This window comes from Oncorhynchus clarkii, chromosome 5 (assembly GCF_045791955.1).
Source record: "Oncorhynchus clarkii lewisi isolate Uvic-CL-2024 chromosome 5, UVic_Ocla_1.0, whole genome shotgun sequence".
Taxonomy (NCBI): domain Eukaryota; kingdom Metazoa; phylum Chordata; class Actinopteri; order Salmoniformes; family Salmonidae; genus Oncorhynchus; species Oncorhynchus clarkii.
The window spans coordinates 1,890,278-1,962,366 of NC_092151.1; the positions used below are offsets into that span (position 1 = coordinate 1,890,278).

Genomic DNA, 72,089 nt, shown 5'->3' on the forward strand with positions numbered 1-72,089 from the left:
CAATCAGACCCAGAGCCCCGTACCTAGACAATCAGACCCAGAGCCCTGTACCTAGACAATCAGACCCATATCCCTTTACCTAGACAATCAGACCCAGAGCTCTGTACCTAGACAATCAGACCCAGAGCCCTGTACCTAGACAATCAGACCCAGAGGCCTGTACCTAAGACAATCAGACCCAGAGCTCTGTACCAGAGGATCATGGTGTGTCCTGATCACTGGAACCGTCTGCTCTCCATCTCCAACCAACCTCCAAGCTCTCTCTGACCGGAGATAACCAGAGGACACTGTCTCTACCCAAAGCCTTGCTCCCGGTCCTACGGTGGATTGTTTCAATAGATCTTCTAGTGGTCCCTTTTCTTTACTCTCTGAACATCATATCTCACATCTTATTTGATAAAGAATGTCTCCCTTCTCAGGCCGGTGTTTCCTGGTCCCCTGGCTAAAGCTGTCCCCTCGTGGGGGGGGGGGGGGGGATTCTGTCACGTCTACTCCCACTCTCCTTCTTCGGCGCTCGACGTTGCCGATTTACAAATCACTGCCTCTGACAACCATCATTACGTACACCATCGTTACCCGCACTAGCACCTCATTATGAGACTCACCTGGACTCCATCCCTTCCCTGATTGTCGCTCCCTTTGGTTCATTCCCCAGGCAGTATTGGTTATGTGTTTATGTCCAGACGCTACTCTTGTTTTGTATCGTTCCATGTTCATCGTGTTATTAAACTCACCACCTGCACCTGCTTCTCGACTCCCAGCGTCTGCGTTAGTCTTGTCCAGAGTAAAGCTGTTCTCTTCCTTGGGGGCTGTCAGGATATATTAGGAGTTATTTTCATGGGTTTGAATTTGTTATTATTTATTAACAAAGATAATCAAGTTTCATCTCATGTGTGTGTGTGTGTGGCTAATCTCCTTACAATGACATATTACTGACAAACACATCTAGTTGATTTTGTTGTGATTATAATTACATAGTCACCAAAACACAAAAAATGGAGCGCTGATTATTTCTACCAAGGGAGGACCTTATCTACCACAGGGCACCCTATTCCCTTTATACACTACTTTTGACCAGGGCCCATTGGGACTATAAGGAATAGGGTGTCATTTGGGACACGTGCAGGAGATGACTGGAATGACCATTAAGATCCAGTCTAGGAGCCACTGAACAAGATGAGTTACAAATGAACATGATTCATAACTAAACATTACTAAACACTTGTGAAAGACTACTCAGTCAGATTATATTGTCACTTGCAGAATAATCTTTGGGAATGCAGTCAATTTAATTAAATGATGACTGCTAAATTTATGCTAAATACTAACATTAAGTGTTAATGCCTTCGAAGCTGGTGTTTGGAGGATATATTGGTGTTTGGAGGATATATTGGTGTTTGGAGGATATATTGGTGTTTGGAGGATATATTGGCACAGGTGTTTGTTAGGCCCGACACGAAGTTGAACACCGGCTTTTAGGCCATTAACACTTTTATACAAACGGGTTTCCAAAATAATGATTCATATAATATACAAATAATAAAATGATTGACATATTTTCATTAAAAACATTTTCATACATTTATTTATACCATTTCATCCTTTTCACAACATCCCGACACCAATCTATGGTTTGCTACCCAAGCCGGCTAGTTGTTCAAATCAAATCAAACTTTGTCACATGAACCGAATACAACAGGTTACCGTGAAATGCTTACAAGCCCTTAACCAACAGTGCAGTTCAAGAAAGAGTTAAGAAAATATTTACCAAATAAACTAAAGTAAACAATTATAAAAAGTAACAATAAAATAAGAATAACGAGGCTATTTCGTATGCGGTACCGGTACCGAGTCAATGTGCGGGGGTACAAGTTGAGGTAAGTCAATGTAAATAGTCCAGGTGGCCATTTGATAATTGTTCTTATGGCTTGAGGGTAGAAGCTGTTAAGGAGCATTTTGGACCTAGACTTGGCGCTCTGGTACCGCTTGTCGTGCGGTAGCAGAGAGAACAGTATATGACTGGGGTGACTGACACATTTTTGGGCCTTGGATGACAGGAAGCTTGCCCCCAGTGATGTACTGGGCCGTACGCACTACCCTTCGTATCGCCTTAGAGTAAGATGATGAGCAGTTGCCGTACCAGGTTGTAATGCAACTAGTCAGGATGCTCTCGATGGTGCAGCTGTATAACTTTTTGAGGATCTGGGGACCCATGCCAAAGGAAAAGGCATTGTTGTGCCCTCTTCACAACTGTCTTGGTGTGTTTGGACCATGATTGTTTGTTGGTGATGTGGACACCAAGGAACTTGAAACTCTCGACCCGCTCCACTACAGCCCTGTTGATGTTAATGGAGGCCTGTTCGGCCTGCCTGTTCCTGTAGTCCACAATCAGCTCATTTATATTGCTCACGTTGAGGGAGACGTTGTTGTCCTGGCACCAAACTGCCAGGTCTCTGACCTCCTCCCTAAAGGCTGTCTCATTGTTGTTGGTGATCAGGCCTATCACCGTTGTGTCGTCAGCAAACTTAATGATGGTGTTGGAGTCGTGTTTGGCCATGCAGTCGTGGGTGAACAGGGAGTACAGGAGGGGACTGAGCACGCACCCCTGAGGGGCCCCTGTGTTGAGGATCAGCGTGGCAGACGTGTTGTTGCCTACCCTCACCACCTGGGGGGAAGCCCGTCAGGAAGTCCAGGATCCAGTTGCAGAAGGTGTTTAGTCACAGGGTCCTTAGCTTAGTGATCAGCTTTGAGGACACTATGGTGTTGAACGCTAAGCTGTAGTCAATGAATAGCATTCTCACATAGGTGTTCCTTTTGTCCAGGTGGGAAAGGACAGTGTGGAGTGCAATAGAGATTGCATCATATGTGGATCTGTTTTGGGCGGTATGCAAATTGGAGTGGGTCTAGGATTTCTGGGATAATGGTGTTGATGTGAGCCATTACCAGCCTTTCAAACCAATTCATGGCTACGGACATGAGTGCCATGGGTCTGTAGTCATTTTGGCAGGTTGCCTTTGTGTTCTTGGGCACAGGGACAATTGTAGTCTGCTTGAAGCACGTTGGTATTACAGACTCAATCAGGAACATGTTGAAAATGTCAGTGAAGACACCTGCCAGTTGGTTAGCACATGCCCCGGAGCACACGTCCTGGTAATCCATCTGGCCCCGCAGCCTTGTGAATGTTGACCTGTTTAAAGGTCTTACTCACGTCGGCTACGGAGACAGTGATCAAACAGTCGTCCGGAAAGGCTGATGCTCTCATGCATGCCTCAGTGTTGCTTACCTCGAAGCGAGCATAGAAGTGATTTAGCTCGTCTGGTAGGCTCGTGTCACTGGGCAGCTCACGGCTGTGCTTCCCTTTGTAGTCGGTAATAGTTTGCAAGCCCTGCCACATCCGACGAGCGTCGGAGCCGGTGTAGTATGATTCAATCTTAGCCATGTATTGACGCTTTGCCTGTTTGATGGTTCGTTGCAGGGCATAGCGGGATTTTTTGTAAGTATCCGGGTTAGAGTCCCGCAGCTCTACCCTTTAGCTCAGTGCGAATGTTACCTGTAATCCATGGCTTCTGGTTGGGGTATGTACGGGACAACGTCCTCACTGCACTTATTGATAAAGCCAGTGACTGATGTGGTGTACTCCTCAATGCCATCGGAAGAATCCCAGAACATGTTCCAGTCTGTGATAGCAAAATAGTCCTGTAGTTTAGCATCTGCTTCATCTGACCATTTTTTTATAGACCGAGTCACTGGTGCTTCCTGCTTTAATTTTTGCTTGTAAGCAGGAATCAGGAGGATAGAGTTGTGGTCGGATTTACCAAATGGAGGGCGAGGGAGAGCTTTGTACGCGTCTCTATGTGTGGAGTACAGCTGATCTAGAATGTTTTATTCCCATTGATTGCACATTTAACGTGTTGATGGAAATTTGGTAGAACTGATTTAAGTTTCCCTGCATTAAAGTCTCCGGCCACTAGGAGCGCCCCCTTTGGGGAGTGATTTCCTGTTTCCTTATTTCCTTGTACAGCTGGCTGATTGCGGTCTTAGTGCCGGCATCTGTGGTAAATAAACAGCCACGAAAAGTATATCTGAGAACTCTCTAGGCAAGTAGTGTGGCTTGCAATTTATCATAATATACTCTACCTCAGGCGAGCAAAATCTAGAGACTTCCTGTTTATAAATTTGCACAGACTGTAATTTAAAATAATTTACAAATAACGCGAAAAAAATAGCACAATTGGCTAGGTGGTGGCCATCTCCTTCCTTTTGTCCAGGTGTGAAAGGGCAGTGTGGAGTGCTATTGAGTTTGAGTCATCTGTGGATCTGTTGGGGCAGTATGCGAATTGGAGTGGGTCTAGGGTATCCTGGAGGATGCTGTTGATGTGTGTCCTGACCAGCCTTTCAAAGCACTTCATGGCTACCGACATGAGTGCTACGAGGCGGTAATCATTTAGACAGGTCACCTTCACTTTCTTGGGCACAGGGACTATGGTGGTCTGTTTGAAACATGTAGGCATTACATACTCGGTCAGGGAGAGGTTGAAAATATCAGTGAATACACTTGCCAGTTGGTCCGCGCATGCTTTGAGTACACGTCCTGGTAATGTCTGGCCCCGCGGCTTTGTGAATGTAGACCTGTTTAAAGGTCTTGCGCACATCGGCTACCAACAGCGTTATCACAGTCATCCAGAACAGCTGGTGCTCTCATGCATGCTTCAGTGTTGCTTGCCTCAAAGCAACCATAAAAGGCATTTAGCTTGTCTGGTAGGCTCGTGTCACTGGGCAGCTCGTGTCTGGGTTTCACTTTGTAGTCTGGAATAGTTGAAGCCCTGCCACAACGAGCATCAAATCCGGTGTAGTTTGTTCTATCGGTTCGGTCGCTCGACGCAACTCAGTCGTTCAGTCTTGTTCTGTATTTATGGAAGGGACCCAGTCATTTATTCTAAATGTTCCATTGCCATACTGACTGGCAATGTTCTTATCCCTTGCTTTCTAGCTAGCCGACTATGGTGCAGCCAGAATAACAGCAAAGTAGCTGCATTTGCATTAGATGTTTAATAGTGACATATATTTGGAAACATCTATAACAATGAGCTAATGAGGCGCGATTTTGCCTGGCATAAAACATTTGCTCACTTCTCAGGACCCTATTGTTCAGGAGGTAGCCAACAACACGATCACTTGAAGCTGGAAAGGCTGCATTCATTTTGTTTGACATTTTTGTATATATCCATAAAAATCATGCCAGCTGATTCATGATTTCAACTGGTTGAGAAACGTTGCCTGTCTGTCAGGATTTGACACGTTCATTACTATGGGACCACTGGAATTTGAATCTTGAAACAATGTTGTAAATGTCAGAGACAGACAGCAAGGTTTATACCAATCTCCTCTGTTTAACTAAATGTTAGTCTAAAAGAAATGAGATAATGTCTATGCGCTTTTTATAGTGGAGATCAAGTTTATAAATTGCCTGGCTGGGCTGATGAGACAGTGGATTGCGCAGTCAGATGGAACAGAGTAAATAGGCATTTTAACGTCATAGATTTAGCCGGTGGTAATTTGTGGATTAGACACCAGCTGGAATGAGCTTTTAACCAAATCAGCATTCAGGAAGACCCACCCATTGTAGAAAGGCCAACAAAGACTGTTGAGGTTTGGAATAAAATGCCCACACAATTGATACTCTGCTATGGATTATTTATTTTGTTCACAAATCAAGAAAAATATATGCAGCATTTCTAAATAAATATGTATTTTTCAAAGAAATACACTATACAAATATCTATTCAAACAGTTCAACTGTTTAGTTCCATGCTGAGAGAATGGCAGCTTCTGTATTCTGCCATGAAGGAAAACAATACCACACCAAGTCACAAGTCAATGAGATGTTTTTTTTTTCCTACAACAAACATTATGAATACCAAAAACATTCCTGAAAAACGGCAGCCAGAAAAAAAACAAAAAAAAAGTGACAAAATATTTTACAGCGATTTAAAAAAAAAAAAAAAAACTTTAGTCAAACAGAATAGATAGAAGTATTTGTACAAATCCCACAGAATGACATCAATATTTCCATTAAATACTGCATATTAGATTTACTTTGTGATGTAAAACATGAGAGAGAATGGCTATGTAAGTCAGTCTTGACAGACAGTTCAGTTCGGACCAAAGTTCCCAGGTTTCCCAGAAATCCCAGGAGGATTCACAGATTTCCTGCTTATTATTTTACAACCCTAGGTCAGACCTACAGTAATAACATCTTCAGGATTAGGTAGGCTACAGCACATACTCCCTTATACAAAAATGTACAAAACATCAGCCTCTAACTAGTTACACCAGAATACTGTCCTTTTTTTACAGTAGTATGACAGTACAAAACATTGTGCCTAGAAGATGTGTTGAGGAGACGCAAAGGTGACCCGGTGCTGACCCCCCTCGGTCCCCGCTAGTCATGTGACCTCAGTCATCGATGCCGAATGGTTCTGAAAGACAGAAGGGGGAATGTTGGTTTATACTGTGGTTGATGTCCAGCAAACATAAAGCAAGCGAGTGAGGTACGCATATCCCAAACTTGACAAGACCAGCAAAACTAAGATTCTGGAAGACAGAGGGATTTTTGTTAAGAATTTTATAAGCAACTAAGAAAACTAAATTGAGGCAAAATGTTTTGGCATATACTGAAAATAAACAAAAAATTGAGGCATATACCGAAGCATAGGTAACTGCCAACATAAAGTGTCTTAATAGGGCGTTGGACCTCCACCAGCCAGAACAGCTTCAATGCACCTTGGCATAGATTCTACAAGTGTCTGGAAGGGATGAGACATCCATTCTTCCATGAAATATTCAATATTTTGGTGTTTTACTGATGGTGGCGTGAAACGCCGTCTCAGGCACCACTTCAGAAACTCCCATAAGTGTCCAATTGGGTTGAGATCTGGTCACTGACGACCATGGCATATGTTTTACATTGTTTTCATGTTCATCAACGCATTCAGTGACGACTCGTACCTGTGGACGGGGACATCCTATGGGGGCATAGCCATGGTAGCCAAAATAATGGCCCATCATTTTTATACATGACCCTAAGCATGATGGGATTGTATTTGCTTAATTAACTCCACACCTGTGTGAAAGCACCTGCTTTCAATATACTTTCTAGCCCTCATTTACTCAAGTGTTTCCATTATTTTAGGCAGTTAGATGTACAGGGTAAAGTAGATGGATGTGTATTCATGTACACCCTAAACCTGAGAAAATATATCCTGACAAAGAAATGAAAGACCCACACATTAAAAAGTACAGCAGCTGAATAGCAAAGCAGGTGATGGCCCCGGTACAGTATCCGATGGCCTCGGTACAGTATCTGAATAGCAAAGCAGGCGATGGCCCCGGTACAGTATCCGATGGCCCCGGTACAGTATCCGATGGCCCCGGTACAGTATCCGATGGCCCCGGTACAGTATCTGAATAGCAAAGCAGGCGATGGCCCCGGTACAGTATCCGATGGCCCCGGTACAGTATCCGATGGCCCCGGTACAGTATCCGATGGCCCCGGTACAGTATCCGATGGCCCCGGTACAGTATCCGATGGCCCCGGTACAGTATCCGATGGCCCCGGTACAGTATCCGATGGCCCCGGTACAGTATCTGAATAGCAAAGCAGGCGATGGCTGGCCTCGGTACAGTATCCGATGGCCTCGGTACAGTATCCGATGGCCTCGGTACAGTATCCGATGGCCTCGGTACAGTATCCGATGGCCTCGGTACAGTATCTGAATAGCAAAGCAGGCGATGGCCCCGGTACAGTATCCGATGGCCCCGGTACAGTATCCGATGGCCCCGGTACAGTATCCGATGGCCCCGGTACAGTATCCGATGGCCCCGGTACAGTATCCGATGGCCCCGGTACAGTATCTGAATAGCAAAGCAGGCGATGGCCTCGGTACAGTATCTGAATAGCAAAGCAGGCGATGGCCTCGGTACAGTATCCGATGGCCTCGGTACAGTATCTGAATAGCAAAGTATCCGATGGCCTCGGTACAGTATCCGATGGCCTCGGTACAGTATCCGATGGCCTCGGTACAGTATCCGATGGCCTCGGTACAGTATCTGAATAGCAAAGCAGGCGATGGCCTCGGTACAGTATCCGATGGCCTCGGTACAGTATCTGAATAGCAAAGCAGATGGCCTCGGTACAGTATCTGAATAGTAAAGCAGATGGCCTCGGTACAGTATCTGAATAGTAAAGCAGATGGCCTCGGTACAGTATCCGATGGCCTCGGTACAGTATCCGATGGCCTCGGTACAGTATCTGAATAGTAAAGCAGATGGCCTCGGTACAGTATCTGATGGCCTCGGTACAGTATCTGAATAGTAAAGCAGATGGCCTCGGTACAGTATCTGATGGCCTCGGTACAGTATCTGAATAGTAAAGCAGATGGCCTCGGTACAGTATCTGATGGCCTCGGTACAGTATCTGAATAGTAAAGCAGATGGCCTCGGTACAGTATCTGAATAGTAAAGCAGATGGCCTCGGTACAGTGTCTGGTGGCCTCGGTACAGTGTCTGGTGGCCTCGGTACAGTGTCTGGTGGCCTCGGTACAGTGTCTGGTGGCCTCGGTACAGTGTCTGGTGGCCTCGGTACAGTGTCTGGTGGCCTCGGTACAGTGTCTGGTGGCCTCGGTACAGTGTCTGGTGGCCTCGGTACAGTGTCTGGTGGCCTCGGTACAGTGTCTGAATAGTAAAGCAGGTGATGGCCTCGGTAGTAATATTGAACAGTGGTGTTAAGTGGTTACCTGTGCAGTAGTATTGAACAGTAGTGTTAAGTGGTTACCTGTGCACTAGTATTGAACAGTGGTGTTAAGTGGTTACCTGTGCAGTAGTATTGAACAGTGGTGTTAAGTGGTTACCTGTGCAGTAGTATTGAACAGTGGTGTTAAGTGGTTACCTGTGCAGTAGTATTGAACAGCAGTGTTAAGTGGTTACCTGTGCAGTAGTATTGAACAGTAGTGTTAAGTTACCTGTGCGTTGAGTGTCTGCAGGGGGCTCTGGATGCGGGGGAAGGTCATTAGAGGGAGACCACGGTAATCTTCACTCTTCTGTTTGGCAGGAGGGGAGTGGGTTCCTTTAAAGTTGTTCACCACACAGATACCCTGAAGGAGACACGTCACTGAAACATTCCCTGACATGAAAACGTCACAGAGCAAAAGGCTGAACAGTATTAGGGTTCCCAGGGTTACAGGATCCCATCTCCATGACTACAGCAAGGAAGAATATCCACGAGAAGAGCCACTGGCCAATCAATACATTTGATCCATTTAGAAAATTCACCCATGTCAATGTGTCAACTCAAATATTTTGGCACTGAGCAAATTTCTGGTCTGCTGAGCGCACACTTCAACAATGTGAAAATTTTGTGTAACTTCCAGTGTGCTTTTACAGTTTACCTTGAGGTTGAACCAGCTTTAAGTTACAGTTTTAACAGTGTCCAAGTAGGCTACTGTGGCTATTTGATCATAATGTAGATCTACCAGAGAGGCCTACCATCAAAAACAATGGAGAAAATGCATCCCGTAACATTTTACCATGGAAATATCTGTTCTATCATTCAGCCTACAGTAGCAGCCAATGTGTGGTGTTCAATGTAGGTCTACATTCCATGAGATTTAAAACAAAAAACATGCAGGGCTTCACATTAACAAGTTTATCCACTTGTCCTTCAGACAAGGAGGTGACTGAACATGTTGTGTTGTTAAATGAAAATGCATTATTATTCCCATTCCATTATTGCAGAGAATCAGACAAATTATGCTACCCTCTGCCTATTGGCTACTTAGCTTATTCAAGACTGTCTCAAATACAACACTGCCCCTTTAAGAGAAAAAAACAAGCTATTTACCTGACTGGCTTTTCAAAGATGTCTAGAAATGTACACATTTTGTGCTCTTGGAGGAAGTAATCACTCCCTTAACGTTGACAAGAAATGATCTATAACTGGACTAATAACTCACTAACTAGCAAATAATATGAACAAAATGTGCCCACGTGGCAACATGCAGCTCTCACTTCGATCTCAAAACAAGTGCATCTACTCACGACTGCTCATGCTGTAAACACAGTCCAGTTCAAAGTGAATGGAACAGATCCATATATGGCAATGGTCTGTTTGCATATAGGCTTCCTGCAGCTCTGATTGGTTAAGGTGCACCAGTCTGAGTAGAGTGAGTCCTGCATGTCAATGCAGAAAAAATAATCTCTTGCAGTTAGTTTTGCATACTAAATCTGGCATATTTCATTTTGGTATGTTACATTGAAAGTGGCTACTATTGCTTTGATCACAATTCCCACAGTAAAGGGAAACACTGATAATGTTAATTAACTAAGGGGGAAAACTGTAGAAAGTTAAGTTCAATCTCTGTTTCTCTATATCTATCTCTATTTCTTCTGCGTGGCACGCAGCTTAGAGGGAATATTGCCAGTGAGAACCATTTAGATGCCGAGGAAGATTTTGACCAATAGGAATACAAGACATCCTCATCAGGAAGATCAGCTCCCATTATGTGCTAAAAGAGATCAACACAAGCAGATAAAACGACCGTTAGTCCTCACCAGGAAGAGAGCGATACAGCTACCAAGGATGAACCCAGCGATGACATCAGAACAGTGGTTCCGGTACTCCGAGACCCGGTTGAGCCCGGCGAGGAAGGCTGTACAGAGGGTGCCCAGGCACAGCACCGGTTTGGCCAGGCGACTACTCTTAGTCTTTATGGTGCTAGTGATGTACATCTGGAACAGGGACAGACAGGGAGAGGCAGGGAGAGACATGATGAGAAGTAGTAACTGTCTCTATGGTGTCTGCCCAAGCTAAAAATGTCTCCATCATCATAATAAAGTTGGGCCAGTTCCAGCAGTACTCACAGTGACGCAGACAGCAGAGTAACAATGACTACATGCAATACTACTATGCTGCCGACTGTAATACTCATTCTGATTATCATAACCCTCACAGTGACGCAGACAGCCGAGTAACAATGACTACATTCTACTGTAATACTCATTCTGATTATCATAACCCTCACAGTGACGCAGACAGCCGAGTAACAATGACTACATTCTACTGTAATACTCATTCTGATTATCATAACCCTCACAGTGACGCAGACAGCAGAGTAACAATGACTACATTCTACTGTAATACTCATTCTGATTATCATAACCCTCACAGTGACGCAGACAGCAGAGTAACAATGACTACATTCTACTGTAATACTCATTCTGATTATCATAACCCTCACAGTGACGCAGACAGCAGAGTAACAATGACTACATGCAATACTACTATGCTGCCGACTGTAATACTCATTCTGATTATCATAACCCTCACAGTGACGCAGACAGCCGAGTAACAATGACTACATTCTACTGTAATACTCATTCTGATTATCATAACCCTCACAGTGACGTAGACAGCCGAGTAACAATGACTACATTCTACTGTAATACTCATTCTGATTATCATAACCCTCACAGTGACGTAGACAGCCGAGTAACAATGACTACATTCTACTGTAATACTCATTCTGATTATCATAACCCTCACAGTGACGTAGACAGCCGAGTAACAATGACTACATTCTACTGTAATACTCATTCTGATTATCATAACCCTCACAGTGACGTAGACAGCAGAGTAGACGCTGAGCGACGCGTCTTTGGAAGGGAAGGAGCGTCGAGCCTTCTCCACGACGACCGGGCTGCCGGTACAGATGTTACCGTTGGAGATGAACTGGTGGTTGAAGCGACACTCGGTGCCGGTGTAGTTGGGCTTACACACAGACAGGAAGTACGGCGCCAGGTTGCCCGTCACCACCTGCCCCGCATTTACAAAGATGTCTGTCGCAAACAGACCAAACGCAAACACACCTGGAGAGAGAGAGAGAGACGAACAGAGAGAGAAAAGATAGAGACACATGAAACTAAATGCTTCATTTCCAATGTTCATGAAATATGACTTATTATCTGCTCTTTATATTGTGATACTCTGAGCATGGTGGTGCCCCTCTGTCTGGGGGGGTCCTGTGTTCTGGAGGGAGAGACGGAGAACAATGGGCTGGGCTGTGTCCCAAATGGAACCATATTCCCTACACAGTGCACTACTTTTGACCAGGGCCCTGTGTGTGCTGGTCAAAGTAGTGAACTATGTAAGGAATACAGTGCCATTTTGGGATGCATTTTAACACAGACGTAATGTAACTTGGTGTCATTCAGCACTGTAACAGACGTAGTGTAACACGGTGTCATTGAGCACTAACAGGTGTAGTGTACATTAGTGTGACACTACAGGTGTCATTGAGCACCCTGACACGGTGTCCTTGAGCACCCTGACACGGTGTCATTGAGCACCCTGACACGGTGTCATTGAGCACCCTGACACGGTGTCATTGAGCACCCTGACACGGTGTCATTGAGCACCCTAATAGACGTTCTACTAGAGAGAAGGGTCGTCAGTAGAAACCGTGAAGACATCTTGGACAGTTCCAAACTGCTCTCATAACTACAGCTTCAATCACACTAACTGAACGGGCCCCATGTTAATCTGCAGCAGATGTTTGTATGAAAGCCTAATGGTTAAGAGAAGGTGGGCCAGTAACAAAGGTTGCTGGTTCAAATCCCTGAGCTGACTAGGTGAAAAATCTATCAATGTGCACTTAAACCTAATTGCGGCAGTAAGTCGCTATGAAAAAGAATATCAGCTAAATGACATTTGTTTTATAAAAATAAAAAAAATACTATAAAATAGTTTGCTAAGAGTTGGCTGCTCAACATGTAACTACGTTCAACATCTAATATACAAGTAACACCACTGACATGACCAGTAGGTCACCAATAACTAACCAATAAACCTGATGACTCTCCTGGTAAGGGCGTTCAGGTAGCAGCACTTCCCCGTCACCATGGTCTTCTCCTGGGTTAGTAGCACCGCCCGTGTGGACTTCATGATGTACATGGATACCTCCCCGATGAAGATCTGATGACAGACAGATGCATGGTAATGTTAAACACATTGAGCCTAACCTCCACCCTGATGGACTTCATGATGTACAGTGGTTCTTCCTTTAAAAGTTTGGAGCTTATGCCGCGACGGTTTGTGGTAGATGGTGGCAGATTGTGGTAAATTGCGGCATTCTGGCAACAATGGCTGCCACTTAAATAAAGTGCCATAGAATTCTGCAGCACCCCGCACCCCGCATCGAAAAGGTTTCCAAGTTGCAGTACGCAGCAACTTTTAAAAAAGGAAGAACCACTGTACTTGGAAACCTTTCCGATGAAGATCTGAAGACAGACAGAGTGTACAAAATATTAAGAACACCTGCTCCATGGCATAGACAGATCAGGTGAAAACTATGATCCCTTATTGATGTCACTTGTTAAAGCCACTTCAAATCGATGTGTAGATGAAGGAGAGGAGGTTAAAGGAGCCTTGATCTAACAGAGAGGGTGAACAAAGACAAAATAGTGTGCCTTTGAACGGGGTTTGGTAGTAGGTGCCAGGAGCAACAGTTTGTGTCAAGGCTGCAATGCTGCTGGGGTTTTTCATGCTCAATAAAGTTTCCTGTGTGTATCAAGAATGGTCCACCAACCAAAGGACATCCAGCCAACTTGACAACTATGGGAAGCATCAGAGTCAACATGGGCCAGCATCCCTGTGGAACGCTTGCAACACCTTGTAGAGTCCATGTCCCGACAAATTAGCATTAACACCCAGCCCTAACCCTTGTGTCACCTAAAACCCTCAAACTTTTACAGATGCACAATCGAGAACATCCTGTCGTGCTGTATCACCACCTGGTACGGCAACTGCACTGCCCTCAACCACAGGGCTCTCCAGAGGGTATTGAGGTCTGCCCAACGCATCACCAGGGCAAAACAAGATGCCCTCCAGGACACCAACAGCACCTGATGTTACAAGAAGGCCAAAAATATCATCAAGGACAACAACCACCCGAGTCACTGCCTGTTTACCCCGCTATCATCCAGAAGGCGCGGTCAGTACAGGTGCATGAAAGCTGGGACCGAGAGACTGAAAAACAGCTTCCATCAAGGCCATCAGACCGTTAAACAGCCATCGCTATCGGAGAGGCTGCTGCCAACACACAGATTGAAATCACTGGCCACTTTTTAAAAAATTACTTAAAAGGTATCACTACTCACTTTAAATATCTTTAAATAACGCCACTAAGTCACTCTGGATAGGCGCGTCTGATAAATGACTAAAATGTACCACTACTCTGGAGGTGTTAGTTGGTCTTGTGTGGTTCAGTTGGTAGACCATCAGGATATGTTTGATTCCCACGGAGGTCACCCACATGAACATGACTTTTATTTATTTATTTATTTATTTCACCTTTAAATAACCAGGTAGGCTAGTTGAGAACAAGTTCTCATTTACAATGACGGCCTACCAGGGAACAGTGGGTTAACTACCTTGTTCAGGGGCAGAACAACAGATTCTTACCTTGTCAGCTCGGGGATTCGATCCAGCAACCTTTCAGTTAACTGCTAGGCTACCTGCTGCCCAAGATAGCCTTACCATTACACCCACACTCAATAAATAATAATATATACTATTTAGCATACACTTTTATCCTAAGCGACTTAGTAATTCCAGTGTTTTACTTGCTATATTGTATTTACTTCGCCACGATGGCCTTTGTTTTGCCTTTACCTCCCTCATCTCACCTCATATTGTATATAGACATATTTTCCTACTGTATTATTGACTGTACGTTTGTTTTACTCCATGTGTAACTCTGTGTTGTTGTATGTGTCGAACTGCTTTGCTTTATCTTGGCTAGGTCGCAGTTGTAAATGAGAACTTGTTCTCAACTTGCCTACCTGGTTAAATAAAGGTGCAGTCTGTGTTGGCACCAGAGACGGGCATGTAGAGCTGCTATGGCTGCTGCCGAACTGTAGGCAGTAGATCTACAGTGTAGCAACAGTGCCATCTAGTGTTCATTCTCTGAACTAATGAAACAGTGTCAGTGCCTCAGTGTCTTCAAGAACCATCTGTTTTTTCCTCCAGTGAATCTAGCAGTCATAATTAAACCTAGAAATCAATATTTCAGTAGAAATAAGGCTAATGGGAGCATTTGATCTGTAAATAATACAGATGCAGGATCTAAATTCGAGCCAGTTTGCTGCAGGAGGAATAATCCTTATTACATTTTTCAGGAGGGGAAATTAAGTCTGAAATAAAAAAAAAAGTGGAAATTATAAACTTCAGAAGCCTTCTTAAAACTCTAGTACAAGAAAATTCTCAACCACAAAAGAGTGATTAAATTAAGAGCCTACATCAGTAGGATATATATCTTCATTAAATATATAATACAAAGATAATGGAGGATAATGTGAGATGATTTACTGAGAAAGCAAGATAGCGAGAGCGAAAAGACAGAAAAACAGTTACTGTACTCAAAATGGCGATGGGAGCCAAGCCGCATATTGTGACAGAGAGAGAGAAAGAGGAGCGAGGGGGCAGAGAGACAGAAGAGAGAGAGAGACAGAGGGCAGAGACAGCAAGACAGAGTCAGTCAGTAACCTAGTACTCACGATGGTGGTGGGAACAGCGGCGACCACGCAGTAGAGGATGAGGGGAGGGATGAAGCTGCTCTCGTCCACCCCGGGGTACGGCTTCATCAGGTCAGCATCGTTGCAGAAGAACCCCTGGACGTGGATGCCGAACGTGTCGGTCAGCTCAAAGTAGTAGGCCAGCAGGACGGTCCCTGCCATTATCACCAGCTGGGGAGACAACATCAGGGAGATATCAGGCTGGAACCCTAATCTAACCTAAATACAACCTGACCTAACTCAAAGTAGTAGGCCAGCAAGACGGTCCCTGCCATTATCACCAGCTAGAGAGACCAGCTCAGGGAGAACCCAAATGTAAAGTAGCAGGCTGTGTGTCTAACCACAACCAAAAGCAAACGTAAAGTAGCAGGCTGTGTGTCTAACCACAACCAAAGGTAAAGTAGCAGGCTGTGTGTCTAACCAAACCCAAACGTAAAGTAGCAGGCTGTGTGTCTAACCAAACCCAAACGTAAAGTAGCAGGCTGTGTGTCTAACCAAACCCAAAGTAGCAGGCTGTGTGTCTAACCACAACCAAACCCAAAGTAGCAGGCTGTGTGTCTAACCACAACCAAAGGTAAAGTAGCAGGCTGTGTGTCTAACCACAACCAAAGGTAAAGTAGCAGGCTGTGTGTCTAACCACAACCAAAGGTAAAGTAGCAGGCTGTGTGTCTAACCACAACCAAAGGTAAAGTAGCAGGCTGTGTGTCTAACCAAACCCAAACGTAAAGTAGCAGGCTGTGTGTCTAACCAAACCCAAACGTAAAGTAGCAGGCTGTGTGTCTAACCAAACGTAAAGTAGCAGGCTGTGTGTCTAACCAAACCCAAAGTAGCAGGCTGTGTGTCTAACCAAACCCAAAGTAGCAGGCTGTGTGTCTAACCACAACCAAACCCAAAGTAGCAGGCTGTGTGTCTAACCACAACCAAACGTAAAGTAGCAGGCTGTGTGTCTAACCACAACCAAACGTAAAGTAGCAGGCTGTGTGTCTAACCACAACCAAAGGTAAAGTAGCAGGCTGTGTGTCTAACCACAACCAAAGGTAAAGTAGCAGGCTGTGTGTCTAACCACAACAAAACGTAAAGTAGCAGGCTGTGTGTCTAACCACAACAAAACGTAAAGTAGCAGGCTGTGTGTCTAACCAAACCCAAATGTAAAGTAGCAGGCTGTGTGTCTAACCACAACCAAAGGTAAAGTAGCAGGCTGTGTGTCTAACCACAACAAAACGTAAAGTAGCAGGCTGTGTGTCTAACCAAACCCAAATGTAAAGTAGAAGGCTGTGTGTCTCACCACAACAAAAGGTAAAGTAGCAGGCTGTGTGTCTAACCACAACTAAACCTAAACGTAAAGTAGCAGGCTGTGTGTCTAACCACAACAAAACGTAAAGTAGCAGGCTGTGTGTCTAACCACAACCAAACCCAAACATAAAGTAGCAGGCTGTGTGTCTAACCACAACCAAAGGTAAAGTAGCAGGCTGTGTGTCTAACCAAACCCAAACGTAAAGTAGCAGGCTGTGTGTCTAACCAAACCCAAACGTAAAGTAGCAGGCTGTGTGTCTAACCAAACCCAAAGGTAAAGTAGCAGGCTGTGTGTCTAACCACAACCAAAAGCAAACGTAAAGTAGCAGGCTGTGTGTCTAACCACAACCAAACGTAAAGTAGCAGGCTGTGTGTCTAACCACAACCAAAGGTAAAGTAGCAGGCTGTGTGTCTAACCAAACCCAAAAGTAAAGTAGCAGGCTGTGTGTCTAACCAAACCCAAACGTAAAGTAGCAGGCTGTGTGTCTAACCAAACCCAAAGTAGCAGGCTGTGTGTCTAACCACAACCAAACCCAGAGTAGCAGGCTGTGTGTCTAACCACAACCAAATGTAAAGTAGCAGGCTGTGTGTCTAACCACAACCAAAGGTAAAGTAGCAGGCTGTGTGTCTAACCACAACCAAAGGTAAAGTAGCAGGCTGTGTGTCTAACCACAACCAAAGGTAAAGTAGCAGGCTGTGTGTCTAACCAAACCCAAACGTAAAGTAGCAGGCTGTGTGTCTAACCAAACCCAAACGTAAAGTAGCAGGCTGTGTGTCTAACCAAACCCAAAGTAGCAGGCTGTGTGTCTAACCACAACCAAACCCAAAGTAGCAGGCTGTGTGTCTAACCACAACCAAACGTAAAGTAGCAGGCTGTGTGTCTAACCACAACCAAAGGTAAAGTAGCAGGCTGTGTGTCTAACCACAACCAAAGGTAAAGTAGCAGGCTGTGTGTCTAACCACAACAAAACGTAAAGTAGCAGGCTGTGTGTCTAACCACAACAAAACGTAAAGTAGCAGGCTGTGTGTCTAACCAAACCCAAATGTAAAGTAGCAGGCTGTGTGTCTAACCACAACCAAAGGTAAAGTAGCAGGCTGTGTGTCTAACCACAACAAAACGTAAAGTAGCAGGCTGTGTGTCTAACCACAACAAAACCCAAAGTAGCAGGCTGTGTGTCTAACCACAACCAAACCCAAAGTAGCAGGCTGTGTGTCTAACCACAACAAAAGGTAAAGTAGCAGAATGTGTGTCTAACCACAACTAAACCTAAACGTAAAGTAGCAGGCTGTGTGTCTAACCACAACAAAACGTAAAGTAGCAGGCTGTGTGTCTAACCACAACCAAACCCAAACATAAAGTAGCAGGCTGTGTGTCTAACCACAACCAAACGTAAAGCAGCAGGCTGTGTGTCTAACCACAACCAAACCCAAACGTAAAGTAGCAGGCTGTGTGTCTAACCACAACCAAACCCAAACGTAAAGTAGAAGGCTGTGTGTCTAACCACAACAAAAGGTAAAGTAGCAGGCTGTGTGTCTAACCACAACCAAACCCAAACATAAAGTAGCAGGCTGTGTGTCTAACCACAACCAAAGGTAAAGTAGCAGGCTGTGTGTCTAATCATTTTCATTGCAACTTAAGGCGTACTGTTCGCTAGCTAACGTTACGTGTATGATCTGTGTAGTAATATTATTAGAATCAGAAATCTATTTGCCTTGCTCGTTATAGCCTAACGTTAGCTAGCTAACATTGAACCTAGTTGGTTACCGTTAGCTACCTACAGATTCATACTACAGATATGACAATATTTGTAGTACGAGTTTGGATAATGCCAGGTCATTGTTTAGCTAGCTAGCTACATGTCTAAACAAAAGACTCCACTTCGCCAGATGGTTACATCACCCATCAAGTTGGCCAGGTGTGTCTGAAGGTGATTACAGACATTTATTCTATTTCATGGACATGAAACACATGTTCACCTGGGTGAAAATGGCATTCAAACATCGGAAAGATTATTGGTGAACTAAATTGATGTGAGGGCAATATTAGCATTACACCGAAGTCTGTTTTTAACAAACTCCTCTTTGGTCTCTATGAGAGTTCCACATGGCAGACAGTCTTACCTCTAGGATCACTGTACTACCTGTTATTAGGTAACACCAGAGAGACAGACAGTCTTACCTCTATGACCTGTTATTAGGTAACACCAGAGACAGACAGTCTTACCTCTATGATCTGTTATTAGGTAACACCAGAGACAGACAGTCTTACCTCTATGACCTGTTATTAGGTAACACCAGAGACAGACAGACACTTACCTCTATGACCTGTTATTAGGTAACACCAGAGACAGACAGACAGTCTTACCTCTATGACCTGTTATTAGGTAACACCAGAGACAGACAGACACTTACCTCTATGACCTGTTATTAGGTAACACCAGAGACAGACAGTCTTACCTCTATGACCTGTTATTAGGTAACACCAGAGACAGACAGTCTTACCTCTATGACCTGTTATTAGGTAACACCAGAGACAGACAGTCTTACCTCTATGACCTGTTATTAGGTAACACCAGAGACAGACAGTCTTACCTCTACGAAGATGAAACATGGGATGATGGAGTAACTGCGCTGTGTGTTGTCAGAAGCCATGTTGTCTCAGCAAGGAATGGATCAGTCTGGATCTCAATCTACAGGAGATGAAGGACTGTTAATATCATGAAATATTGGGAGTCCATTGTGATTCCATTCCTAAATTCCTGGAGATGGGAATTGACTCCAAGAGGAGTCCATTTCAAACCATGAACTGATTCCAGAAAAATACAGAACAATGTCAGGACAGAGGGTGACTGGACAACATACAGTGAAACTACAATACAGGGTTGAACATTCAAAAAACACTGCATAAAGTACATGTGTTATATACAAACAGGGTTGGCAAATAGACTAGTCTTTGAGCACTGACAAGAGATTGGGTAAAGAGCAGTAGGGGGGGGGAAGAGGAGAGCGTGGGTAAAGAGAAGGGGAGGGGGGAAGAGTGGGTAAAGAGAAGGGGAGGGGGGAAGAGTGGGTAAAGAGAAGGGGAGGGGGGAAGAGTGGGTAAAGAGAAGGGGAAGGGGGAAGAGTGGGTAAAGAGAAGGGGAGGGGGGAAGAGTGGGTAAAGAGAAGGGGAAGGGGGAAGAGTGGGTAAAGAGAAGGGGAGGGGGGAAGAGTGGGTAAAGAGAAGGGGAAGGGGGAAGAGTGGGTAAAGAGAAGGGGAAGGGGGAAGAGTGGGTAAAGAGAAGGGGAGGGGGGAAGAGTGGGTAAAGAGAAGGGGGGAAGAGTGGGTAAAAAGAAGGGGAGAAGAGTGGGTAAAGAGAAGGGGAGAAGAGTGGGTAAAGAGAAGGGGAGAAGAGTGGGTAAAGAGAAGGGGAGGGGGGAAGAGTGGGTAAAGAGAAGGGGAGGGGGGAAGAGTGGGTAAAGAGAAAGGGAGGGGGGAAGAGTGGGTAAAGAGAAGGGGAGGGGGGAAGAGTGGGTAAAGAGAAGGGGAGGGGGGAAGAGTGGGTAAAGAGAAGGGGAGGGGGGAAGAGTGGGTAAAGAGAAGGGGAGGGGGGAAGAGTGGGTAAAGAGAAGGGGAGGGGGGAAGAGTGGGTAAAGAGAAGGGGAGGGGGGAAGAGTGGGTAAAGAGAAGGGGAGGGGGGAAGAGTGGGTGAAAGGGAGGGGGGGAAGAGTGGGTGAAGGGGAGGGGGGGAAGAGTGGGTGAAGGGGAGGGGGGGAAGAGTGGGTGAAGGGGAGGGGAGGGGGGAAGAGTGGGTAAAGAGAAGGGGAGGGGGGCAAAGTGGGAAAAGAGAAGGGGAGAGGGAGAGTGGGTAAAGAGAAGGGGAGGGGGGCAGAGTGGGTAAAGAGCAGGGGAGGGGGGAAGATTGGGTAAAGAGTGGGTAAAGAGCGGGTAAGGAGCAGGAGGGGAGAGAGTGGGTAAAGAGCAGTGGGGGGAAAGAGTGGGTAAAGAACAGGGGGAAGAGTGGGTAAAGAGAAGGGGAGGGGGGAAGAGTGGGTAAAGAGAAGGGGAGGGGGGAAGAGTGGGTAAAGAGCAGTGGGGGGAAGAGTGGGTAAAGAGCAGTGGGGGGGAAGAGTGGGTAAGGAGCAGTGGGGGGAAGAGTGGGTAAAGAGCAGGGGGGGTAAAGAGTGGGTAAAGAGCAGGGGGGAAGAGTGGGTAAAGAGCAGGGGGGAAGAGTGGGTAAAGAGCAGGGGGGGAAGAGTGGGTAAAGAGCAGGGGGGGAAGAGTGGGTAAAGAGCAGGAGGGAAGAGTGGGTAAAGAGCAGGGGGGAAGAGTGGGTAAAGAGCAGGGGGGAAGAGGAGAGAGTGGGCAAAGAGCAGGGGGGAGAGTGGGCAAAGAGCAGGGGGGAGAGTGGGCAAAGAGCAGGGGGGAGAGTGGGCAAAGAGCAGGGGGGAGAGTGGGCAAAGAGCAGGGGGGAGAGTGGGCAAAGAGCAGGGGGGAGAGTGGGCAAAGAGCAGGGGGGAGAGTGGGCAAAGAGCAGGGGGGAGAGTGGGCAAAGAGCAGGGGGGAGAGTGGGCAAAGAGCAGGGGGGAGAGTGGGCAAAGAGCAGGGGGGAGAGTGGGCAAAGAGCAGGGGGGAGAGTGGGCAAAGAGCAGGGGGGAGAGTGGGCAAAGAGCAGGGGGGAGAGTGGGCAAAGAGCAGGGGGGAGAGTGGGCAAAGAGCAGGGGGGAGAGTGGGCAAAGAGCAGGGGGGAGAGTGGGCAAAGAGCAGGGGGGAGAGTGGGCAAAGAGCAGGGGGGAGAGTGGGCAAAGAGCAGGGGGGAGAGTGGGCAAAGAGCAGGGGGGAGAGTGGGCAAAGAGCAGGGGGGAGAGTGGGCAAAGAGCAGGGGGGAGAGTGGGCAAAGAGCAGGGGGGAGAGTGGGCAAAGAGCAGGGGGGGAGAGTGGGCAAAGAGCAGGGGGGGAGAGTGGGCAAAGAGCAGGGGGGGAGAGTGGGCAAAGAGCAGGGGGGGAAGAGTGGGCAAAGAGCAGGGGGGAAGAGTGGGCAAAGAGCAGTGGGAAGAGTGGGCAAAGAGCAGGGGGGAAGAGTGGGCAAAGAGCAGGGGGGAAGAGTGGGCAAAGAGCAGGGGGGGAAGAGTGGGCAAAGAGCAGGGGGGGAAGAGTGGGTAAAGAGAAGGGGAGGGGGGAAGAGTGGGTAAAGAGCAGAGGTGGAAAGAGTGGGTAAAGAGCAGTGGGGGAAGGGAAAGAGTGGGTAAAGAGCAGTGGGGGAAGGGAAAGAGTGGGTAAAGAGCAGTGGGGGAAGGGAAAGAGTGGGTAAAGAGCAGTGGGGGAAGGGAAAGAGTGGGGGAAGAGTGGGTAAAGAGAAGGGGAGGGGGGAAGAGTGGGTAAAGAGAAGGGGAGGGGGGAAGAGTGGGTAAAGAGCAGTGGGGGGAAGAGTGGGTAAAGAGCAGTGGGGGGAAGAGTGGGTAAAGAGCAGTGGGGGGAAGAGTGGGTAAAGAGCAGTGGGGGGAAGAGTGGGTAAAGAGCAGTGGGGGGAAGAGTGGGTAAAGAACAGGGGGAAAGAGTGGGTAAAGAGAAGGGGAGGGGGGAAGAGTGGGTAAAGAGAAGGGGAGGGGGGAAGAGTGGGTAAAGAGCAGTGGGGGGAAGAGTGGGTAAAGAGCAGTGGGGGGAAGAGTGGGTAAAGAGCAGTGGGGGGGAAGAGTGGGTAAGGAGCAGTGGGGGGGAAGAGTGGGTAAAGAGCAGGGGGAAGAGTGGGTAAAGAGCAGGAGGGAAGAGTGGGTAAAGAGCAGGGAGGAAGAGTGGGTAAAGAGCAGGGGGGAAGAGGAGAGAGTGGGCAAAGAGCAGGGGGGAGAGTGGGCAAAGAGCAGGGGGGAGAGTGGGCAAAGAGCAGGGGGGAGAGTGGGCAAAGAGCAGGGGGGAGAGTGGGCAAAGAGCAGGGGGGAGAGTGGGCAAAGAGCAGGGGGGAGAGTGGGCAAAGAGCAGGGGGGAGAGTGGGCAAAGAGCAGGGGGGAGAGTGGGCAAAGAGCAGGGGGGAGAGTGGGCAAAGAGCAGGGGGGAGAGTGGGCAAAGAGCAGGGGGGAGAGTGGGCAAAGAGCAGGGGGGGAGAGTGGGCAAAGAGCAGGGGGGGAAGAGTGGGCAAAGAGCAGGGGGGGAAGAGTGGGCAAAGAGCAGGGGGGGAAGAGTGGGTAAAGAGAAGGGGAGGGGGGAAGAGTGGGTAAAGAGCAGAGGTGGAAAGAGTGGGTAAAGAGCAGTGGGGGAAGGGAAAGAGTGGGTAAAGAGCAGTGGGGGAAGGGAAAGAGTGGGTAAAGAGCAGTGGGGGAAGGGAAAGAGTGGGTAAAGAGCAGTGGGGGAAGGGAAAGAGTGGGTAAAGAGCAGTGGGGGAAGGGAAAGAGTGGGTAAAGAGCAGGGGGGGGAGAGTGGGCAAAGAGGAGGGGGGGGAGTGGGCAAAGAGCAGGGGGGGCGAGTGGGCAAAGAGCAGGGGGGAGAGTGGGCAAAGAGCAGGGGGGGAGAGTGGGCAAAGAGCAGGGGGGGAGAGTGGGCAAAGAGCAGGGGGGAGAGTGGGCAAAGAGCAGGGGGGAGAGTGGGCAAAGAGCAGGGGGGGAGAGTGGGCAAAGAGCAGGGGGGGAGAGTGGGCAAAGAGCAGGGGGGAGAGTGGGCAAAGAGCAGGGGGGAGAGTGGGCAAAGAGCAGGGGGGGAGAGTGGGCAAAGAGCAGGGGGGGAGAGTGGGCAAAGAGCAGGGGGGGAGAGTGGGCAAAGAGCAGGGGGGGAGAGTGGGCAAAGAGCAGGGGGGGAGAGTGGGCAAAGAGCAGGGGGGGGGGGAGAGTGGGCAAAGAGCAGGGGGGGAGAGTGGGCAAAGAGCAGGGGGGGAAGAGTGGGCAAAGAGCAGGGGGGGAAGAGTGGGCAAAGAGCAGGGGGGGAAGAGTGGGCAAAGAGCAGGGGGGGAAGAGTGGGCAAAGAGCAGGGGGGAAGAGTGGGCAAAGAGCAGGGGGGGAAGAGTGGGCAAAGAGCAGGGGGGGAAGAGTGGGCAAAGAGCAGAGGGGGGAGAGTGGGCAAAGAGCAGGGGGGGGGGGGAGTGGGCAAAGAGCAGGGGGGGGGGGGAGTGGGCAAAGAGCAGGGGGGGGAGAGTGGGCAAAGAGCAGTGTGGTGTGGAGCCGTGGTGTGAGGATGCTGTGGCGCTGGGGTGTGGGAGGATGCTGTGGCGCTGGGGTGTGGGAGGATGCTGTGGCGCTGGGGTGTGGGAGGATGCTGTGGAGCTGGGGTGTGGGAGGATGCTGTGGAGCTGGGGTGTGGGAGGATGCTGTGGAGCTGGGGTGTGGGGCCGTGGTGGGAGGATGCTGTGGCGCTGGGGTGTGGGGCCGTGGTGGGAGGATGCTGTGGCGCTGGGGTGTGGGTGGCATCATGTGCCATCAGGTTGGAGTTCACAGGGAGATCAGAGTAGGATAATGTCACCATGTCATCTTATTCTGACTGATCCTAAATCAGCCCCTTCTACTGGTGAGAGGTTTTATGAAACACGACCAAACTGATCCTAAATCAGCTATCAAGACACTTGATACATCCGGCCCCAGACCACAACCAAAGGCGACTGGAATGACACACAGACAAGAAAATTGTCTGTATCACCAACCATGCTCGTGATCCTACTAATGACGAACAAATGATGTCCATGAATGATTAGGCTTCTCTCTCCTCCGTAAATAATTGGAAACATAAAACACGAGGACGGCGAGGTAATTACACAACAATCACGGTCTAAATGAGTTCCAGAGAGACAGGTGTTAGTCTGAGTTCACGGATCCTCCCTGGTAAAAGACCATTTAAATAATTAAATGACCCTCGGAGGACCATGATAGTACTCTGGTCCTCCCTCCGCAACGTGTGGCTTCATTCTCAGGACTGACCATTGCAACAAAGTAACGCTTTAGTTAAACACTGGCTATATTTAAATCGGCTGAAATAAAAAATGAACACTCCGGCAATATCGGAACCAATTCCACATTGCGCTCAGCAACAGCACACGAACCCATCGACCCGTAGACGCTGTGAGAAGCAAGACAATAGCTGAATAGGCGAATATCAACAACAATTTGTCTATTTCTCACCGAGTGGCCGGGGCTGCCACCGAGTGCATCACGGAGAACTTACCGTGCGATGAACGTATATTCCAATGGACGTGCACATCCATCAAAGGGAATGGAAGAAAATAATGCCCAGACGCGTGCATGCTACTCCATATTGTTAATCAGCGCTACAGTGTCTGCTAGTAGCTTTGAGATGGGTGATGAGAACACCATCAAGTACCCCTCGCAACGGCACACAGAACTGGGAGGAGTCAAACTTCTATTCTTTAAATTTGGCGGATCGCAACCAACTGAAAGGTGCGTACACCGCCATCTACTGTAGTGGAGAGTGAGGCCGGACAGGGCCTCCATATTTATCTATAGCTCTCATCTTGCCCTATTTCTACCTATTGTTCTAGAGTATGAATTCATTACACTTTGTGACACAAAAAGGACGGGAAAAGGGAAGAAACACTGCCCTTCCAACTAACCCTACACCCATTAAAACCTCCCCACTGTACCAACTAACCCATTAAAACCTCACCATTATACCAACTAACCCTACACCCATTAAAACCTCACCATTCTACCAACTAACCCTACACCCATTAAAACCTCCCCACTATACCAACTAACCCTACACCCATTAAAACCTCCCCACTATACCAACTAACCCATTAAAACTCCCCACTATACAACTAACCCTACACCCATTAAGACCTCCCACTATACCAACTAACTCTACACCCATTAAAACCTCCCCACTATACCAACTAACCTTGCACCCATTAAAACCTCACTACCAACTAACCCTACACCCATTAAAACCTCCCCACTATACAACTAACCCTACACCCATTAAGACCTCCCACTATACCAACTAACTCTACACCCATTAAAACCTCCCCACTATACCAACTAACCCTGCACCCATTAAAACCTCACTACCAACTAACCCTACACCCATTAAAACCTCCCCACTATACCAACTAACCCTACACCCATTAAAACCTCACTACCAACTAACCCTATACCCATTAAAACCTCCCACTATAGCAACTAACCCGACACCCATTAAAACCTCCACACTATACCAACTAACCCTACACCCCATTAAAACCTCACCACAATTCCACTTCTTGGCCCCCATCTGATCCCACACCCGGCCAGCAGCCTGGGAGGTCGGGACACTGTCGTTCAACACACCTTGTAACTCCTCTGCAGTAAAATCTTGTCCACCCAAGTATGTAAGTAAGTTCTGCAGCTGCCACCACGTCCATTCTCTGGGATTTATGTTCAATTTCTGCGGTAGAGTTGATAAGCATGGCTATGAACGCTAAGAAACCAACCTCACGTTATTCCTATCACTCTCTATTGGCCCACTCAAAGGTAGCCTCTTAGGACCTATCACCCTGGACTCATCTTCCTCTACTACTCTCTTACTGCCTCATAATACAACACCTTCTGTTATACTCTGACCCTGGCAACCTCTCTCTCTCGCACCGGACACTTCTGATCACCAGCAACATGGGCATTCCCACAATTGACACACTGCTGCAACATGACCATAAATTTGGCATCTAAAACACCTTAGTGGGTTCGGCACAAAAGCGCTCACGGGATAAATGATGTATCCTAACATGATTTTGACAGGTGAAAACTCAAAAGAACATGCAGTGTCTTCTCAGATTCACCACGCTCGTCACCGTGTCTGTGTCACACCAAACGACGAGGAATCTTCAATTTTAGTTGTTCCACCTCAACACTTAACGCCACCCCAGTAATCCCTCCTTTCAAAGGCAACCTTGCACCGGAGAGCAATGCAAGTCAGAGGTCTTATCCCAAGGCACGTGATGCGAAGCGCCCGCTCCCTCTGGGAGAAAGAAACACAGAACATCTTCACAAGACCACTTTTAGCTACCTTCACCAATTTAACAGTACCCAATTTATTTTCTACCCAGCCTGATACCACATATGTGCCTGCTAACAGGCAGGGATCCACTTTCTCAAAAAATCTCACTCATCCTTTGCGTGACCTTCAGGGTGAGGCTCGGAGTCAGAGGTCTTCACCACACCTGCAACTACAGGTAACTCATCCTCTGTCACGCCCTGATCTGTTTCACCTGTCCTTGTGATTGTCTCCACCCCCTCCAGGTGTCGCTTATTTTCCCCAGTGTATTTTTCCCTATGTTCACTGTCTCTTTGTGCCAGTTCGTCTTGTATGTTTCCAAGTCAACCAGTGTTTCTCCTGTTCTCCTGCTTTTTGCATTCCCCCTTTTCTAGTCCTCCCGGTTTTGACCCTTGCCTGTTTCTGGACTTTGTACCCGCCTGCCTGACCTTTCTGTCTGACTTGACAATGAGCCTGCCTGCCACTCTGTACCTCCTGGACTCTGATCTGGTTTTGACCTTTTGCCTGTCCTCGACCATTCTCTTGCCTAATCCTTTTGGATTAATAAACATTGTAAGACTCCAACCATCTGCCTCATGTGTCTGCATCTGGGTCTTGCCTTGTGTCATGATAGCCATGGCCATGACAGACCCAGCAGACTTGGACCAGCTCCTCCACGCTGTCTCCCTGCAGGGAGCCACCATTGGGAGACCTCAGGAGTTGTTACTCGGCCTTTTGGGAGGGCTCAGGTCCTTGACGGAACGCCACAACCATGGGTTAAAGATTATTATGGAGCAAATCAGGGAGTTAGCTCAGAGGCTGCCTGCCACCTCTGGAAAAACCCCAATCACCCAGTATTTTTTCCCCTCTCTGTGGTAAGTTTGTACAGCCTATTCCAGCTCCCCGAGAACCCCGCTTACCACCTCTGGATTGATATTTGGGGAATCCTGGTGCCTGCCGGGGTTTTATTTCTCAGTGCTAGCTTTTTTTGAGATACAGCCATCTTTCCTTCCTTCAGACCGATCGAAGATAGCGTTTACCATTACACTAATGCCGGGAAGGGCGTTCTCCTGGGCTACGGTAGTTCGGGAGCAACAATCTGCCATTTGTGGTCATTTGGAGGAATTTATGGCAGAGGTGAGAAAGGTATTTGAGTCTCAGGTATCTGGGAGAAAGGCGGCCAGTAAACTGCTTGTCAGAACCCCCGTAGTGTGGCAGACTACAATTTTCACACGTTGGCCGCTGAGAGTGCCTGGAATCCGGAGTCTCTCTCCGAAACCTTTAACTGAGGTGGTAAAAGATGATCTAGCTGCTCGGGAATTGCCAGTGGACCTCGACTCACTTATCATCCTAACCGTCAAAATCAATGGACGCCTAAGGAAACGTAGGAGTGAGAGGAGGTCTGGTCTCGGGCACACTCGTGCACCCACTATGGCTCATTCACCTTCGAGGGAACCCGGAAGTTTCCGAAGGCAGCTTTTCGAAGAGGGTTCAAAGCCACCCGAGCGCTCTCATGAATCTACGTCAGGTGAGTTGGATACTAATGAGCCTATGCAGTTGGGAAGAGCTAGGTTGTCCGTTGGGGAACGCTCACGGAGGATGAACAGTAACTGTTGTCTGTACTGTGGAGGGGCAGGACATTTTATAGCTCCCCTGCCCTATTAGGAAACCCTTGTCTCTAGTCAGTACCAGCACTATGGTGAGTCAGACTGGGAGTTCCCTAATTCCCATCACCCGCACACCCTTTTTGCGCTTGTGATGTGGGGAGACCAATCAAGTCTCTCCGAGTGCTCATTGAAAGTCACGCAAACAGATCTAAATATGATGGGGTCATATTAGTTTTTAAATCAAACAGTGTGGATGCTACAGACAGAAGATGGCACATTGGCGGTACCAATTTTCTGGATGTCTCCTTTTCTGACGAACAGTGCTGTAGCCATGGACATTAAAACCAGTAGACAGTGATACCGCTGACGTCATCCACATATTCCGATGGAAAACCTCCGATGGCACCGGAAGTATTTGAAGCGTCATATTGCTGAATCACTGAGGTATAATGTAAGCAATAAGGCTGGAGGGGATATGGCCAATACACCACAGCTAAGGGCTGTTCTTATGCACCTACGACTGTAAGTCGCTTTGGATAAATGGAATATATTATGACTACTTCAATAAAACAATTCATCATTTTCAAGTTGCCTTCCAGCTAATTTCTTAGTTACATGTTTGTTTAACTAGCAAAGGAGTTTTGAAGTTGAGGGTGCAGTATTTCTGAAGTTTGGGAATGAGGACTAAATCTAGCATAGAAAAGATTGGATTACCCAATGGGAAAAGATTGGATTACTCAATGGGAAAAGATTGGATTACCCAATGGGAAAAGATTGGATTACCCAATGGGAAAAGATTGGATTACCCAATGAGAAAAGATTGGATTACCCAATGAGAAAAGATTGGATTACCCAATGAGAAAAGATTGGATTACCCAATGAGAAAAGATTGGATTACCCAATGAGAAAAGATTGGATTACCCCATGAGAAAAGATTGGATTACCCCATGAGAAAAGATTGGATTACCCCATGAGAAAAGATTGGATTACCCAATGAGAAAAGATTGGATTACCCAATGAGAAAAGATTGGATTACCCAATGAGAAAAGATTGGATTACCCAATGAGAAAAAACTGGACTGTACAGTTCCATGAAAAAGTATTTGCCACCTTTCTAATTTTCTCAATGTTTATAAATATTTTTTATTGAATGTTATCTGATATAGAGCAGAATTCATGGTTCCTTCTATTAAGGCAAGTCGTCCAGGTCCTGAGGCAGCAAAGCATCCTCAAACCTTCACACTACCACCACCATGCTTGACCTTTGGTAAAGGTTCTTACTGTGGAATGCAGTGTTTGGTTTTTGCCAGGCATATTGGGACCCATTTTTACACCCTGTTACATCATCCCAGGTAGCTTGCATGGATGGACAGGGTTCTGCTACCACTAGAGAAGCCCGTCTCTTCTCACTTCCAGCTGGCATGGACAGGGTTCTGCCTCCACTAGAGAAGCCAGTCTCTTCTCACTCCCAGCTGGCATGGACAAGAGTGTGTAAAGCTGTCATCAAGACAAAGCGTGAGCATTTTGAAGATATATAATATAAAATAGATTTTGATTTAACACTGTTTTGGTTACTACATGATGTGTTATTTCATAGTTGTTATGTTCTCATTATTCTACAATGTAGAAAATAGTAAAAAAAATAGTGAAAAACAGCGGAATGAGTAGGTGTGTGACTGGTACTGTATGTGATGGTGTGTATAGTGTTGCATCAGAGAGCTCATGAGGGGTGGAGTAAGTGATGCAGAACAGAGTTTCCTAAGTACCACATTCCAGGCCAAGAGTTTACCGTTCTGTATTTGATGGCCCCCTTTCAAGCCGATCACAAGACACATCAACTGCTCCCTTTACGACTCTGAATGGACTGAGGAGGACAAGAGCCAAAGAACTGACTGTCTTTTACGACTCACTTGTTAAGGAAGGGGGTTATTAGAGACTTGTTGTCTGCCAGAGCCAAATGTCTCTTCCCACTCTTTGTAACAAAGACAAAATGGAGCGCAGAAGGACAATTAAACACATTTTCTTGACTGTATTGGAACTGTTGGAAACGTTGATGTAACCTGAATGTACATGGTGATGCTCTTTCTATCTCTTCCCATGTTATTAATTAAAACAGCTGTTTTTCTGTAACAAAATGTATGGATCTGGTCATACTTCCATTTGTTCTCTACAGACTATGCATTTCATCCTGGAGACTGTTATTCTTATTCAAAACACCTTTTAACATTATATGAACACTTTTGAGCAAATATCAGGTTTTGTCCCCATATTGGCATGCCCTATGGTAAACACGAAGGCGTTACCAGGCAGTCTTTGTGACACTTCCTGGCTGAGCCCTCCCACAGTATCAGTAATGAGGCTGGTCCTTTGACTCATTAGATCAGCTACCACGGTCGATGCCACGCCCATGAACAGAGTGATCCCATCTCCTTGGAAACCAAAATATCGTTGCAAGAAACCTACACAACTTTAACTTGCACCATCCTACTCAAACAGAAGGATTACCTGAGAGGAAACCGCATCTCTGCTCATTCCCAATGAACTGCTGAGTTTTTTTCACTCCCAAAAGGGGACCCAAACCAACAATTGCACACTGTACCTTAAAAAGCTTTTTCTCTAAGGACTGACGAATGGAGAACTGAACTGAGAAAGAACGACGGGCCTATGCATGTAGCCCCGATGAGGGAGTTGCTTCTTTCAACCACTTTCCCTGTCTACCACTCCGTCATAACGAAAACTCAAATAAACCAGATTCACCTCATGGCATTGAAGTTCCCTTTTGTGTGATGTTGTGTCTATGTAAAACTGGTGACAGTAACTGATGATTATTGTAAGATTGTTACTCTTAATTACATATCATAATAAATACTGTCACTGCATTGTCCACGGATAGCCTAGCCACTGGCAACTCCTGGTGGACGACCCACGACTGGTGGACGAGCCTAGAGCTCCACGACTGGTGCACGACCCTAGAGCTCCACGACTGGTGGACGAGCCTAGAGCTCCACGACTGGTGGACGACCCTAGAGCTCCACGACTGGTGGACGACCCTAGAGCTCCACGACCGGTGGACGAGCCTAGAGCTCCACGACAGGTGGACGAGCCTAGAGCTCCACGACAGGTGGACGAGCCTAGAGCTCCACGACTGGTGGACGACCCTAGAGCTCCACGACAGGTGGACGAGCCTAGAGCTCCATGACTGGTGGACGACCCACGACCGGTGGTCGAGCCTAGAGCTCCACGACTGGTGGACGAGCCTAGAGCTCCACGACCGGTGGACGAGCCTAGTGCTCCACGACCGGTGGACGACCCTAGCGCTCCACGACTGGTGGTCGACCCTGGAGCTCCACGACCGGTGGACGAGCCTAGAGCTCCACGACCGGTGAACGACCCTAGAGCTCCATGGCCGGTGGACGACCCTAGAGCTCCACGACCAGTGGACGAGCCTAGAGCTCCACGACCGGTGGACGAGCCGAGAGCTCCACGGCCGGTGGACAAGCCGAGATACAGTTGTTTGATATGTTGCATATCAAACAACTGTATCAACACAATTTTCCACCTGTTGGTCTTGTAATAAAACCTTGAATTGAATCCTTTGTTGCATTGAACGAGCAATTGGATTCTTGAAGTCTGAGAGTTCGATGACCATTCAGAATGAGAATATAGTAAATTGACTGTTGATTAAGAATATAATGGTTACACCTGATAGAGTTAATTCAAGGGGCCTATTTAAAAATAGTATGGTGAACAGATTATCATGAGGTTTTCTAGCTCAGGCAAGCAAAGAACTTGAGATTCCTTAATATTATAGATGGCGCACCAGCTGTTGTTAAAAAAAGAGACACCCCTCCTCCCTTTGTCTTTCCCCAGTCTGCCTTCCTGCCTTGACAATGCATGGAAAAGTATGTGAAGTATGTGAAGAAGCCCAATGTGTGCACTGAAAACACCCCACACTATCCAGTTTTATCAAGAGGCCCAATGTGTGCACTGAAAACACCCCACACTATCCAGTTTTATCAAGAGGCCCAATGTGTGCACTGAAAACACACCCCACACTATCCAGTTTTATCAAGAGGCCCAATGTGTGCACTGAAAACACACCCCACACTATCCAGTTTTATCAAGAGGCCCAATGTGTGCACTGAAATCACACCCCACACTATCCAGTTTTATCAAGAGGCCCAATGTGTGCACTGAAAACACACCCCACACTATCCAGTTTAATCAAGAGGCCCAATGTGTGCAATGAAAACACACCCCACACTATCCAGTTTTATCAAGAGGCCCAATGTGTGCACTGAAAACACACCCCACACTATCCAGTTTTATCAAGAGGCCCAATGTGTGCAATGAAAACACACGCCACACTATCCAGTTTTATCAAGAGGCCTAATGTGTGCAATGAAAACACACCCCACACTATCGCACCACCTGCATGCACTGTTGACACGCGGTATGATAGATGCATGTACTCATAAGTCTCCATACCCTTGTCCTCCCAACAGCATGAAACAACAGGAACCGGGACTCATCAGACCAGGCAACGCTTTTCCTATTCTCCAGTGTCCAGTGTTTTCGTTCTTTATCCCACAGCAACCGCAGTTTCTTGTTGCTTTTTGCTGAAAGATTTCTGTAAGGTCATCGGCTGCCATACCTAATTAGTGTCACAGTATGATGAGTTGTGCATTCTTTGATGGGTCTTTGGGCACCAGTGTTGTACTGGACTGTCAGTTGACTAACTACAGCCTGTCTGTTGCTCTGCACAATTAGTGTCAGCCTCCTTTGTCCTCTTTCATCATATCATTGACCCGTTTTCGACCACTGGCCTGCCGTTGGCTGGATGTCCTTTGAGAGGTGGACCATTCTTAATACACACAGAAAACTATTGAAAGTCAAAAACACAGCAGCGTTGCAGTTCTTGGCACATTCAAACTGGTGCGCCTGGCAAATTTCAACATGCCTCGTTCAAAGGCACTTAACTATTTTATCTTGCCCATTCACCCTCTGAATGGCACACGTGCACAATCCAAATTTCAATTGTCTCAAGGCTTAAAAATTCTTCTTTAACCTGTCTCCTCCCTTTCTTCTACACTGATTGAAGTGGATTTATGAACAGGTGACATCAATAAGAGATCATAGAGTTCACCTGGATTCACCTGGTCAGTCTATGTCATGGAAAGAGCAGGTGTTCTAAAAGTTTTCTACACTCAGTGTAGATTATCCGTAGGGTGGCATGTAAGCCGATGCCTTGTAGCCCCTAGTATACAGCCCTGAGGGGTTCACATGGATACGATGCCTTGTAGCCCCTAGTGTACAGCCCTGAGGGGTTCATATGAATACGATGCCTTGTAGCCCCTAGTGTACAGCCCTGAGGGGTTCATATGGATACGATGCCTTGTAGCCCCTAGTGTACAGCCCTGAGGGGTTCACATGGATACGATGCCTTGTAGCCCCTAGTGTACAGCCCTGAGGGGTTCACATGGATACGATGCCTTGTAGCCCCTAGTGTACAGCCCTGAGGGGTTCATATGAATACGATGCCTTGTAGCCCCTAGTGTACAGCCCTGAGGGGTTCACATGGATACGATGCCTTGTAGCCCCTAGTGTCCAGCCCTGAGGGGTTCACATGGATACGATGCCTTGTAGCCCCTAGTGTACAGCCCTGAGGGGTTCATATGAATACGATGCCTTGTAGCCCCTTGTGTACAGCCCTGAGGGGTTCACATGGATACGATGCCTTGTAGCCCCTAGTGTACAGCCCTGAGGGGTTCACATGGATACGATGTCTTGTAGCCCCTAGTGTACAGCCCTGAGGGGTTCATATGAATACGATGCCTTGTAGCCCCTAGTGTACAGCCCTGAGGGGTTCACATGGATACGATGTCTTGTAGCCCCTAGTGTACAGCCCTGAGGGGTTCACATGGATACGATGCCTTGTAGCCCCTAGTGTACAGCCCTGAGGGGTTCATATGGATACAATGCCTTGTAGCCCCTAGTGTACAGCCCTGAGGGGTTCACATGGATACGATGCCTTGTAGCCCCTAGTGTACAGCCCTGAGGGGTTCATATGGGTACTAGTGCTTGTAGCCCCTAGTGTACAGCCCTGAGGGGTTCATATGGGTACTAGTGCTTGTTATCTCGTGGATATATGCGCCAATGTATTTTTTAAATTATTTTTTTTGTTTGGTATTGTGACACACACCTGATGGGTTACTGGCTCAATGCTCTATCCGATAGGCTACCTGCCGCCGAGATCGTTTGATCTGCGTATATCTGGGAATATCTGGGTATACCTGGGTATGATCTGGGATCTGGGAATATATGGGTATATCTGGGTAAAGCCTTTGATCTGGGAATATCTGGGTATATCTGGGTATAGCCTTTGGTCTGGGAATATCTGGGTATATCTGGGTATAGCCTTTGATCTGGGTATACCTGGGTATATCTGGGTATAGCCTTTGATCTGGGAATATCTGGGAATATCTGGGTATATCTGGGTATAGCCTTTGATCTGGGTATATCTGAGAATATCTGGGTATAGCCTTTGATCTGGGTATATCTGGGTATAGCCTTTGATCTGGGTATATCTGGGAATATCTGGGTATATCTGAGTATAGCCTTTGATCTGGAGCTGAGTCCCCACTTCCAAATTTCTGGGCAAACTTAAATATCCACTTCCTGTATATGCTGCTAAGGTGAGGGTGTAGCCACAGACATCCTATTGAATGAAAGTATTCTAATGCCTAATTCTATGGGTGTAGCTTCCACTGAGGGGTTGTCATGGTGACGCAGAAGGCAGGCCGGCGTGGAGAGGAGAGGGAAGTGTATGTCGGTATCTTTGGCCTTGTTGTGTGCATGTGATGTTGGGGCTGGCGCTGTGCAAGGAGAAGAGGGAACTCCTGAGACTAGAGACCTGTCTGCTGTAACACAGGACTGATCATACACTAATGTAGCAGTACTGACACACAGGACTGCCTATACACTAATGTAGCAGTACTGACACACAGAACTGATCATACACTAATGTAGCAGTACTGACACACAGAACTGATCATACACTAATGTAGCAGTACTGACACACAGGACTGACTATACACTAATGTAGCAGTACTGACACACAGGACTGACTATACACTAATGTAGCAGTACTGACACACAGGACTGACTATACACTAATGTAGCAGTACTGACACACAGGACTGATCATACACTAATGTAGCAGTACTGACACACAGGACTGACCATACACTAATGTAGCAGTACTGACACACAGGACTGACTATACACTAATGTAGCAGTACTGACTCACAGGACTGACTATACACTAATGCAGCAGTACTGACACACAGGACTGACTATACACTAATGTAGCAGTACTGACACACAGGACTGACTATACACTAATGTAGCAGTACTGACACACAGGACTGATCATACACTAATTTAGCAGTACTGACACACAGGACTGATCATACACTAATGTAGAAGTACTGACACACAGGACTGATCATACACTAATGTAGCAGTACTGACACACAGGACTGACTATACACTAATGTAGCAGTACTGACACACAGGACTGATCATACACTAATGTAGCAGTACTGACACACAGGACTGATCATACACTAATGTAGCAGTACTGACACACAGGACTGATCATACACTAATGTAGCAGTACTGACACACAGGACTGATCATACACTAATGTAGCAGTACTGACACACAGGACTGACCATACACTAATGTAGCAGTACTGACATGGCTATTGTCATTTACCAATTGAAATGTCAAAATCATGGTTTATGTCACATAGAAGTCTGTCTGAAACAGAACCGTGGTGTTTCTCTCCCAGGGGAAGGTGGTAATTTGTTCTTTAGATACGGCTGTGTGTCTCTATGTTAGTCTTCCTTTCACAGAGCCCACCATAGAAACAGAACAGGATGCACATTTTAGACCCAGTATTCTGTTGTTGTTGTTGTGGCGTCTTCTCTTCAGCAGGGTCAGCTCTTTCTAGTCACGTTAGTTCCCACAGACAATAGCCACATCATCATCACCAGTCTATTTCAGGACAGATATATTTTCATTATAATAGCTGTCAATCAATACACTACATTTATTTCCAAGAGTGTTAGTTATTGTTTGTATTTTACGATGAAGATGATCTTTGTATTTTTCTGTTGATATGTTGAAATAACCCATATGTAGATGTATTATAATGCCCTAATAGCATTTCCACACTGGAGATATCAGTGAAATAGAGTTCATTATCAAATGCATGTTTGCATGATACATTTCTGTCCTCCTGCCCCTCATCCTGTATTGCCCATGTTGTCTGTTTTTGGCAACCATGTTTTGGCAGCACTGGGTTGTTTCTCACAGTGAGAGAGAGAGAGAGAGGAGAGAGAGTGAGAGATACTGTTTATGGAGATAGAGGGAGGAGAGAGAGAGAGAGAGAGAAAGAGAGAGAGAGAGAGGGGAGAGAGAGTGAGAGAGATACTGTTTATGGAGATAGAGGGAGGAGAGAGAGAGGGACAGAGAGAGAGAGAGATACTGTGTATGGAGAGAGAGAGCGAGTGAGAGATACTGTATATGGAGATAGAGGGAGGAAAGAGAGAGAGAGAGAGAAAGAGAGAGAGAGAGAGGGGAGAGAGAGTGAGAGAGATACTGTTTATGGAGATAGAGGGAGGAGAGAGAGAGGGACAGAGAGAGAGAGAGATACTGTTTATGGAGATAGGAGGAAAGAGAGAGAGAGGAGAGAGAGGGACGGAGAGAGAGATAGATACTGTTTATGGAGATAGGAGGAAAGAGAGAGGGACGGAGAGAGAGGAAAGAGGAGAGAGAGATACTGTATATGGAGATAGCGGGAGGAAGGAGTGAGAGAGTGAGAGATACTGTTTATGGAGATAGAGGAGAGGGGAGAGAGAGTGAGAGAGATACTGTTTATGGAGATAGAGGGAGGAAAGAGCGAGAAAGAGAGAGAGAGAGGGAGCTCAGCTATATATCTCTTACAGATGCTATAAATAACCAGGGCTGGCTGAGGAGGTATCCATGGTAATGTCAAAACCACTGTTACACCAAAAATACTCCTCACCCAAACAGACAGAGATGAAGGGAAGAGAAGAGATGGAGAGAGAGAGGGATGGGAGAGAGATGGACAGAGAGAGAGGGGGATGAAGAGAGAGAGGGACGGATAGAGAGAGGGACTGAGAGAGAGAGGGATGGAGAGAGAGAGGGACAGAGAGAGAGAGGAACAGAGAGAGAGGGATGGAGAGAGAGAGGGACGGATAGAGAGGGACGGAGAGAGAGAGGGAGAGAGAGGGACAGAGAGAGAGGGACGGAGAGAGAGGGGGATGAAGAGAGAGAGGGACGGATAGAGAGAGGGACGGATAGAGAGAGGGACAGATAGAGAGAGGGACGGATAGAGAGATGGACAGATAGAGGGACGGAGAGAGAGAGAGAGAGGGACGGAGAGAGAGAGAGAGGGACGGAGAGAGAGAGAGAGGGACGGAGAGAGAGAGAGAGAGGGACGGAGAGAGAGAGAGAGGGACGGATAGAGAGAGGGACGGAGAGAGAGAGAGGGACGGAGAGAGAGAGGGACGGAGAGAGAGGGGGATGGGGCAAGTGTATGCTGCATGCTTGTTAAACTACTGTCAAATCAGATTAATGTTTTTAAATATCACATTTAAAATCAGAACTACAAAACAGATCACATAGGCTGCATCTTAAAGGTCACCCGATTCATAATATAGTGTTAGGGTTATAGGCCCTAGTCTAAAGTACGGTACTAAATAGGGAATAGGGTGCCATTTGTGGCCCTAGTCTAACGTACTGTACTAAATAGGGAATAGGGTGCCATTTGTGGCCCTAGTCTAACGTACTGTACTAAATAGGGAATAGGGTGCCATTTGTATATCTTATGATATACATTACAATCCTATTGTTAGGTCTTATCTCACATTCTTATGCCACAGGCCTACCATATCATGTCATACAATATGTAGTCAAGGTAACACAGTGACGCTGAGACTCACTTTTTCACTTAGAAAATGTACGCCAAGCTTAAGCCATTGATGTCAAAGTTTAACAAACCACACACCTACAGTATACGGAGAAGTCTACTTTTAACAATTGCCACTGAAATGTTTACATTTACTTTAGGAACTGTCCAGAGGCAAAGTTTGGTAACGGTGTGACATTAAAATCTCCCTCAGTTTTTAACGTCACCACATTTTTCCAAAACTGTTAAATGTATTCTAAGATTCAAAGCTGTGTGCAAAAAGATGAAGGTTTCAGCTACGACATGACACTTTGAGTAAACCCCCACCCAACTGTTTTGGGCATTGAACTACAGTATGTGAAGTGGATCAACACCTGGTAACATAATGACAGTAACAGAATGAATGGATATTTATGAAAATCAATCTGTTCATGGTGATGTATCCTGAATAGGTACAAAGGTAGACATATAAAATATAGAACATTGTTATAGACTCCATTGCATGTTTTTGGTATTATTCTACATACAATTATTATTCTAAACCATATTTTGGTTGGTCCAGACCGGATCAAGTCTGTATCAATCACAGACATCTATGTTTCACAAGTTTGAACATCACAGAGATAGCTGACTAAGTAAAATACTTAATTGTGTTCAATGTCAAAAAGTGGATAACGACGTTAACTACAGTATGGGCTCACTTTGTGCAACATCGCTTGACAACATAGCTAGCTAATGCCTTGATTTTGCATTGATCAAATGTAGTTTTGTATTTCAAAACTGTTCAGTTAACGTTAGCTAGCTAGCTAATGGATTACTAGCTAATGCTAAAATAATTGACATATTTGAATTAAAAACATTATTTTCCACAAGCTATAGTCCCAAAACAAATTTAGGGTTGCTAGCCAAGACTGTTTGTCATTCGTTCTATGGGTTTGGCTGCCAGAGACGTGACCCAGTCGTTCAGTCTATTGGTTCTGTATCTATGGACGCGACCCAGTCGTTCAGTCTATTGGTTCTGTATCTATGGACGCGACCCAGTCGTTCAGTCTATTGGTTCTGTATCTATGGACGCGACCCAGTCGTTCAGTCTTTTTGTTCTGTATCTATGGACGCGACCCAGTCGTTCAATCTTTTTGTTCTGTATCTATGGGACTCGACCCAGTCGTTCAGTCTTTTTGTTCTGTATCTATGGGACTCGACCCAGTCGTTCAGTCTTTTTGTTCTGTATCTATGGGACTCGACCCAGTCGTTCAGTCTTTTTGTTCTGTATCTATGGACGCAACCCAGTCGTTCAATCTATTGGTTCTGTATCTATGGACGCGACCCAGTCGTTCAGTCTTGTTGTTCTGTATCTATGGGAGGCAACCCAGTCGTTCAGTCTATTGGTTCTGTATCTATGGACGCGACCCAGTCGTTCAGTCTTTTTGTTCTGTATCTATTGACGCGACCCAATCGTTCAGTCTTGTTGTTCTGTATCTATGGGAGGTAACCCAGTCGTTCAGTCTTTTGGTTCTGTATCTATGGACGCGACCCAGTCGTTCAGTCTTTTGGTTCTGTATCTATGGACGCGACCCAGTTGTTCAGTCTATTGGTTCTGTATCTATGGACGCGACCCAGTGGTTCAGTCTTTTTGTTCTGTATCTATGGACGCGACCCAGTCGTTCAATCTTTTTGTTCTGTATCTATGGGACTCGACCCAGTCGTTCAGTCTTTTTGTTCTGTATCTATGGGACTCGACCCAGTCGTTCAGTCTTTTTGTTCTGTATCTATGGGACTCGACCCAGTCGTTCAGTCTTTTTGTTCTGTATCTATGGACGCGACCCAGTCGTTCAGTCTTTTTGTTCTGTATCTATGGGACTCGACCCAGTCGTTCAGTCTTTTTGTTCTGTATCTATGGACGCGACCCAGTTGTTCAGTCTATTGGTTCTGTATCTATGGACGCGACCCAGTCGTTCAGTCTTTTTGTTCTGTATCTATGGACGCAACCCAGTCGTTCAATCTATTGGTTCTGTATCTATGGACGCGACCCAGTCGTTCAGTCTTGTTGTTCTGTATCTATGGGAGGCAACCCAGTCGTTCAGTCTATTGGTTCTGTATCTATGGATGCGACCCAGTCGTTCAGTCTTTTTGTTCTGTATCTATTGACGCGACCCAATCGTTCAGTCTTGTTGTTCTGTATCTATGGGAGGTAACCCAGTTGTTCAGTCTATTGGTTCTGTATCTATGGACTCGACCCAGTCATTCACTCTTTTTGTTCTGTGTCTATGAACGCGACCCAGTCGTTTGGTCTAAATGTTCCATTGCCATACTGGCTGGCAACGTTCTTATCCCTTGCTTGCTAGCTAGCCAACTACGGCCAACTTACAGTCACGTCAAACAAACAGAATAACAACAGTAGCAGCATTTGTTTAAGCGGTTTTTTAGTGACATTTATTTGGATACATCCATAAAAATGAACTAAGGAGACACGATTTCGCCTGGCATAGAAAATGTGCTCTCTCGTTAGGACACTGTTGTTCAGAGGAGCTAGCCAACAACACAATCACTTCAAACTGAAGCTGGACACTTGTTCAGAGGAGCTAGCCAAAAACACAGCTAAAACAATCACTTCAAATTGAAGCTGGAAAGACTGCAAACTAGCTGCACTTCGTTTCGTTTGACCTTTTTCCAATTAACATTTCTTTGTGTTTATCCATAAAAATGATGCCAGCTGATTCATGATTTCGACTGGCTGAGAAACATTGCCTCCCTCTCTCTCTCGTCCCAACCCCTACACATTCATTACCATATTGAAACAATGTTGCACATTTTTGGAGAGACAGAGAGGAAAGTTTATACAAATCTCTGCTGTTGAAAACTAAATGTTTCTCTAACAGAAATGTGAAATAACGTCTGGACGCTTTTTATAGAGGAGATCAAGTTTATAAATTGCCTGGCTGGGCTGAGGAGACAGTGGATTGCGCAGTCAGATGGAACAGAGTAAATGGGCATTTTAACGTCATAGATTTAGCCGGTGGAAACTTGTGGAATAGACACCGGCTAGAATGCGCTATTAACCAAATCAGCATTCAGGATTAAACCCACCCGTTGTATAAAGTATAGTATAGTACAATAGAGTACAGCACAGTACAGTATAGTACAGTACGGTAGAGTTCAGTGCAGTACAGTAGAGCACAGTAGAGTGCAGAACAAAAAGGTAAAGAAAAGTAGATTAGAGAGCACGTTATACCAAAACGTCAGTACTTTTCTTTACTAGAACATGAAAATTTTTTATGTTTTTTGTTGTTGTCATGGATCAAGCCTGTCTTTCAACGCAGAGGACCCCTTATTATCCACTAGGCTAGACAATCTCTTTCAAAAATGATCCGCCGCAATTGTTGCAACCCTTTGAACTTGTTAGGGATAGGGTCTAGTTTCCTGAATTTCCGCCTGACTGATGTGCCCAAAGTAAACTGCCTGTTACTCAGGCCCAGAAGCCAGGATATGCATATAATTGGTAGCATTGGATAGAAAACACTTTGAATTTTCTAAAACTGTTAAAATGATGTCTGAGACTATAACAGATTTGATATGGCAGGCGAAATCCTGAAGAAAATCCACCAGAATTGTTTTTTGAAGTCCCAAGCTCTTATAATGGAAACCTATTGTTCCTAGGTAATTCTGTCTCCCAGATTGCAATTCATATGGCTTCCACTAGATGTCAACAGACTTTATTCAAGGTTTTAAGCCTTTTTTTTTTTTTAAACAAGCAAAAATTTAGAATTTTGGTTAGGAGAGCACTGGAACAATATCAGTATTTCGGTCACGCACTTACTAATTTTGCTTTCCTATTGAACATGCTACTTTCCATATGAAATATAATAGTTTATTTACATTTATTTATTGTATTTTATCGATGGCGGTTATGATGTCTTTTAGGGCCTTGAGCGTGGCTGAGATGCACCCATGACCAGCTCAAAAAACAGATTGCATAGCAGATCTGTTTGTTAACTTGGCTTTCGAAGACTTTAGAAAGGCAGGGTGGGATAGATATAGGTCTGTAACAGTTTGGGTCTAGAGTGTCACCCCCTTTGAAGAGGGGGATGGCCACAGCAACTTTCCAATCTTTAGAGATCTCAGACAATACGAAAGAGAGGTTGAAAAGTGTTTTCTATCCAATGCTACCAATTATATGCATATCCTGGTTCCTGGGCCTGAGTAACAAGCAGTTTACTTTGGGCACATCAGTCTGGTGGAAACTAGACCCTATCCCTAACAAGTTTTTAAGCATCTCCAATCCAAAATTAAATTTAGAACCCTTCACTCATGCTGCCAAACATACCCTCGTAAAACTGACTATCCTACCGATCCTTGACTTCGGTGATGTCATTTACAAAACAGCTCCAACACTCTTTATCACAGTGCCATCCGTGTTGTCACCAAAGACCCATATATTACCCACCACTGCGACCTGTATGCTCTTGTTGGCTGGTCCTCGCTACATATTCGTCGCCAAACCCACTGGTTCCAGGTCATTTATAAATCTTTGCTAGGTAAAGCCCCACCTTATCTCAGCTCACTGGTCACCATAGCAGCACCCACCCATAGCACACACTCCAGCAGGTAAATTTCACTGATCGTCCCCAAAGCCAACTCCTCCTTTGGCCACCTTTCCTCCCAGTTCTCAGCTGCCAGTGACTGGAAATAATTGCAAAAGTCACTGAAGCTGGAGACTTATATCTCCCTCACTAACTTTAAGCATCAGCTGTCAGAGCAGCTTACCGATCATTGCACCTGTACACAGGCCATCTGTAAATAGCCCACCTAACTACCTCATCCCCATATTGTTATTTATTTTTTATTCCTTTGCACCCCAGTATCTCTACTTGCACATTCATCTTCTGCACATCGATCACTCCAGTGTTAATTGCTAAATTGTAATTATTTGCCACTATGGCCTATTTATTGCCTTACCTCCCTAATCTTACTACATTTGCACACACTGTATATATGTTTTTAGCTTCATGTTAGCTTCACTAACTCACTGCTAGCCTGGGATTCTGGGCTACATAATGTTAGCTCCACTAACTCACTGCTAGCCTGGGAATCTGGGCTGCATCATGTCAGCTCTACTAACTCACTGCTAGCCTGTACTCACTCAGTATGTAACCTGAGTGATTAATCTAATGATTAATCAACTTGGGCTCTGTCATCATGCTGATCCCATCTCATGACCAGCTTCAACTTGGTCTCTGTAATCATGCTGATCCCTTTACTCTGTCTTCCTGCATGTATCACATGACTGCTCTGACATGTTGACACACAGGGACAAGTAAATGGTTTCTACCTCCCCCTCTTGCCCCTCTCTCTTCCCCCACTCTATCTATCTCCCTCCTCTCTCTCCCCCCTCTCTCTCTCCCCCTATCTCCCAATCTCACTCCTCTCTCTCTCGATTCAATTCAAGGGGTTTATTGGCATGGAAAACACATGTTAACATTGCCTAAGCAAGTGAAGTAGATAATAAACAAAAGTGAAATAAACAATAAAAATGAACAGTAAATATTACACTCACAGAAATTCCAAAAGAATAAACCCATTATTTGTTTTATTGTTATTATCATTATCATCGCTCCAGGACTTCCTGACGGGCCGCCCCCAGGTGGTGAGGGTAGGTAGCAACACATCTGCCACGCTGATCCTCAACACTGGAGCTCCCAAGGGGTGCGTGCTCAGCCCCCTCCTGTACTCCCTGTTCATCCACGATTGCATGGCCAGGCATGACTCCAACACCATCATTAAGTTTGTAGACGACACAACAGATGTAGACCTGATCACCAACAACGATGAGACAGCCTATAGGGAGGAGGTCAGAGACCTGGCTGGGAGGTGATAGAATAACAACCTGATCAAGACAAAGGAGATGATTGTGGACTACAGGAAAAGGACCGAGCACGTCCCCATTCTCATCGACGGGGCTGTAGTGGAGCAGGTTGAGAGCTTCAAGTTCCTTGGTGTCCACATCACCAACAAACTAGAATGGTCCAAACACACCAAGACAGTCGTGAAGAGGGCACGACAAAGCCTATCCTTAGATCCTCAAAAGGTTCTACAGCTGCAACATCAAGAGCTGTCACTGGTTGAATCACTGCCTGGTACGGCATTGGTTCGGCCTCTGATCGCAAGGCACTACAGAGGTTAGTGCGTACGGCCCAGTACATCACTGGGGCTAAGCTGCCTGCCATCCAGGACCTCTACACCAGGCGGTCTGAGGAAGGCCCTAAAAATGGTCAAATATCCAAACCACCCCAGTCATAGACTGTTTGCTCTACTACTGCATGGCAAGCGGTACCGGAGCTGGTCTGTCGCTGGTCTGTAATAATATAATAGAGACAGTATATATAGATATAGCTGGTCTGTAACAATATAATAGAGAGAGTAGATCTAGCTGGTCTGTCATATTATAAAAGAGACAGTAGATCTAGCTGGTCTGTCATATTATAATAGAGACAGTAGATCTAGCTGGTCTGTCATATTATAATAGAGACATTAGATGTAGCTGGTCTGTCATAATATAATAGAGACAGTAGATATAGCTATTCTGTCATATTATAATAGAGATAGTAGATCTAGCTGGTCTGTCATATTATAAAAGAGACAGTAGATCTAGCTGGTCTGTCATAATATAATAGAGACAGTAGATCTAGCTGGTCTGTCATGTTATAAAAGAGACAGTAGATCTAGCTGGTCTGTCATGTTATAAAAGAGACTGTTGATCTAGCTGGTCTGTCATAATATTATAGAGACAGTAGATCTAGCTGGTCTGTCATATTATAAAAGAGACTGTTGATCTAGCTGGTCTGTAACAATATAATAGAGAGAGTAGATCTAGCTGGTCTGTCATATTATAAAAGAGACAGTAGATCTAGCTGGTCTGTCATATTATAATAGAGACAGTAGATCTAGCTGGTCTGTCATATTATAATAGAGACATTAGATGTAGCTGGTCTGTCATAATATAATAGAGACAGTAGATCTAGCTGGTCTGTCATATTATAAAAGAGACAGTACATCTAGCTGGTCTGTCATATTATAATAGAGACGGTAGAATTAGCTGGTCTGTCATAAAATAATAGAGACAGTAGATCTAGCTTTTCTGTCATAATATTATAGTGACAGTAGATATAGCTGGTCTGTCATATTATAATAGAGACAGTAGATCTAGCTGGTCTGTCATATTATAATAGAGACAGTAGATCTAGCTGGACAGTCATATTATAAAATAGACAGTAGATCTAGCTGGTCTGTCATAATATAATAGAGACAGTAGATCTAGCTGGTCTATCATATTATAATAGAGACAGTAGATCTAGCTGGTCTGTCATATTATAAAAGAGACAGTAGATCTAGCTGGTCTGTCATAATATAATAGAGACAGTAGATATAGCTGGTCTGTCATATTATAATAGAGACAGTAGATCTAGCTGGTCTGTCATATTATAAAAGAGACAGTACATCTAGCTGGTCTGTCATGTTATAAAAGAGACTGTTGATCTAGCTGGTCTGTCATATTATAATAGAGACAGTAGATCTAGCTGGTCTGTCATAATATAATAGAGACATTAGATCTAGCTGGTCTGTCATAATATAATAGAGACAGTAGATCTAGCTGGTCTGTCATATTATAAAAGAGACAGTACATCTAGCTGGTCTGTCATATTATAAAAGAGACAGTAGAACTAGCTGGTCTGTCATAATATAATAGAGACAGTAGATCTAGCTGGTCTGTCATATTATAATTGAGACAGTAGACATAGCTGGTCGGTCATAATATAATAGAGACAGTAGATATAGCTGGTCTGTCATATTATAATAGAGACAGTAGATCTAGCTGGTCTGTCATAATATAATAGAGATCGTAGATATAGCTGGTCTGTCATATTATAATAGAGACCGTAGATATAGCTGGTCTGTCATATTATAATAGAGACAGTAGATCTAGCTGTTCTGTCATATTATAATAGCGACACTAAATATAGCTGGTCTGTCATATTATAAAAGAGACAGTAGATCTAGCTGGTCTGTCATATTATAAAAGAGACACTAGATCTAGCTGGTCTGTCATACTATAATAGAGACAGTAGATATAGCTGGTCTGTCATATTATAATAGAGACAGTAGATCTAGCTGGTCTGTCATAATATAATAGAGACAGTAGATCTAGCTGGTCTGTCATAATATAACAGAGACAGAGATCTAGCTGGTCTGTCATAATATAATAGAGACAGTAGATATAGCTGGTCTGTCATATTATAATAGAGACAGTAGATCTAGCTGGTCTGTCATTTTATAATAGAGCCAGTAGATCTAGCTGGTCTGTCATATTATAATAGCGACACTAAATATAGCTGGTCTGTCATATTATAAAAGAGACAGTAGATCTAGCTGGTCTGTCATATTATAAAAGAGACAGTAGATCTAGCTGGTCTGTCATACTATAATAGAGACAGTAGATATAGCTGGTCTGTCATATTATAATAGCGACAGTAAATATAGCTGGTCTGTCATATTATAAAAAAGACAGTAGATCTAGCTGGTCTGTCATAATATAATAGAGACCGTAGATATAGCTGGTCTGTCATATTATAATAGAGACAGTAGATATAGCTGGTCTGTCATATTATAAAAGAGACAGTAGATCTAGCTGGTCTGTCATACTATAATGGAGACAGTAGATATAGCTGGTCTGTCATATTATAATAGTGACAGTAAATAAAGCTTGTCTTTCATATTATAATAGAGACAGTAGATCTAGCTGGTCTGTAATAGTGTAATAGAGACAGTAGATATAGCTTGTCTGTCATATTATAATCGAGACAGTAGATCTAGCTGGTCTGTCATAATATAATAGAGACAGTAGATCTAGCTGGTCTGTCATAATATTATAGAGACAGTAGATATAGCTGGTCTGTCATATTATAAAAGAGACAGTACATCTAGCTGGTCTGTCATGTTATAAAAGAGACTGTTGATCTAGCTGGTCTGTCATATTATAGTAGAGACAGTAGATCTAGCTGGTCTGTCATATTATAATAGAGACAGTAGATCTAGCTGGTCTCTCATAATATAATAGAGACAGTAGATCTAGCTGGTCTGTCATAATATTATAGAGACAGTAGATATAGCTGGTCTGTCATATTATAATAGAGACAGTAGATATAGCTTGTTTGTCATATTATAATAGAGACAGTAGATCTAGCTGGTCTGGCATTTTATAACAGAGACAGTAGATCTAGCTGGTATGTCATAATGTAATAGAGACAGTAGATATAGCTGGTCTGTCATATTATAATAGAGACAGTAGATCTAGCTGGTCTGTCATTTTATAATAGAGACAGTAGATCTAGCTGGACAGTCACATTATAAAATAGACAGTAGATCTAGCTGGTCTGTCATGTTATAAAAGAGACAGTAGATCTAGCTGGTCTGTCATAATATAATAGAGACAGTAGATCTAGCTGGTCTGTCATAATATAATAGAGACAGTAGATCTAGCTGGTCTGTCATATTATTAAATAGACGGTAGATCTAGCTGGCCTGTAATAATTTAATAGAGACAGTAGATATAGCTGGTCTTTCATATTATAATAGAGACAGTAGACAGTAGACATAGCTAGTCTGTCATAATATAATAGAGACAGTAGATCTAGCTGGTCTGTCATATTATAAAAGAGACAGTAGATCTAGCTGGTCTGTCATAATATAATAGAGACAGTAGATCTAGCTGGTCTGTCATAATATAATAGAGACAGTAGATCTAGCTGGTCTGTCATGTTATAAAAGAGACAGTACATCTAGCTGGTCTGTCGTGTTATAAAAGAGACTGTTGATCTAGCTGGTCTGTCATATTATAATAGAGACAGTAAATCTAGCTGTTCTGTCATAATATAGTAGAGACAGTAGATCTAGCTGGTCTGTAATAATATAATAGAGACAGTAGATCTAGCTGGTCTGTAATAATGTAATAGAGACAGTAGATATAGCTGGTCTGTCATATTATAATAGAGACAGTAGATCTAGCTGGTCTGTCATAATATAACAGAGACAGAGATCTAGCTGGTCTGTCATATTATAATAGAGACAGTATATCTAGCTGGTCTGTCATAATATAATAGAGACAGTAGATCTAGCTGGTCTGTCATAATATAATAGAGACAGTAGATCTAGCTGGTCTGTCATATTATAATAGAGACAGTAGATCTAGCTGGTCTCTCATAATATAATAGAGACAGTAGATCTAGCTGGTCTGTCATAATATTATAGAGACAGTAGATATAGCTGGTCTGTCATATTATAATAGAGACAGTAGATATAGCTCGTTTGTCATATTATAATAGAGACAGTAGATCTAGCTGCTCTGTCATTTTATAACAGAGACAGTAGATCTAGCTGGTATGTCATAATGTAATAGAGACAGTAGATCTAGCTGGTCTGTAATAATGTAATAGAGACAGTAGATCTAGCTGGTCTGTCATAATATAACAGAGACAGAGATCTAGCTGGTCTATCATTTTATAATAGAGACAGTAGATCTAGCTGGTCTGTCATGTTATAAAAGAGACAGTAGATCTAGCTGGTCTGTCATAATATAATAGAGACAGTAGATCTAGCTGGCCTGTAATAATTTAATAGAGACAGTAGATATAGCTGGTCTTTCATATTATAATAGAGACAGTAGACAGTAGACATAGCTGGTCTGTCATAATATAATAGAGACAGTAGATCTAGCTGGTCTGTCATAATATAATAGAGACAGTAGATCTAGCTGGTCTGTAATAATATAATAGAGACAGTAGATCTAGCTGGTCTATCATTTTATAATAGAGACAGTAGATCTAGCTGGTCTTTCATGTTAAAATAGCGACAGTAAATATAGCTGGTCTGTCATATTATAAAAGAGACAGTAGATCTAGCTGGTCTGTCATAATATAATAGAGACAGTAGATCTAGCTGGTCTGTCATAATATAATAGAGACAGTAGATCTAGCTGGTCTGTCATGTTATAAAAGAGACAGTACATCTAGCTGGTCTGTCGTGTTATAAAAGAGACTGTTGATCTAGCTGGTCTGTCATATTATAATAGAGACAGTAAATCTAGCTGGTCTGTCATATTATAATAGAGACAGTAGATCTAGCTGGTCTGTCATAATATAATAGAGAAAGTAGAAGTAGCTGGTCTTTCATGTTATAAAAGAGACAGTAGAACTAGCTGGTCTGTCATAATATAATAGAGACAGTAGATCTAGCTGGTCTGTCATATTATAATTGAGACAGTAGACATAGCTGGTCGGTCATAATATAGTAGAGACAGTAGATCTAGCTGGTCTGTAATAATATAATAGAGACAGTAGATCTAGCTGGTCTGTAAAAATGTAATAGAGACAGTAGATATAGCTGGTCTGTCATATTATAATAGAGACAGTAGATCTAGCTGGTCTGTCATAATATAACAGAGACAGAGATCTAGCTGGTCTGTCATATTATAATAGAGACAGTATATCTAGCTGGTCTGTCATAATATAATAGAGACAGTAGATCTAGCTGGTCTGTCATAATATAATAGAGACAGTAGATATAGCTGGTCTGTCATATTATAATAGAGACAGTAGATCTAGCTGGTCTGTCATAATATAATAGAGACAGTAGATCTAGCTGGTCTGTCATAATATAATAGAGACAGTAGATATAGCTGGTCTGTCATATTATAATAGAGACAGTAGATATAGCTGGTCTGTCATAATATAATAGAGACCGTAGATATAGCTGGTCTGTCATATTATAATAGAGACAGTAGATATAGCTGGTCTGTCATATTATAATAGAGACAGTAGATCTAGCTGGTCTGTCATTTTATAATAGAGACAGTAGATCTAGCTGGTCTGTCATATTATAATAGCGACACTAAATATAGCTGGTCTGTCATATTATAAAAGAGACAGTAGATCTAGCTGGTCTGTCATATTATAAAAGAGACAGTAGATCTAGCTGGTCTGTCATACTATAATAGAGACAGTAGATATAGCTGGTCTGTCATATTATAATAGCGACAGTAAATATAGCTGGTCTGTCATATTATAAAAAAGACAGTAGATCTAGCTGGTCTGTCATAATATAATAGAGACCGTAGATATAGCTGGTCTGTCATATTATAATAGAGACAGTAGATCTAGCTGGTTTGTCATATTATAATAGTGACAGTAAATAAAGCTGGTCTTTCATATTATAATTGAGACAGAAGATCTAGCTGGTCTGTAATAGTGTAATAGAGACAGTAGATATAGCTTGTCTGTCATATTATAATAGAGACAGTAGATATAGCTGGTCTGTCATAATATAATAGAGACAGTAGATCTAGCTGGTCTGTCATAATATTATAGAGACAGTAGATATAGCTGGTCTGTCATATTATAATAGAGACAGTAGATATAGCTGGTCTGTCATATTATAATAGAGACAGTAGATCTAGCTGGTCTGTCATAATATAATAGAGAAAGTAGAAGTAGCTGGTCTTTCATGTTATAAAAGAGACAGTAGAACTAGCTGGTCTGTCATAATATAATAGAGACAGTAGATCTAGCTGGTCTGTCATATTATAATTGAGACAGTAGACATAGCTGGTCGGTCATAATATAGTAGAGACAGTAGATCTAGCTGGTCTGTAATAATATAATAGAGACAGTAGATCTAGCTGGTCTGTAATAATGTAATAGAGACAGTAGAACTAGCTGGTCTGTCATAATATAATAGAGACAGTAGATCTAGCTGGTCTGTCATATTATAATTGAGACAGTAGACATAGCTGGTCGGTCATAATATAGTAGAGACAGTAGATCTAGCTGGTCTGTAATAATATAATAGAGACAGTAGATCTAGCTGGTCTGTAATAATGTAATAGAGACAGTAGATATAGCTGGTCTGTCATATTATAATAGAGACAGTAGATCTAGCTGGTCTGTCATAATATAACAGAGACAGAGATCTAGCTGGTCTGTCATATTATAATAGAGACAGTATATCTAGCTGGTCTGTCATAATATAATAGAGACAGTAGATCTAGCTGGTCTGTCATAATATAATAGAGACAGTAGATCTAGCTGGTCTGTCATGTTATAAAAGAGACAGTACATCTAGCTGGTCTGTCGTGTTATAAAAGAGACTGTTGATCTAGCTGGTCTGTCATATTATAATAGAGACAGTAAATCTAGCTGTTCTGTCATAATATAGTAGAGACAGTAGATCTAGCTGGTCTGTAATAATATAATAGAGACAGTAGATCTAGCTGGTCTGTAATAATGTAATAGAGACAGTAGATATAGCTGGTCTGTCATATTATAATAGAGACAGTAGATCTAGCTGGTCTGTCATAATATAACAGAGACAGAGATCTAGCTGGTCTGTCATATTATAATAGAGACAGTATATCTAGCTGGTCTGTCATAATATAATAGAGACAGTAGATCTAGCTGGTCTGTCATAATATAATAGAGACAGTAGATCTAGCTGGTCTGTCATATTATAATAGAGACAGTAGATCTAGCTGGTCTCTCATAATATAATAGAGACAGTAGATCTAGCTGGTCTGTCATAATATTATAGAGACAGTAGATATAGCTGGTCTGTCATATTATAATAGAGACAGTAGATATAGCTCGTTTGTCATATTATAATAGAGACAGTAGATCTAGCTGCTCTGTCATTTTATAACAGAGACAGTAGATCTAGCTGGTATGTCATAATGTAATAGAGACAGTAGATCTAGCTGGTCTGTAATAATGTAATAGAGACAGTAGATCTAGCTGGTCTGTCATAATATAACAGAGACAGAGATCTAGCTGGTCTATCATTTTATAATAGAGACAGTAGATCTAGCTGGTCTGTCATGTTATAAAAGAGACAGTAGATCTAGCTGGTCTGTCATAATATAATAGAGACAGTAGATCTAGCTGGCCTGTAATAATTTAATAGAGACAGTAGATATAGCTGGTCTTTCATATTATAATAGAGACAGTAGACAGTAGACATAGCTGGTCTGTCATAATATAATAGAGACAGTAGATCTAGCTGGTCTGTCATAATATAATAGAGACAGTAGATCTAGCTGGTCTGTAATAATATAATAGAGACAGTAGATCTAGCTGGTCTATCATTTTATAATAGAGACAGTAGATCTAGCTGGTCTTTCATGTTAAAATAGCGACAGTAAATATAGCTGGTCTGTCATATTATAAAAGAGACAGTAGATCTAGCTGGTCTGTCATAATATAATAGAGACAGTAGATCTAGCTGGTCTGTCATAATATAATAGAGACAGTAGATCTAGCTGGTCTGTCATGTTATAAAAGAGACAGTACATCTAGCTGGTCTGTCGTGTTATAAAAGAGACTGTTGATCTAGCTGGTCTGTCATATTATAATAGAGACAGTAGATCTAGCTGGTCTGTCATAATATAATAGAGACAGTAGATATAGCTGGTCTGTCATATTATAATAGAGACAGTAGATCTAGCTGGTCTGTCATAATATAATAGAGACAGTAGATCTAGCTGGTCTGTCATAATATAATAGAGACAGTAGATATAGCTGGTCTGTCATATTATAATAGAGACAGTAGATATAGCTGGTCTGTCATAATATAATAGAGACCGTAGATATAGCTGGTCTGTCATATTATAATAGAGACAGTAGATATAGCTGGTCTGTCATATTATAATAGAGACAGTAGATCTAGCTGGTCTGTCATTTTATAATAGAGACAGTAGATCTAGCTGGTCTGTCATATTATAATAGCGACACTAAATATAGCTGGTCTGTCATATTATAAAAGAGACAGTAGATCTAGCTGGTCTGTCATATTATAAAAGAGACAGTAGATCTAGCTGGTCTGTCATACTATAATAGAGACAGTAGATATAGCTGGTCTGTCATATTATAATAGCGACAGTAAATATAGCTGGTCTGTCATATTATAAAAAAGACAGTAGATCTAGCTGGTCTGTCATAATATAATAGAGACCGTAGATATAGCTGGTCTGTCATATTATAATAGAGACAGTAGATCTAGCTGGTTTGTCATATTATAATAGTGACAGTAAATAAAGCTGGTCTTTCATATTATAATTGAGACAGAAGATCTAGCTGGTCTGTAATAGTGTAATAGAGACAGTAGATATAGCTTGTCTGTCATATTATAATAGAGACAGTAGATATAGCTGGTCTGTCATAATATAATAGAGACAGTAGATCTAGCTGGTCTGTCATAATATTATAGAGACAGTAGATATAGCTGGTCTGTCATATTATAATAGAGACAGTAGATATAGCTGGTCTGTCATATTATAATAGAGACAGTAGATCTAGCTGGTCTGTCATAATATAATAGAGAAAGTAGAAGTAGCTGGTCTTTCATGTTATAAAAGAGACAGTAGAACTAGCTGGTCTGTCATAATATAATAGAGACAGTAGATCTAGCTGGTCTGTCATATTATAATTGAGACAGTAGACATAGCTGGTCGGTCATAATATAGTAGAGACAGTAGATCTAGCTGGTCTGTAATAATATAATAGAGACAGTAGATCTAGCTGGTCTGTAATAATGTAATAGAGACAGTAGAACTAGCTGGTCTGTCATAATATAATAGAGACAGTAGATCTAGCTGGTCTGTCATATTATAATTGAGACAGTAGACATAGCTGGTCGGTCATAATATAGTAGAGACAGTAGATCTAGCTGGTCTGTAATAATATAATAGAGACAGTAGATCTAGCTGGTCTGTAATAATGTAATAGAGACAGTAGATATAGCTGGTCTGTCATATTATAATAGAGACAGTAGATCTAGCTGGTCTGTCATAATATAACAGAGACAGAGATCTAGCTGGTCTGTCATATTATAATAGAGACAGTATATCTAGCTGGTCTGTCATAATATAATAGAGACAGTAGATCTAGCTGGTCTGTCATAATATAATAGAGACAGTAGATCTAGCTGGTCTGTCATGTTATAAAAGAGACAGTACATCTAGCTGGTCTGTCGTGTTATAAAAGAGACTGTTGATCTAGCTGGTCTGTCATATTATAATAGAGACAGTAAATCTAGCTGTTCTGTCATAATATAGTAGAGACAGTAGATCTAGCTGGTCTGTAATAATATAATAGAGACAGTAGATCTAGCTGGTCTGTAATAATGTAATAGAGACAGTAGATATAGCTGGTCTGTCATATTATAATAGAGACAGTAGATCTAGCTGGTCTGTCATAATATAACAGAGACAGAGATCTAGCTGGTCTGTCATATTATAATAGAGACAGTATATCTAGCTGGTCTGTCATAATATAATAGAGACAGTAGATCTAGCTGGTCTGTCATAATATAATAGAGACAGTAGATCTAGCTGGTCTGTCATATTATAATAGAGACAGTAGATCTAGCTGGTCTCTCATAATATAATAGAGACAGTAGATCTAGCTGGTCTGTCATAATATTATAGAGACAGTAGATATAGCTGGTCTGTCATATTATAATAGAGACAGTAGATATAGCTCGTTTGTCATATTATAATAGAGACAGTAGATCTAGCTGCTCTGTCATTTTATAACAGAGACAGTAGATCTAGCTGGTATGTCATAATGTAATAGAGACAGTAGATCTAGCTGGTCTGTAATAATGTAATAGAGACAGTAGATCTAGCTGGTCTGTCATAATATAACAGAGACAGAGATCTAGCTGGTCTATCATTTTATAATAGAGACAGTAGATCTAGCTGGTCTGTCATGTTATAAAAGAGACAGTAGATCTAGCTGGTCTGTCATAATATAATAGAGACAGTAGATCTAGCTGGCCTGTAATAATTTAATAGAGACAGTAGATATAGCTGGTCTTTCATATTATAATAGAGACAGTAGACAGTAGACATAGCTGGTCTGTCATAATATAATAGAGACAGTAGATCTAGCTGGTCTGTCATAATATAATAGAGACAGTAGATCTAGCTGGTCTGTAATAATATAATAGAGACAGTAGATCTAGCTGGTCTATCATTTTATAATAGAGACAGTAGATCTAGCTGGTCTTTCATGTTAAAATAGCGACAGTAAATATAGCTGGTCTGTCATATTATAAAAGAGACAGTAGATCTAGCTGGTCTGTCATAATATAATAGAGACAGTAGATCTAGCTGGTCTGTCATAATATAATAGAGACAGTAGATCTAGCTGGTCTGTCATGTTATAAAAGAGACAGTACATCTAGCTGGTCTGTCGTGTTATAAAAGAGACTGTTGATCTAGCTGGTCTGTCATATTATAATAGAGACAGTAAATCTAGCTGGTCTGTCATATTATAATAGAGACAGTAGATCTAGCTGGTCTGTCATAATATAATAGAGAAAGTAGAAGTAGCTGGTCTTTCATGTTATAAAAGAGACAGTAGAACTAGCTGGTCTGTCATAATATAATAGAGACAGTAGATCTAGCTGGTCTGTCATATTATAATTGAGACAGTAGACATAGCTGGTCGGTCATAATATAGTAGAGACAGTAGATCTAGCTGGTCTGTAATAATATAATAGAGACAGTAGATCTAGCTGGTCTGTAAAAATGTAATAGAGACAGTAGATATAGCTGGTCTGTCATATTATAATAGAGACAGTAGATCTAGCTGGTCTGTCATAATATAACAGAGACAGAGATCTAGCTGGTCTGTCATATTATAATAGAGACAGTATATCTAGCTGGTCTGTCATAATATAATAGAGACAGTAGATCTAGCTGGTCTGTCATAATATAATAGAGACAGTAGATATAGCTGGTCTGTCATATTATAATAGAGACAGTAGATCTAGCTGGTCTGTCATAATATAATAGAGACAGTAGATCTAGCTGGTCTGTCATAATATAATAGAGACAGTAGATATAGCTGGTCTGTCATATTATAATAGAGACAGTAGATATAGCTGGTCTGTCATAATATAATAGAGACCGTAGATATAGCTGGTCTGTCATATTATAATAGAGACAGTAGATATAGCTGGTCTGTCATATTATAATAGAGACAGTAGATCTAGCTGGTCTGTCATTTTATAATAGAGACAGTAGATCTAGCTGGTCTGTCATATTATAATAGCGACACTAAATATAGCTGGTCTGTCATATTATAAAAGAGACAGTAGATCTAGCTGGTCTGTCATATTATAAAAGAGACAGTAGATCTAGCTGGTCTGTCATACTATAATAGAGACAGTAGATATAGCTGGTCTGTCATATTATAATAGCGACAGTAAATATAGCTGGTCTGTCATATTATAAAAAAGACAGTAGATCTAGCTGGTCTGTCATAATATAATAGAGACCGTAGATATAGCTGGTCTGTCATATTATAATAGAGACAGTAGATCTAGCTGGTTTGTCATATTATAATAGTGACAGTAAATAAAGCTGGTCTTTCATATTATAATTGAGACAGAAGATCTAGCTGGTCTGTAATAGTGTAATAGAGACAGTAGATATAGCTTGTCTGTCATATTATAATAGAGACAGTAGATCTAGCTGGTCTGTCATAATATAATAGAGACAGTAGATCTAGCTGGTCTGTCATAATATTATAGAGACAGTAGATATAGCTGGTCTGTCATATTATAATAGAGACAGTAGATATAGCTGGTCTGTCATATTATAATAGAGACAGTAGATCTAGCTGGTCTGTCATAATATAATAGAGAAAGTAGAAGTAGCTGGTCTTTCATGTTATAAAAGAGACAGTAGAACTAGCTGGTCTGTCATAATATAATAGAGACAGTAGATCTAGCTGGTCTGTCATATTATAATTGAGACAGTAGACATAGCTGGTCGGTCATAATATAGTAGAGACAGTAGATCTAGCTGGTCTGTAATAATATAATAGAGACAGTAGATCTAGCTGGTCTGTAATAATGTAATAGAGACAGTAGATATAGCTGGTCTGTCATATTATAATAGAGACAGTAGATCTAGCTGGTCTGTCATAATATAACAGAGACAGAGATCTAGCTGGTCTGTCATATTATAATAGAGACAGTATATCTAGCTGGTCTGTCATAATATAATAGAGACAGTAGATCTAGCTGGTCTGTCATAATATAATAGAGACAGTAGATATAGCTGGTCTGTCATATTATAATAGAGACAGTAGATCTAGCTGGTCTGTCATAATATAATAGAGACAGTAGATCTAGCTGGTCTGTCATAATATAATAGAGACAGTAGATATAGCTGGTCTGTCATATTATAATAGAGACAGTAGATATAGCTGGTCTGTCATAATATAATAGAGACCGTAGATATAGCTGGTCTGTCATATTATAATAGAGACAGTAGATATAGCTGGTCTGTCATATTATAATAGAGACAGTAGATCTAGCTGGTCTGTCATTTTATAATAGAGACAGTAGATCTAGCTGGTCTGTCATATTATAATAGCGACACTAAATATAGCTGGTCTGTCATATTATAAAAGAGACAGTAGATCTAGCTGGTCTGTCATATTATAAAAGAGACAGTAGATCTAGCTGGTCTGTCATACTATAATAGAGACAGTAGATATAGCTGGTCTGTCATATTATAATAGCGACAGTAAATATAGCTGGTCTGTCATATTATAAAAAAGACAGTAGATCTAGCTGGTCTGTCATAATATAATAGAGACCGTAGATATAGCTGGTCTGTCATATTATAATAGAGACAGTAGATCTAGCTGGTCTGTCATATTATAATAGTGACAGTAAATAAAGCTGGTCTTTCATATTATAATTGAGACAGAAGATCTAGCTGGTCTGTAATAGTGTAATAGAGACAGTAGATATAGCTTGTCTGTCATATTATAATAGAGACAGTAGATCTAGCTGGTCTGTCATAATATAATAGAGACAGTAGATCTAGCTGGTCTGTCATAATATTATAGAGACAGTAGATATAGCTGGTCTGTCATATTATAAAAGAGACAGTACATCTAGCTGGTCTGTCATGTTACAAAAGAGACTGTTGATCTAGCTGGTCTGTCATAATATTATAGAGACAGTAGATATAGCTGGTCTGTCATATTATAATAGAGACAGTAGATATAGCTCGTTTGTCATATTATAATAGAGACAGTAGATCTAGCTGCTCTGTCATTTTATAACAGAGACAGTAGATCTAGCTGGTATGTCATAATGTAATAGAGACAGTAGATCTAGCTGGTCTGTAATAATGTAATAGAGACAGTAGATATAGCTGGTCTGTCATATTATAATAGAGACAGTAGATCTAGCTGGTCTGTCATAATATAACAGAGACAGAGATCTAGCTGGTCTATCATTTTATAATAGAGACAGTAGATCTAGCTGGTCTGTCATGTTATAAAAGAGACAGTAGATCTAGCTGGTCTGTCATAATATAATAGAGACAGTAGATCTAGCTGGTCTGTCATATTATTAAATAGACGGTAGATCTAGCTGGCCTGTAATAATTTAATAGAGACAGTAGATATAGCTGGTCTTTCATATTATAATAGAGACAGTAGACAGTAGACATAGCTGGTCTCTCATAATATAATAGAGACAGTAGATCTAGCTGGTCTGTCATAATATAATAGAGACAGTAGATCTAGCTGGTCTGTAATAATATAATAGAGACAGTAGATCTAGCTGGTCTATCATTTTATAATAGAGACAGTAGATCTAGCTGGTCTTTCATGTTAAAATAGCGACAGTAAATATAGCTGGTCTGTCATATTATAAAAGAGACAGTAGATCTAGCTGGTCTGTCATAATATAATAGAGACAGTAGATCTAGCTGGTCTGTCATAATATAACAGAGACAGAGATCTAGCTGGTCTATCATTTTATAATAGAGACAGTAGATCTAGCTGGTCTGTCATGTTATAAAAGAGACAGTAGATCTAGCTGGTCTGTCATAATATAATAGAGACAGTAGATCTAGCTGGTCTGTCATATTATTAAATAGACGGTAGATCTAGCTGGCCTGTAATAATTTAATAGAGACAGTAGATATAGCTGGTCTTTCATATTATAATAGAGACAGTAGACAGTAGACATAGCTGGTCTGTCATAATATAATAGAGACAGTAGATCTAGCTGGTCTGTCATAATATAATAGAGACAGTAGATCTAGCTGGTCTGTAATAATATAATAGAGACAGTAGATCTAGCTGGTCTATCATTTTATAATAGAGACAGTAGATCTAGCTGGTCTTTCATGTTAAAATAGCGACAGTAAATATAGCTGGTCTGTCATATTATAAAAGAGACAGTAGATCTAGCTGGTCTGTCATAATATAATAGAGACAGTAGATCTAGCTGGTCTGTCATAATATAATAGAGACAGTAGATCTAGCTGGTCTGTCATGTTATAAAAGAGACAGTACATCTAGCTGGTCTGTCGTGTTATAAAAGAGACTGTTGATCTAGCTGGTCTGTCATATTATAATAGAGACAGTAAATCTAGCTGGTCTGTCATATTATAATAGAGACAGTAGATCGCGCTGGTCTGTAATAGTATAATAGAGACAGTAGATATAACTTCTCTGTCATATTATAATAGAGACAGTAGATCTAGCTGGTCTGTCATATTATAAAATAGACAGTAGATCTAGCTGGCCTGTAATAATATAATAGAGACAGTAGATCTAGCTGGTCTGTCATAATATAATAGAGACAGTAGATCTAGCTGGTCTGTTATATTATAAAAAAGACAGTAGATCTAGCTGGTCTGTCATATTATAATTGAGACAGAAGATCTAGCTGGTCTGTAATAGTGTAATAGAGACAGTAGATATAGCTTGTCTGTCATATTATAATAGAGACAGTAGATCTAGCTGGTCTGTCATAATATAATAGAGACAGTAGATCTAGCTGGTCTGTCATAATATTATAGAGACAGTAGATATAGCTGGTCTGTCATATTATAATAGAGACAGTAGATATAGCTGGTCTGTCATATTATAATAGAGACAGTAGATCTAGCTGGTCTGTCATTTTATAATAGAGACAGTAGATCTAGCTGGACAGTCACATTATAAAATAGACAGTAGATCTAGCTGGTCTGTCATGTTATAAAAGAGACAGTAGATCTAGCTGGTCTGTCATAATATAATAGAGACAGTAGATATAGCTGGTCTGTCATATTGTAATAGAGACAGTTGATATAGCTTGTCTGTCATATTATAATAGAGACAGTAGATCTAGCTGGTCTGTCATAATATAATAGAGAAAGTAGAAGTAGCTGGTCTTTCATGTTATAAAAGAGACAGTAGAACTAGCTGGTCTGTCATAATATAATAGAGACAGTAGATCTAGCTGGTCTGTCATATTATAATTGAGACAGTAGACATAGCTGGTCGGTCATAATATAGTAGAGACAGTAGATCTAGCTGGTCTGTAATAATATAATAGAGACAGTAGATCTAGCTGGTCTGTAAAAATGTAATAGAGACAGTAGATATAGCTGGTCTGTCATATTATAATAGAGACAGTAGATCTAGCTGGTCTGTCATAATATAACAGAGACAGAGATCTAGCTGGTCTGTCATATTATAATAGAGACAGTATATCTAGCTGGTCTGTCATAATATAATAGAGACAGTAGATCTAGCTGGTCTGTCATAATATAATAGAGACAGTAGATATAGCTGGTCTGTCATATTATAATAGAGACAGTAGATCTAGCTGGTCTGTCATAATATAATAGAGACAGTAGATCTAGCTGGTCTGTCATAATATAATAGAGACAGTAGATATAGCTGGTCTGTCATATTATAATAGAGACAGTAGATATAGCTGGTCTGTCATAATATAATAGAGACTGTAGATATAGCTGGTCTGTCATATTATAATAGAGACAGTAGATATAGCTGGTCTGTCATATTATAATAGAGACAGTAGATCTAGCTGGTCTGTCATTTTATAATAGAGACAGTAGATCTAGCTGGTCTGTCATATTATAATAGCGACACTAAATATATCTGGTCTGTCATATTATAAAAGAGACAGTAGATCTAGCTGGTCTGTCATATTATAAAAGAGACAGTAGATCTAGCTGGTCTGTCATACTATAATAGAGACAGTAGATATAGCTGGTCTGTCATATTATAATAGCGACAGTAAATATAGCTGGTCTGTCATATTATAAAAAAGACAGTAGATCTAGCTGGTCTGTCATAATATAATAGAGACCGTAGATATAGCTGGTCTGTCATATTATAATAGAGACAGTAGATCTAGCTGGTCTGTCATATTATAATAGTGACAGTAAATAAAGCTGGTCTTTCATATTATAATTGAGACAGAAGATCTAGCTGGTCTGTAATAGTGTAATAGAGACAGTAGATATAGCTTGTCTGTCATATTATAATAGAGACAGTAGATCTAGCTGGTCTGTCATAATATAATAGAGACAGTAGATCTAGCTGGTCTGTCATAATATTATAGAGACAGTAGATATAGCTGGTCTGTCATATTATAAAAGAGACAGTACATCTAGCTGGTCTGTCATGTTATAAAAGAGACTGTTGATCTAGCTGGTCTGTCATAATATTATAGAGACAGTAGATATAGCTGGTCTGTCATTTTATAATAGAGACAGTAGATCTAGCTGGTCTGTCATATTATAATAGCGACACTAAATATATCTGGTCTGTCATATTATAAAAGAGACAGTAGATCTAGCTGGTCTGTCATATTATAAAAGAGACAGTAGATCTAGCTGGTCTGTCATACTATAATAGAGACAGTAGATATAGCTGGTCTGTCATATTATAATAGCGACAGTAAATATAGCTGGTCTGTCATATTATAAAAAAGACAGTAGATCTAGCTGGTCTGTCATAATATAATAGAGACCGTAGATATAGCTGGTCTGTCATATTATAATAGAGACAGTAGATCTAGCTGGTCTGTCATATTATAATAGTGACAGTAAATAAAGCTGGTCTTTCATATTATAATAGAGACAGTAGATCTAGCTGCTCTGTCATTTTATAACAGAGACAGTAGATCTAGCTGGTATGTCATAATGTAATAGAGACAGTAGATCTAGCTGGTCTGTAATAATGTAATAGAGACAGTAGATATAGCTGGTCTGTCATATTATAATAGAGACAGTAGATCTAGCTGGTCTGTCATAATATAACAGAGACAGAGAATTAGTTGGTCTATCATTTTATAATAGAGACAGTAGATCTAGCTAGTCTGTCATGTTATAAAAGAGACAGTAGATCTAGCTGGTCTGTCATAATATAATAGAGACAGTAGATCTAGCTGGTCTGTCATATTATTAAATAGACGGTAGATCTAGCTGGCCTGTAATAATTTAATAGAGACAGTAGATATAGCTGGTCTTTCATATTATAATAGAGACAGTAGACAGTAGACATAGCTGGTCTGTCATAATATAATAGAGACAGTAGATCTAGCTGGTCTGTCATAATATAATAGAGACAGTAGATCTAGCTGGTCTGTAATAATATAATAGAGACAGTAGATCTAGCTGGTCTATCATTTTATAATAGAGACAGTAGATCTAGCTGGTCTTTCATGTTAAAATAGCGACAGTAAATATAGCTGGTCTGTCATATTATAAAAGAGACAGTAGATCTAGCTGGTCTGTCATAATATAATAGAGACAGTAGATCTAGCTGGTCTGTCATAATATAATAGAGACAGTAGATCTAGCTGGTCTGTCATGTTATAAAAGAGACAGTACATCTAGCTGGTCTGTCGTGTTATAAAAGAGACTGTTGATCTAGCTGGTCTGTCATATTATAATAGAGACAGTAAATCTAGCTGTTCTGTCATAATATAGTAGAGACAGTAGATCTAGCTGGTCTGTAATAATATAATAGAGACAGTAGATTTAGCTGGTCTGTAATAATGTAATAGAGACAGTAGATATAGCTGGTCTGTCATATTATAATAGAGACAGTAGATCTAGCTGGTCTGTCATAATATAACAGAGACAGAGATCTAGCTGGTCTGTCATAATATAATAGAGACAGTAGATCTAGCTGGTCTGTCATAATATAATAGAGACAGTAGATATAGCTGGTCTGTCATATTATAATAGAGACAGTAGATCTAGCTGGTCTGTCATAATATAATAGAGACCGTAGATATAGCTGGTCTGTCATATTATAATAGAGACAGTAGATATAGCTGGTCTGTCATATTATAATAGAGACAGTAGATCTAGCTGGTCTGTCATTTTATAATAGAGACAGTAGATCTAGCTGGTCTGTCATATTATAATAGCGACACTAAATATAGCTGGTCTGTCATATTATAAAAGAGACAGTAGATCTAGCTGGTCTGTCATATTATAAAAGAGACAGTAGATCTAGCTGGTCTGTCATACTATAATAGAGACAGTAGATCTAGCTGGTCTGTCATATTATAATAGCGACAGTAAATATAGCTGGTCTGTCATATTATAAAAAAGACAGTAGATCTAGCTGGTCTGTCATAATATAATAGAGACCGTAGATATAGCTGGTCTGTCATATTATAATAGAGACAGTAGATATAGCTGGTCTGTCATATTATAAAAGAGACAGTAGATCTAGCTGGTCTGTCATATTATAATAGTGACAGTAAATAAAGCTGGTCTTTCATATTATAATAGAGACAGTATATCTAGCTGGTCTGTCATAATATAATAGAGACAGTAGATCTAGCTGGTCTGTCATAATATAATAGAGACAGTAGATATAGCTGGTCTGTCATATTATAATAGAGACAGTAGATCTAGCTGGTCTGTCATAATATAATAGAGACCGTAGATATAGCTGGTCTGTCATATTATAATAGAGACAGTAGATATAGCTGGTCTGTCATATTATAATAGAGACAGTAGATCTAGCTGGTCTGTCATTTTATAATAGAGACAGTAGATCTAGCTGGTCTGTCATATTATAATAGCGACACTAAATATAGCTGGTCTGTCATATTATAAAAGAGACAGTAGATCTAGCTGGTCTGTCATATTATAAAAGAGACAGTAGATCTAGCTGGTCTGTCATACTATAATAGAGACAGTAGATCTAGCTGGTCTGTCATATTATAATAGCGACAGTAAATATAGCTGGTCTGTCATATTATAAAAAAGACAGTAGATCTAGCTGGTCTGTCATAATATAATAGAGACCGTAGATATAGCTGGTCTGTCATATTATAATAGAGACAGTAGATATAGCTGGTCTGTCATATTATAAAAGAGACAGTAGATCTAGCTGGTCTGTCATATTATAATAGTGACAGTAAATAAAGCTGGTCTTTCATATTATAATAGAGACAGTATATCTAGCTGGTCTGTCATAATATAATAGAGACAGTAGATCTAGCTGGTCTGTCATAATATAATAGAGACAGTAGATATAGCTGGTCTGTCATATTATAATAGAGACAGTAGATCTAGCTGGTCTGTCATAATATAATAGAGACCGTAGATATAGCTGGTCTGTCATATTATAATAGAGACAGTAAATCTAGCTGTTCTGTCATAATATAGTAGAGACAGTAGATCTAGCTGGTCTGTAATAATATAATAGAGACAGTAGATTTAGCTGGTCTGTAATAATGTAATAGAGACAGTAGATATAGCTGGTCTGTCATATTATAATAGAGACAGTAGATCTAGCTGGTCTGTCATAATATAACAGAGACAGAGATCTAGCTGGTCTGTCATAATATAATAGAGACAGTAGATCTAGCTGGTCTGTCATAATATAATATAGACAGTAGATATAGCTGGTCTGTCATATTATAATAGAGACAGTAGATCTAGCTGGTCTGTCATAATATAATAGAGACCGTAGATATAGCTGGTCTGTCATATTATAATAGAGACAGTAGATATAGCTGGTCTGTCATATTATAATAGAGACAGTAGATCTAGCTGGTCTGTCATTTTCTAATAGAGACAGTAGATCTAGCTGGTCTGTCATATTATAATAGCGACACTAAATATAGCTGGTCTGTCATATTATAAAAGAGACAGTAGATCTAGCTGGTCTGTCATATTATAAAAGAGACAGTAGATCTAGCTGGTCTGTCATACTATAATAGAGACAGTAGATCTAGCTGGTCTGTCATATTATAATAGCGACAGTAAATATAGCTGGTCTGTCATATTATAAAAAAGACAGTAGATCTAGCTGGTCTGTCATAATATAATAGAGACCGTAGATATAGCTGGTCTGTCATATTATAATAGAGACAGTAGATATAGCTGGTCTGTCATATTATAAAAGAGACAGTAGATCTAGCTGGTCTGTCATATTATAATAGTGACAGTAAATAAAGCTGGTCTTTCATATTATAATAGAGACAGTATATCTAGCTGGTCTGTCATAATATAATAGAGACAGTAGATCTAGCTGGTCTGTCATAATATAATAGAGACAGTAGATATAGCTGGTCTGTCATATTATAATAGAGACAGTAGATCTAGCTGGTCTGTCATAATATAATAGAGACCGTAGATATAGCTGGTCTGTCATATTATAATAGAGACAGTAGATATAGCTGGTCTGTCATATTATAATAGAGACAGTAGATCTAGCTGGTCTGTCATTTTATAATAGAGACAGTAGATCTAGCTGGTCTGTCATATTATAATAGCGACACTAAATATAGCTGGTCTGTCATATTATAAAAGAGACAGTAGATCTAGCTGGTCTGTCATATTATAAAAGAGACAGTAGATCTAGCTGGTCTGTCATACTATAATAGAGACAGTAGATCTAGCTGGTCTGTCATATTATAATAGCGACAGTAAATATAGCTGGTCTGTCATATTATAAAAAAGACAGTAGATCTAGCTGGTCTGTCATAATATAATAGAGACCGTAGATATAGCTGGTCTGTCATATTATAATAGAGACAGTAGATATAGCTGGTCTGTCATATTATAAAGGAGACAGTAGATCTAGCTGGTCTGTCATATTATAATAGTGACAGTAAATAAAGCTGGTCTTTCATATTATAATTGAGACAGAAGATCTAGCTGGTCTGTAATAGTGTAATAGAGACAGTAGATATAGCTTGTCTGTCATATTATAATAGAGACAGTAGATCTAGCTGGTCTGTCATAATATAATAGAGACAGTAGATCTAGCTGGTCTGTCATAATATTATAGAGACAGTAGATATAGCTGGTCTGTCATATTATAAAAGAGACAGTACATCTAGCTGGTCTGTCATGTTATAAAAGAGACTGTTGATCTAGCTGGTCTGTCATAATATTATAGAGACAGAAGATATAGCTGGTCTGTCATATTATAATAGAGACAGTAGATATAGCTCGTTTGTCATATTATAATAGAGACAGTAGATCTAGCTGCTCTGTCATTTTATAACAGAGACAGTAGATCTAGCTGGTATGTCATAATGTAATAGAGACAGTAGATCTAGCTGGTCTGTAATAATGTAATAGAGACAGTAGATATAGCTGGTCTGTCATATTATAATAGAGACAGTAGATCTAGCTGGTCTGTCATAATATAACAGAGACAGAGATCTAGCTGGTCTGTCATGTTATAAAAGAGACAGTAGATCTAGCTGGTCTGTCATAATATAATAGAGACAGTAGATCTAGCTGGTCTGTCATATTATTAAATAGACGGTAGATCTAGCTGGCCTGTAATAATTTAATAGAGACAGTAGATATAGCTGGTCTTTCATATTATAATAGAGACAGTAGACAGTAGACATAGCTGGTCTGTCATAATATAATAGAGACAGTAGATCTAGCTGGTCTGTCATAATATAATAGAGACAGTAGATCTAGATGTTCTGTAATAATATAATAGAGACAGTAGATCTAGCTGGTCTATCATTTTATAATAGAGACAGTAGATCTAGCTGGTCTTTCATGTTAAAATAGCGACAGTAAATATAGCTGGTCTGTCATATTATAAAAGAGACAGTAGATCTAGCTGGTCTGTCATAATATAATAGAGACAGTAGATCTAGCTGGTCTGTCATAATATAATAGAGACAGTAGATCTAGCTGGTCTGTCATGTTATAAAAGAGACAGTACATCTAGCTGGTCTGTCGTGTTATAAAAGAGACTGTTGATCTAGCTGGTCTGTCATATCATAATAGAGACAGTAAATCTAGCTGTTCTGTCATAATATAGTAGAGACAGTAGATCTAGCTGGTCTGTAATAATATAATAGAGACAGTAGATCTAGCTGGTCTGTAATAATGTAATAGAGACAGTAGATATAGCTGGTCTGTCATATTATAATAGAGACCGTAGATATAGCTGGTCTGTCATATTATAATAGAGACAGTAGATATAGCTGGTCTGTCATATTATAAAAGAGACAGTAGATCTAGCTGGTCTGTCATATTATAATAGTGACAGTAAATAAAGCTGGTCTTTCATATTATAATTGAGACAGAAGATCTAGCTGGTCTGTAATAGTGTAATAGAGACAGTAGATATAGCTTGTCTGTCATATTATAATAGAGACAGTAGATCTAGCTGGTCTGTCATAATATAATAGAGACAGTAGATCTAGCTGGTCTGTCATAATATTATAGAGACAGTAGATATAGCTGGTCTGTCATATTATAAAAGAGACAGTACATCTAGCTGGTCTGTCATGTTATAAAAGAGACTGTTGATCTAGCTGGTCTGTCATAATATTATAGAGACAGAAGATATAGCTGGTCTGTCATATTATAATAGAGACAGTAGATATAGCTCGTTTGTCATATTATAATAGAGACAGTAGATCTAGCTGCTCTGTCATTTTATAACAGAGACAGTAGATCTAGCTGGTATGTCATAATGTAATAGAGACAGTAGATCTAGCTGGTCTGTAATAATGTAATAGAGACAGTAGATATAGCTGGTCTGTCATATTATAATAGAGACAGTAGATCTAGCTGGTCTGTCATAATATAACAGAGACAGAGATCTAGCTGGTCTGTCATGTTATAAAAGAGACAGTAGATCTAGCTGGTCTGTCATAATATAATAGAGACAGTAGATCTAGCTGGTCTGTCATATTATTAAATAGACGGTAGATCTAGCTGGCCTGTAATAATTTAATAGAGACAGTAGATATAGCTGGTCTTTCATATTATAATAGAGACAGTAGACAGTAGACATAGCTGGTCTGTCATAATATAATAGAGACAGTAGATCTAGCTGGTCTGTCATAATATAATAGAGACAGTAGATCTAGATGTTCTGTAATAATATAATAGAGACAGTAGATCTAGCTGGTCTATCATTTTATAATAGAGACAGTAGATCTAGCTGGTCTTTCATGTTAAAATAGCGACAGTAAATATAGCTGGTCTGTCATATTATAAAAGAGACAGTAGATCTAGCTGGTCTGTCATAATATAATAGAGACAGTAGATCTAGCTGGTCTGTCATAATATAATAGAGACAGTAGATCTAGCTGGTCTGTCATGTTATAAAAGAGACAGTACATCTAGCTGGTCTGTCGTGTTATAAAAGAGACTGTTGATCTAGCTGGTCTGTCATATCATAATAGAGACAGTAAATCTAGCTGTTCTGTCATAATATAGTAGAGACAGTAGATCTAGCTGGTCTGTAATAATATAATAGAGACAGTAGATCTAGCTGGTCTGTAATAATGTAATAGAGACAGTAGATATAGCTGGTCTGTCATATTATAATAGAGACAGTAGATCTAGCTGGTCTGTCATAATATAACAGAGACAGAGATCTAGCTGGTCTGTCATATTATAATAGAGACAGTATATCTAGCTGGTCTGTCATAATATAATAGAGACAGTAGATCTAGCTGGTCTGTCATAATATAATAGAGACAGTAGATATAGCTGGTCTGTCATATTATAATAGAGACAGTAGATCTAGCTGGTCTGTCATAATATAATAGAGACCGTAGATATAGCTGGTCTGTCATATTATAATAGCGACAGTAAATATAGCTGGTCTCTCATATTATAAAAAAGACAGTAGATCTAGCTGGTCTGTCATAATATAATAGAGACCGTAGATATAGCTGGTCTGTCATATTATAATAGAGACAGTAGATATAGCTGGTCTGTCATATTATAAAAGAGACAGTAGATCTAGCTGGTCTGTCATATTATAATAGTGACAGTAAATAAAGCTGGTCTTTCATATTATAATTGAGACAGTAGATCTAGCTGGTCTGTCATATTATAATAGAGACAGTAGATCTAGCTGGTCTGTCATGTTATAAAAGAGACTGTTGATCTAGCTGGTCGGTCATATTATAATAGAGACAGTAGATCTAGCTGGTCTGTCATTTTATAACTGAGACAGTAGACCTAGCTGGTATGTCATAATATAATAGAAACAGTAGATCTAGCTGGTCTGTAATAATGTAATAGAGACAGTAGATATAGCTGGTCTGTCATATTATAATAGAGACAGTAGATCTAGCTGGTCTGTCATAATATAACAGAGACAGAGATCTAGCTGGTCTATCATTTTATAATAGAGACAGTAGATCTAGCTGGTCTGTCATAATATAATAAAGACAGTAGATCTAGCTGGTCTGTCATATTATTAAATAGACGGTAGATCTAGCTGGCCTGTAATAATATAATAGAGAGAGTAGATATAGCTGGTCTTTCATATTATAATAGAGACAGTAGATCTAGCTGGTCTGTCATATTATAATAGAGACAGTAGATTGAGCTGGTCTGTCAAATTATAATAGAGACAGTATATCTAGCTGGTCTGTCATAATATAATAGAGACCGTAGATATAGCTGGTCTCTCATAATATAATAGAGACAGTAGATCTAGCTGGTCTGTCATATTATAATAGAGACAGTAGATCTAGCTGGCCTGTAATAAGATAATGGAGACAGTAGATATAGCTGGTCTGTCATATTATAATAGAGACAGTAGACATAGCTGGTCAGTCATAATATAATAGAGACTGTAGATCAAGCTGGTCTGTCATATTATAATTTAGACAGTAGATCTAGCTGGTCTGTCATATTATAATAGAGACAGTAGATCTAGCTGGTCTGTCATGTTATAAAAGATGCAGTAGATCTAGCTGGTCTGTCATACTATAATAGAGACAGTAGATCTAGCTGGTCTGTCAAATTATAATTTAGACAGTAGATCTAGCTGGTCTGTCATATTATAATAGAGACAGTAGATCTAGCTGGTCTGTCATGTTATAAAAGATGCAGTAGATCTAGCTGGTCTGTCATATTATAAGAGAGACAGTAGATCGCGCTGGTCTGTAATAGTATAATAGAGACAGTAGATATAACTTCTCTGTCATATTATAATAGAGACAGTAGATCTAGCTGGTCTGTCATATTATAAAATAGACAGTAGATCTAGCTGGCCTGTAATAATATAATAGAGACAGTAGATCTAGCTGGTCTGTCATAATATAATAGAGACAGTAGATCTAGCTGGTCTGTTATATTATAAAAAAGACAGTAGATCTAGCTGGTCTGTCATAATATAATAGAGACCGTAGATATAGCTGGTCTGTCATATTATAATAGAGACAGTAGATATAGCTGGTCTGTCATATTATAATAGAGACAGTAGACATAGCTGGTCAGTCATAATATAATAGAGACTGTAGATCTAGCTGGTCTGTCATATTATAATTTAGACAGTAGATCTAGCTGGTCTGTCATATTATAATAGAGACAGTAGATCTAGCTGGTCTGTCATAATATAATAGAGACAGTAGATCTAGCTGGTCTGTCATATTATAATAGAGACAGTAGATCTAGCTGGTCTGTCATACTATAATAGAGACAGTAGATCTAGCTGGTCTGTCAAATTATAATTTAGACAGTAGATCTAGCTGGTCTGTCATATTATAATAGAGACAGTAGATCTAGCTGGTCTGTCATGTTATAAAAGATGCAGTAGATCTAGCTGGTCTGTCATATTATAATAGAGACAGTAGATCGCGCTGGTCTGTAATAGTATAATAGAGACAGTAGATATAACTTCTCTGTCATATTATAATAGAGACAGTAGATCTAGCTGGTCTGTCATATTATAAAATAGACAGTAGATCTAGCTGGCCTGTAATAATATAATAGAGACAGTAGATCTAGCTGGTCTGTCATAATATAATAGAGACAGTAGATCTAGCTGGTCTGTTATATTATAAAAAAGACAGTAGATCTAGCTGGTCTGTCATAATATAATAGAGACCGTAGATATAGCTGGTCTGTCATATTATAATAGAGACAGTAGATATAGCTGGTCTGTCATATTATAATAGAGACAGTAGATCTAGCTGGTCTGTCATTTTATAATAGAGACAGTAGATCTAGCTGGACAGTCACATTATAAAATAGACAGTAGATCTAGCTGGTCTGTCATGTTATAAAAGAGACAGTAGATCTAGCTGGTCTGTCATAATATAATAGAGACAGTAGATATAGCTGGTCTGTCATATTGTAATAGAGACAGTTGATATAGCTTGTCTGTCATATTATAATAGAGACAGTAGATCTAGCTGGTCTGTCATAATATAATAGAGAAAGTAGAAGTAGCTGGTCTTTCATGTTATAAAAGAGACAGTAGAACTAGCTGGTCTGTCATAAT

The 72,089-nt window shown here is 41.8% G+C and overlaps 2 protein-coding genes across 2 annotated transcripts; both read right to left on the reverse strand.

Moving 5' to 3' along the window:
* Positions 1-5,677: 5,677 nt before the first annotated feature.
* On the reverse strand, positions 5,678-25,228 carry LOC139409816 (phospholipid phosphatase-related protein type 1-like). The gene is made up of 8 exons (XM_071155198.1): positions 25,040-25,228; positions 19,513-19,610; positions 15,610-15,798; positions 12,895-13,027; positions 11,672-11,922; positions 10,609-10,785; positions 9,021-9,152; positions 5,678-6,479 (listed from the first exon to the last, which is right to left on the reverse strand). Exons 2-8 carry the CDS (start codon positions 19,570-19,572, stop codon positions 6,447-6,449), a joined length of 975 nt encoding a protein of 324 aa, XP_071011299.1. The 5' UTR covers positions 19,573-19,610; positions 25,040-25,228; the 3' UTR covers positions 5,678-6,446.
* A 6,091-nt stretch (positions 25,229-31,319) lies between these two features.
* LOC139409621 (MARCO-like protein) lies at positions 31,320-31,976 on the reverse strand. The gene has a single exon (XM_071155042.1). The coding sequence runs from the start codon at positions 31,974-31,976 to the stop codon at positions 31,320-31,322; it is 657 nt and encodes a 218-aa protein (XP_071011143.1).
* Between the last annotated feature and the right edge of the window lie 40,113 nt (positions 31,977-72,089).

Excerpts from the sequence above, each read along its gene's own strand:
- LOC139409816 (XM_071155198.1), bottom strand. The coding sequence starts at position 19,572 with ATGGCTTCTGACAACACACAGCGCAGTTACTCCATCATCCCATGTTTC. Across the intron at positions 10,786-11,671 it reads ACTCTGCTGTCTACGTCACT|ATGTACATCACTAGCACCAT; the intron begins GTGAGGGTTATG and ends TCCCTGTTCCAG. Across the intron at positions 6,480-9,020 it reads TGCAGACACTCAACGCACAG|AACCATTCGGCATCGATGAC; the intron begins GTAACTTAACAC and ends TCTGTCTTTCAG.
- LOC139409621 (XM_071155042.1), bottom strand. The coding sequence starts at position 31,976 with ATGCAACATATCAAACAACTGTATCTCGGCTTGTCCACCGGCCGTGGA.